Source organism: Gigantopelta aegis, chromosome 14, assembly GCF_016097555.1.
Source record: "Gigantopelta aegis isolate Gae_Host chromosome 14, Gae_host_genome, whole genome shotgun sequence".
NCBI lineage: Eukaryota > Metazoa > Mollusca > Gastropoda > Neomphalida > Peltospiridae > Gigantopelta > Gigantopelta aegis.
In genome coordinates this window covers 20515213-20587301 of record NC_054712.1, presented here as the reverse complement: position 1 = coordinate 20587301, position 72089 = coordinate 20515213, and the positions used below count along the sequence as shown (strand labels likewise).

At 37.9% G+C, this 72089-nt stretch overlaps 4 protein-coding genes across 9 annotated transcripts in view; 1 reads left to right on the top strand and 3 right to left on the bottom strand.

Moving 5' to 3' along the window:
- The window catches only part of LOC121388827 (heterogeneous nuclear ribonucleoproteins C1/C2-like), a 19032-nt gene extending 5582 nt beyond the window's left edge, over positions 1-13450 (bottom strand). Inside the window, exons 1-5 of one of the 4 annotated variants that reach the window (XM_041520338.1) lie at positions 13314-13450; positions 8875-9162; positions 7182-7260; positions 2842-3074; positions 2122-2256 (exon numbers count right to left, since the gene is read on the bottom strand). In XM_041520338.1, the coding sequence (XP_041376272.1) occupies positions 2122-2256; positions 2842-3074; positions 7182-7260; positions 8875-9130 (703 nt within the window). In that variant the 5' untranslated portion in view covers positions 9131-9162; positions 13314-13450. Of the gene's footprint in view, positions 1-2121; positions 2257-2841; positions 3075-7181; positions 7261-8874; positions 9163-13201 lie in introns of all 4 variants that reach the window. The other 3 variants (XM_041520341.1, XM_041520339.1, XM_041520340.1) reach the window with 3 other exon arrangements.
- Positions 13451-19507: 6057 nt separating this feature from the next.
- LOC121388253 (mpv17-like protein 2) lies at positions 19508-29039 on the bottom strand. Of its 3 annotated transcripts, none has more exons than XM_041519524.1 (2): positions 29020-29039; positions 19508-21062 (listed from the first exon to the last, which is right to left on the bottom strand). In XM_041519524.1, the coding sequence occupies exon 2, from the start codon at positions 20613-20615 to the stop codon at positions 19938-19940; it is 678 nt and encodes a 225-aa protein (XP_041375458.1). In that variant the 5' UTR covers positions 20616-21062; positions 29020-29039; the 3' UTR covers positions 19508-19937. The 3 variants fall into 3 exon arrangements, with proteins under 3 accessions (XP_041375458.1, XP_041375456.1, XP_041375457.1); XM_041519522.1 differs by lacking the exon at positions 29020-29039 and adding an exon at positions 22614-22705; XM_041519523.1 differs by lacking the exon at positions 29020-29039 and adding an exon at positions 22533-22553.
- A 1204-nt stretch (positions 29040-30243) lies between these two features.
- LOC121389128 (F-box only protein 31-like) lies at positions 30244-50276 on the top strand. Its single transcript, XM_041520740.1, has 9 exons — positions 30244-30403; positions 32098-32157; positions 38834-38910; positions 40151-40324; positions 42132-42203; positions 43057-43124; positions 44379-44538; positions 46297-46520; positions 47877-50276. Exons 1-9 carry the CDS (start codon positions 30244-30246, stop codon positions 48034-48036), a joined length of 1155 nt encoding a protein of 384 aa, XP_041376674.1. The 3' UTR covers positions 48037-50276.
- Positions 50277-56580: 6304 nt separating this feature from the next.
- The window catches only part of LOC121388784 (dysbindin-A-like), a 17600-nt gene continuing 2091 nt past the window's right edge, over positions 56581-72089 (bottom strand). Inside the window, exons 2-9 of the mRNA XM_041520281.1 lie at positions 69728-69832; positions 68025-68085; positions 66515-66647; positions 63749-63904; positions 62565-62705; positions 60958-61086; positions 59064-59195; positions 56581-57245 (exon numbers count right to left, since the gene is read on the bottom strand). Of these exons, the coding sequence (XP_041376215.1) occupies positions 56734-57245; positions 59064-59195; positions 60958-61086; positions 62565-62705; positions 63749-63904; positions 66515-66647; positions 68025-68085; positions 69728-69832 (1369 nt within the window). The 3' untranslated portion in view covers positions 56581-56733. The remainder of the gene's footprint in view (positions 57246-59063; positions 59196-60957; positions 61087-62564; positions 62706-63748; positions 63905-66514; positions 66648-68024; positions 68086-69727; positions 69833-72089) is intronic.

The window sequence follows — 72089 nt, the reverse complement described above, 5'->3', positions numbered from 1 at the left end:
TCGTACATACAAAAACACATTGAATATACACACTGATATTCTAAACAAGAATTTTTTTTTTAATATGTAAGTTTGGGGCTAGAAATGAATAAAAAAAATCTACATGCACCAGGTGCATGCTGAAAAAAAAGTTACATGCACCATTAAAATTCTGCATGCACCTAAAATAAGGCAACTTTTTTTTATTTTTTATACGAAGCTATTCGGAATTATTCGGCAATACCTATATTTATTTATTAACAGTACCGGAACGTTATACAGCTGCGTTTATTACTGATTCTTGATCAAATTTGAAAATTTCACCCAATGTAAACGCCTTACAGAAATCTATAATAGGCCTATTACAAAAACGTACGAATATTTGTGTTTTGTATTAAGCAAGTTATCAACTTTTTTACGCAATACACAGTACTTGAAAAATATTAGCATGCACCGCGTGCATCCAGTTTTAAAAGTTACATGCACACGAACAAATCAGCATGCACCGGTGCATGTACTAACACTGCATTTCGAGCCCTGAAGTTATATCGTAGAAATATTTTATTAGTAGGAAACATCTTATAATGCAGCAAACTCAGGAATGTCCCTTTAAGGACTACACAGATAGTGAGAGAGGAAACCCACTGTTGCCACTTCATGGGCTACTCTCTTTTTTGATTAACAGCAAGGGATCTTTTATATGCACCATCCCACAGACAGGGTAGCACATACCACGGCCTTTGTTACACCAGTTGTGGAGCACTGGCTTGAATGAGAATTAGCCGAATGGGTCCACCGACAAGGATCAATCCTAGACCAACCACGCATCAAGCGAACATTTTACCACTGGGCTACGTCGCGCCCCTGAATATCTGAATGAACTAATCCAAATAGGTGTTTCTTCATCTCATCTTCATACTACTCATTCCATCTTAACAAGAATACAAGAGCTAGCTATGGGCGAATAGAAAATTTCTGTCACATTAAAGCCGCACACCCTAGTTCCATCCAGCGAAAATAAATTATAATTTGGTTAATCTACAAACCTGTAACACACTTAGATCAAATTTTTATCAAATGGAATGAAAAAGCAGGTTTTATATCGATAAATACCATGGGAATCCCCATGTTCCAATTGCTTGAAATAATTTTGAAAGTTAGTATTCTGATGTCACCGGTAGATGTCGCTCGAAGCACAACAATGCCTACGTCACGACAAATTTCACAGACTTGGGGTGCTTTCCTTTCACCTCTCCTGGACATGTTCCAACTGTTCTGTCCTGGTTGTATCCCCTCTCCAGATATCGTAAGACTTAGCAAAATTATTGGTTTTAAGGGTTTGTAACGTTTTGTATTGAGACACTTACTTGTCTGAACTTTATTGTTACTGAAAATGTTCACGAACTGTGAAGAAAAATCTCACAAATGAACAACAAATCGGATGTTGATTGCGCGAAGCGTGCACGAGAAAACAAACCGAACCAAAATGGTAACGGTCACGTGGTATACCAACGTCTGTGACATTGAAATGGAAATATCCCTTCTAAAAATAGATTAGACCTTGTCTGCTCAACTGTTTTTTTCTCAGAGGCCCGTGTCATTTTATGAAATACGAAAAATGCATTTTGTGGTATTACAAAAACCAGGATTACCAGGATTACCAAAAAACACTTCAGATGAATGGAAATGTATATTCTAAATAATAAACAGTAAGTAAAGTGCAATTTTATTTGTGAAAAATGGTTTTAATAGCGAAAAACAACGCCGTAATGGTTAACAACTAGCCGTAACTAGGGTGTGTCCCTTTAACATTATCCATTAACCATCAATAATTGCAGAAACACAGTTATTTCTCAACACAATATTGATTACTACATAAAACTGTTTTCCCACATAAAAGTAAAATTCACCATTCGTTTTTTAAATTTGCATTTGATGAATTTGGGGAGGGTCGGAGCTAGTCCTGAGAATACTCACTGCAACCCACTTTATATATAATCTAAAAGTTTAATGTTAGCCTTTAAGGATGTCTCCGATACAATATCCAAAATAAAATATAAAATTTAGGTTGAGGTTAGAACCTCAATTTTGTATTATTCTGCTGACAAAGTTAAAGTTGTTACGCAAAATAAAAATGCATACCTGATGTATTTTTAACAGGATATTTCACACACTGACAGCTGTATGTCAAGCGACATGGAATTTTCTTGTGTTGTGCCAGGCTGTGTAAACTTGTAAACTGCATCTTGCAAACACCACATATTAAAATATCAGTACCTGCAATTGGAAAAATAAAGAACAAGTTTACAAAACAAAATAATAATAAAAAATCCAATGAAAATAGCATTTTACCAAAAAAAAGACAGCAATTTCAGGCACTTTATTCCTAAACTACGACACCACTAGATCACACTGATTTATTAATCATCCGGTACTGGATGTGAATAATCTGGGGTTGGTTGTTCAAACGTTAGCTTAACATAAATTTTCAAAACCAAACACTGAATGAATACAAATAATAACTGAAGACATAATGTTGAAATTTGATTTAGAACACATAAAGGGATCCATACATATATGATCAAAATTAGTTTATTTTGTATTTGTGCAAAAACAATTAAAAGAAAAATATTAAGACTAACCCAGAGTTAATTTAACTATGCTTTCAACAACTGGGCCATGGTAATTTTTGGACATACAGTCTTAGAGAGGAAACCTGCTACATTTTCCCATTAGTAGCAAGGGATCTTTTATATGCACCATCCCATGGACAGGATAGCACATACCACAGCCTTTCATATACCAGTTGTGGTCCTAGTAACAAGTATTCTGAAGCTAGGTTAAATATCTGTAACTGAAAACCTGAAATGCTGCTATTCTTTACAGGTGTGACTGGTTTGGGCGTGGGCGGTCTCGGCGTGATTTTCGTAACTGGCCGAGCGATGGGTCTTCCCGTTGTACCCGCCAGTGTTACAAGAGTTCGTTGCATGCTTGAGTTCATGGGAGTTTCTGGACGAAGTCGTTTCATCATTGGAGGACCCCGAGGCCCGGGTCCACCTGGACCCATCATCATAGGAGGTGGGCCAATACGCCTGGTGGGGTGAAAAAAAGAGGAAAAAAGGGTGATAACTTAATCAAGAAATATATATATAATTCAAACTGCTGATGATTTCATCAAATATTTACCAAAGTGATAATTAGAAATTTATATACCATGGAAAGAAATACGGTAACACACAAACTGAACACCAAATATTGACTGTAACCCAAACCTTCACTAATCAAGCCTTGAAATAAGTGGCCGGTCACGGTCATTGTCCGGTACAAATTTGTAACTTGTCAGTAACAATGTCGATTGCGCCAGTCATCATGTCAGAAGCTCGCGTTGTAGTAAAAGCTAGCTGTTTTGGAGTCGAATACACTTAATGCACCGATTTTTTTTTTTTTTTTTTTATTACGAATGAAAAAACACAAATGTGTACCAGTGGGATTTGAACAGTTTCGCGGGGCACTTGACAGTCCAACACGAAGTTCATCTACAGTCCGTGTACCTGTTTAGTAGGATTTTTCATAGTCTCGATTTTGCGGGAACTTACACGTCACGCATATTAGTAATTGACCTTTTGTACTTAGTATATACTTCCTGTGGTGTTTTCGTTTAAAAGTTTGCAATTCAAATTGCCTCGTGGTTAACAAAGGATGTTGAACAAAATAACTCCAGTCTTTGCTGTAAAAGAACAGACAGGTACCGATAATGACAAATCAACTGCCCCTGTTCCCAGTATCTGATTAAATCTTGCCCCGGAAATTCCCAAACGAATATCTCGCGGGGTAGGATCTTAAAATTTAGCACTGAACTAAAATGGTAAAAGGAGGATTTAGTTAATACAAATGCCTCTTTGTGGCTACAGTTTGAAGAAAACACCAAAGGCGAGGTTACACTTATGACGTGCTCGCTCTGCAAAAATTTCCAAAAGAAATGCAGTATAATTACGATTTTTCGGACGCGTGGATCAAAGGGTCCACAAATCCGTGTATCAAATGCTAAAAATCACTCGGCAACCAAAAATATAGAATATTACCACAAACAAGACACTGATGACATTGAAAAAAATGGATGAGTCTCAGTCAGATCATCATGAATCTGAAAGTTCAACACAAAGTGATAGTGACGACAGTTTCATGGGTTTCTTAAGCCCTATCCTAACTGGCCGCAAGTGATGCGAGCGATTATTGCCTCATCCTAACTGCACGCGCGCGACGTGACATATAAAGGCGTCGCACGCGTACAGGCAGGATACGACAATTGAAATCCATGATTTCTAAAATTATAGCTCATGTCGCTCGCGGCCAGTTAGGATACAGCTTTACCAGAGGACATATATTAATGCATCATAGACTAGTAAGTACGTAACAATAATAAATGTCATCATTTGGTGACTACTGCCTTAATTGCTGCATTAGTTATTTAGTAATTAAATATATCAATTATTATTTCATTTTTATTTACAATGTTTTGTGACAGGTACAATTTCTTTTATGTCAGGCACAAATTGATTGGTACAGGACATTGTGTCAGGTATACCAATTTTTTTTATTACAAGGCTTGCTAATAGTGTTAGGAAGCTAACCATGTTACAAACATTTAACCTACATGTAACATTTAATCCCACTTTTTATAATATAATATCTTACTTCCAGTGTGATCAAAGTATGTGATATTTTTCAGATCACATACATGTACTTAGTGAATTTCTTAACTTTGCAACTTACATGTAAATTAATCGAGGTCACGGCACTAAATTGATTGACATTTAAGCAAACGTAAACAGGTGACACTACATAACTGACGTATGCATTTATAGTTATCAAACAAAAACAATTCAACAGCAACTTTACATTGAAAGCTGTCCAGCGTTCAGAAAACAAAATACAAAAAACGTTAAGCACTAGTTTGTTTTTATGTAAGGAAATCCAAAATGACGTCATTCGAATTTGACGTCAATTCCATTTAAAAAGACACTGCGTCACATATTCTTACGTCATTACAATATCTAGTGATGGCGGACTGGAATTAAACGTATATGTACATTTTACAAAAACATGTTGTATTAACCTTTAGACTACTGGATTAATTTTTAACAAAAACCACGTTGAGTGGGTACAAGTTTATAATTTTTACTCACATATATTCACTTAAATGTTTTATAAATACCTGAAATAAAGTTCATATATGAATCGGTAAGTATTATTTTCTTGTCTTTTTTGGTAATTTTTATTATTTTAGATCGGCTAATGGTGTTTAAAATTAGGCCAAAAAAAAATCGAAAAAGTTGCGTTTACTTACGGGCAGTTGTAGACAACTGTCCAGTATTTATGTCCATTATTCCCGATAACAGTGGATTTCTGACCAGATTTTTTTTTAAAACCCGACCTACGATTCATATTGCAATATTTGATAATTTTCGTTGTTGGTAAAACGATCAAATCCCTGAAAATGACCGCGACGTGCCGCCATTGTTGTCAAGCGAAAATACTTGCCGAAAACCACTTCTTGAACTCAAAATTTCAAGGTATTTTCAATTGAAAATATCAAAACAAAAGTCACCATTTAAAAAAAAAATCTGTTTTCTTTAATTATATTTCCATTTCCGGTGAGTGTCGTGTGCAAAACGGCGGGAAATATGAATTGGGGAATGCACTGTATACAGTGTACAGTATATCGACTGACGTGACGTCGGGCGAGATATCTCGCCTGCAGTACTCAGAAGGTTAAGCTTCAGTTTATATGATAAAGAGATTATTACCCTTGTGTGTTTCGATATTGCCAATATCATATATTAGGAATAAAAAATAATGTATTATAGAGGCTTAAATAATACAATTTTTATTCCTAATATACGATATTGACGATACGGAATAACGTCTATATATCTTTGTATTTTATACACTAATGAATTAAATATGTTCTCAAATACCATGTGTTCTCCATTTCTTGCCATCAGATTATCAAATTAGGCAAAACAACTGCAATCAAATCCATCTAAATTAATTGTGCAATGTTCTGTCTAGTTAGGCCATCGGTCTACAGGCTGGTAGGTACTGGGTTTGGATCCAAGTCAAGGCATGGGATTTTTAATCCAGATACCGACTCCAAACTCTGAGTGAGTGCTCTGCAAGGCTCAATGGGTAGGTGTAAACCAATTGCACCGACCAGTAATCCATAACTGGTTCAACAAAGGCCATGGTTTGTGCTATCCTGCCTGTGGGAAGCGCAAATAAAAGATCCCTTGCTGCTAATCGGAAAGAGTAGCCCATGTAGTGGCGACAGCGGATTTCCTCTCAAAATCTGTGTGGTCCTTAACCATATGTCTGATGCCATATAACCGTAAATAGAATGTGTTAAGTGCGTCGTTAAATAAAACATTTCTTTCCGTCTAGTTTGATAAATGTAGGCTAAAAATAAAATGTAAAACTGAATTATCTTTACACTATAAAACTAAAGTTGGTTTTCTTTTAAAATGACACTACTAAAATACACTGATTTATTAATTATCAGCTATTGGAGGTCAAACATTTGATAATTTTGACATATTGTCTTAAAACCCACTAAAATTTTCCATTAGTAGCACCATCCCACAGACAGGATTATCTGATAGCACATACCATGGCCTTTGATATACCAGTCACGATGCACTGGCTGGAACAAGAAATAGCCCAATGGGCCTACTGACTAGGATCAATCCTAAACCAACCACACAAGCGAGCACATTTCCACTGGGGTACATCCCACCTCTTTACACTACATGTATAAGATGAAATGGAATTTAACGACACACTCAACAAATTTTATTTATGGTTATATGGCATCAGACATATGGTTGACCACACAGATAGTGAGAGAGGAAACCCACTTTCGCCACTTTATGGGCTACTCCTTTCGATTAGCAGCAAGGGATCTTTCATATGCACAATCCCACAGACAGGGTAGTACATACCACGGCCTTTGGTATACCAGTCGTGGTGCACTGGCTGGAACGAGAAATAGCCCAATGAGCCCACCGACAAGGATAGATCCCACACTGACCGCACACTGAGCGAGTGCTGTACCACTGGGCTACATCCCGACCCCATTTACACTATAAAGACATCGATGTAAGTGGTGAATACATACAAGCTATTAGATTGTACAGTTTACCAACCTGTTATTGGGTGGTGGCATTGGTGCTGTCCGTTTTAGGGGCCTGCCTTTGTTTTTGGGTTCTGCTGCCATGTTTACATCTGAAAGAGAGAAAAATAATGTTATAAATATTCCATATTTTTCTTAAAGGGACACACCCTAGTTACGGCTAGTTGTTAACCATTATGGCGTTGTTTTTCGCTATTAAAGCCATTTTTTCACAAATAAAATTGCACTTTACTTACCGTTTATTATTTAGAATATACATTTCCATTCACCTGAAGTGTTTTTTGGTAATCCTGGTTTTTGTAACACCACAAAATGCATTTTTCTTATTTCTTAAAAACGCACGTACGTTTGAGAAAAAAACGTTGAGCAGACAAGGTCTAATCTATTTTTAGAAGGGATATTTCCATTTCAATGTCACAGATGTTGGTATACCACGTGACCGTTACCATTTTGGTTCGGTTTGTTTTCTCGTGCACGCTTCGCGCAATCAACATCCGATTTGTTGTTCATTTGTGAGATTTTTCTTCACAGTTCGTGAACATTTTCAGTAACAATAAAGTTCAGACAAGTAAGTGTCTCAATACAAAACGTTACAAACCCTTAAAACCAATAATTTTGCTAAGTCTTACGATATCTGGAGAGGGGATACAACCAGGACAGAACAGTTGGAACATGTCCAGGAGAGGTGAAACGAACGCACCCCAAGTCTGTGAAATTTGTCGTGACGTAGGCATTGTTGTGCTTCGAGCGACATCTACCGGTGACATCAGAATACTAACTTTCAAAATTATTTCAAGCAATTGGGACATGGGGATTCCCATGGTATTTATCGATATAAAACCTGCTTTTTCACTCCATTTTGATAAAAACGTGATCTAAGTGTGTTACAGGTTTGTAGATTAACCAAATTATAATTTATTTTCGCTGGATGGAACTAGGGTGTGCGGCTTTAATATTACCAAGACAAATGTAGAACAGATCACCTGTTTCTACTTTTATTAATTTTTTGGTGAACCCAGTGGTCTCAGTCAGTTAAAATAAAAGTAATAATTAGTGTTTTCTGGCATTACAGAAATTAATGTGGCTGAAAATTTGCAACACTTGACTGGTCACTGCAAACAGCGCGACATACGTCGATGTAGTCTGACACCAAAATAAAAACATGGACCAACAAGATGGCAAGTGAGCAATGACACTAAACAAGTCAGTGTATCGACATCAGTTGTGATTTTGTTTTTTAAATTGGACTGGGTCCAAAACATTACGACAACTTCCAACTTTTGTTAATAACTTGCCAACTTTAGCAGACTTTTGGCTAAAAAAAAGCATCCATTTTGCCAGCCCGTGCCTGGTTTAACACGACGACCTTGCTAAGTTTTATGTTGGTAATACATCAAATATTTGAATTTTGCTAAATTTTAAGAATGCTAATATTTTATGATTTACAGTGACTAAACAGTCTTAAAAAGGTTTTGGGCCGGGTTTGATATGACGGACCTTGCTAAGTTTTATATTGCTAATATGTTATTTATTTTTATTTTGCTAAATTTTGATTTACATGCAGTAACTAAACAAAGTTTTAAAAACATTTCGGGCCTGGTTTGATATGATGACCTATATCGCTAATATGTCATTTATTTGAATTTCACTAGATTTTAAGAATGCTAATATTTTACGAAATAATTTTTTTAAAATGTATTTCTCACCAACCACCTGTCCTGCATACTGACTCCCATCTTCCGACCCCACAGCGACTCTAGCTTCAGCTTCTAGTGCAAACTGCACAAATGCATAACCCTTGTGCATTGACACGCCCGTCACAACACCATACTGAGAGAATATTCGCACAACGTCCTCCTTGCTCAGTGCGATGGTGTTTAGATTTCCGACAAACACCCGTGACTTGATGGAATTAGGGTCGTTCGTCACATTACCTGCCACTGGTGCAGGACCCCGCATCATTTTCGTTTACCCTTCTCAATGATTGTCAAAGTCTGAAAAAAAGAAAGAAGCGATATTAATCCAGGGCTTCTAGATTATGGTAGCCCCACTCCCATGGCAAGTGATATTCTATGTTGGGCTAGTAAATGACTACTATTGCCATGCCCGACGGATGGTGAAAAAAAAAAAAGAGAGAGAAGAAAAAAAGAAAAAAGAAAAAAAAGTCAAATTCTGCAGTTACGTCTATTTTGTAAATATATTAATCCTGCACCACCACCAAGTGTTAGTGTTTTCAACCTCTATCTCCCTGTTTAGGTGTCATATCTGATTATTACTATTAATAAGTAAAATTATATTAACTTAAAGTAAAGTAGGGCTAGTGAATTTTTAATCATGGCTAGTACATTTTTTTAATCACTTCTCCCATGGCTAGTGGATTTTATAAAAATTCTAGAAGCCCTGTTAATCAGTCTGCATGGTTTGGTGGGACAATTTGCTCTTATTCGCAAGTGCTGGCTAAAAATGATTTCTGTGAAAGTAAAAAACTGCTCACCTCATCACTCACTGATACAGGGTTTTATTTCTAAAATTGGACTTGACACCCATGGCTTTGACATTGAGAATTTTAGATTCATTTTACTAAACATTGGGAATTTTCAGTTTCATTTCAAAAACATCTACATTTAAAAATTAAGGCTATACATGTACTTGCGTTTATTCAAATAAATGTATCTACTGTGTATTACAAAACATTATTGGGGAGGGAAGGTTAGTCAAGTGAATGAGATTTACATTCATATTGGGAATTGTTTTACTCCAAAATTGGGAATAAAAAACAACATGACCTCTCGAGAGAGGTTAGGAACGGTGCCCATTATTAGTCTAGAAACATAAGTGATAAAACCATGTGATATATAAAAAAAATTACTCAAAACTACTGTGAATTTGACAGTGAACAATTGCTCATCTATAGTCCTTTTTTCATACTATGTAATTTACTACAAGTTATTTATTTCTGAGCCAATTGTTTTCTAAATTGCACACCAATTTTTGTTTTTTAAATTTCCAAACAAAAAAGCACTATATTAATAAGTTAAAACTATGGTATTACAAATTTGATAACCAGGTCGGCATACCTTTTAATCAACTGTTTTAAAGTAAGTGTGTTTGTGTGTGTATATACGTGTGTGTCAAAAACTTTTTATAATAAATGCTTTAATATTTAAACATTTAAGACAAATCTTGCAGTTTATATCAGCTTATGGTGTAAAACAATAGTAAGTACACGAATGAAAGCATGATTTGCATAACAGTAAAAATTCATTAGCTCTGTTAAAGTATGAAGCACAGAGGGTAGTAGGCTTTCCCACATTGTAAGGTGAATAACATATTACATGTATATAAAAATGACTCATTTGTTAAATCAAGGACGCTGATGATATCCAATCTTAAAAAGTTTTTTATATATACATGTATATAGTAATAAAGCGAAGGAAATAATTGCTTAATGACATCTAAGACCCATTTAAACTTGAGCTAATTTGGTGTCAACATATGGTGAATTTGTCGAGACAGAGTAAACCTGTAAATGTAAGCTAGTCAAACACAATAAAACAGCATGGGATCTTTTATACCTCTGAACTTTCTCACAAACAGAACAAGTCATGCATGGCCAGGCTTTGAATTTTACCACAGCTCTGGCTGCCCTTCTTACTTGCCCTCTTGGCTTGAAAATTGGAGAAAGTCGACAGCAAGAAAATTGCCATCATGCCCTCCCATACATCCCATGTCGTATACGTGTTCTTATTGTAAAAAATAAAAACAAATTTGCAAAAGAATTGGCAGTTTGGCAAAAAAAAAAAAAAAAAAAAAAACATTGTGAATTTTTTTTATCTCGATCTTTAATTATAATCAAACAAATATGCAATCATTTTTGCTAGTGGTTCTCCAACTTGCCTTTGTAATCCAATTTTGTTTATTAAATACAACTCTAGTTTAGAGTACCTAATGTTCCACTGGAAAATATGCAGATTTATCATATCATATCTTACATTTTCAGTGCAATCAAAGTATGTGATGTTTTTCAGATCACATACTTTAAGAATTTGACAACTTTGCAAATTAGATGTAAATTAGTAGAGGTTTCGGCACTAGGTGTATTGACATTTAAGCAAAAGTACTTGGGTGACACTCCATGATTGACGTATGCATTCAGTATGCATTCTTACGTCATTTGAATATCTAGTAATGGTGGACTGGAATTAAAGTTGCGTGTACAGTTTACAAAAACATGTATTAAGCTTGAGCTTATATGATAAAGAGATTATTACCCTCGTGTATTTCGGTATTGTCATACCGAAAAACACTGATAATAACCTACATATATATTTTAATCTGTTTTGAGTGGGGTCCGGTGTGTAGATGGGAGGGGGTTCGACCCTTGAAATGTGCACATGCACCAGGGTAGAAAGAGGTGCATGGAGAATGTCAGGTGTGTTAATAATTTTTGAGCAAAACTAATTTTGCTTTCGAAGTTTTCCAGTATTATAAAAATGGAAACAGTCATGCACCTTGCCCAAGTACTCTGACTGTAAGAGAGCTAGACGGACATTTGGACATAAATACACTCTCATTACAGTCAGAGACCAAGCTATGTATTTTTTTGGCAATTCCCGACAACCAAAAAGTTGGCAAAGATTTCCGCTCTAATACCACAACAATCCTATGTTTGACGTCAAATTTTTGACTTAACTGATTAAAAAAATCTACATATTAATAACTAATACACATAGTACAGAAAGAAATCCGACAGCACCCACATTCAGCTACGCTTCGTGACACTCCGTCGCAAGAATTACAAAGCTTGGTGACCTATTTCGTGACGTAGATCACGTGATCGCCCACTGGGCGATTCTGCCTAGCAGACGGAATGGCTGAGTGGGCGATCATGTGACGCAACGTCACGATATAGGTCGGCGAACTTAGAATTCTGCTGTGCGGAGTTTGCCGAAGCTTAGCTGAATGTGGGTGCTGTCGGGTTTTTCTGTAGTGTGTGTATTACTGATTAATGTGTGGATTTTTTTTAATCAATTAACTCGAAAATGATCGATGTAAAAGTATTTAACATCAAACATAGGATTGTTGTGATATTAGAATGGAAATCTTTGCCAACTTTTTGGTTGTCGGGAATTGCCAAAAAAATACATAGCTTGGTCTCCGACTGTAATGAGAGCGTATTTATGTCTAAATGTCCGTCTAGCTCTCTTACAGTCAGTGTACTCTGGCTATCATGCACCCAGTTTGTTTTTATTGTAGGGAGATGTAAGGTGACGTCATTGGAATACTGAACTCGTTCAAATTCAAAATTAACCATATTACAAAGTTTGTATTGTTTAACACCACTACTGGAGCACAATGGCTACCAGATGTCAAACATTTGGTAATTCTGACTCGTAGTCATCAGAGGAAACCCACTACATTTTTCCTAATGCAGTGTACAGTTGTGGTGCACTAATTGGAACAAGAAAAAACAATCCACCAAGGTGGTTTGATCCTGCGACACAAGTACATCAGGTGAACACTCAACCGATTAAGCTAAATTCTGCCCCTCCCATATTATTATAATACTTGGTCACATTAAAATAACAACTGGTCAACTTATTTTTACCCATCAAAATAGCTCAGAGTTCCATATTCTGCAGAGAAAGCATTACAACCTGTAAAATTGTTGGTATGTTTTTATTTTTCATAATTTTACTTTTAGGCAAAATATTAAAGTTTTAAAAGATGAAGGAAAAAAGTACCATTCATAAAATATATTATATATAAAAAAAATTACCTTTAAATATTGTACATTTATTGGGTATGAAGCCAAAACATCATTACATCATACATGGGTGCAAAATGTGACTATCGTCAAACCTTGCTGAAACACATCAAATGATCAATGATACAATCTATTATATATCAAGATGATAAAAAAAAAAAAGGTTTAATAAATAATCAGTTTAATAAATGCATTTATTTATTATGACACATTAGGTAGTTTAATATTTTTGCATAAGCGAAACACTTGCAAACGGTTCAACATACACGTGCTAATTTCGCAAACACTGGCGGCAACAGCCGTATGCACACACAATCATGAAAATGTCAATTTCGTTACGATCTGACAGCTAATCAAAACTGAAATGCTGTTACCTACTGAAATATATACAGGTTAATTACTCATAAACCGGAACTCTTTACTAAACAAGTGTCGGCAATTAGCTATTAGTGTATGTTTAATCAACTTTTTAGTTTTTAAACACGAAAACGCCACAGCGCATCATGAAATTAATCAATAGAGGGCGCATAACTTCTTCCGGTTAAGAAATAAGGAAGTAACCAAAACAACAGAAAGGAACCGGTATATACTATTCATTCTTACTTCTCTGATATCATTGCAGCAAAAGCTGTCTAAAGAATTTGACATAAAACCAGGCGCGGATTCAGGAAGAGGAGAGCGGTCCTGTATATGTATATATGTATATGTATATGTATATGTATATGTATATGTATATGTATATGTATATGTATATGCATATAGATATATATAATTATTTACATATATATACACACACACACATATATAAATATATATATATATATATATATATATATATATATATATATATATATATATATATATATATATATATATGTATGTGTGTGTATATATATGTATATATATATACATACATATATATATATATATATATATATATATATATATATATATATATATATATATATATATATATATACATATACATATACATGTCGGTCATTATTGTAGTAAGTTTCATTAACACACACACACACACACACACACACACACACACACACACACACACACACACACACACACACATTTGTTAGGGGTTTTGTTTGTTTTGCACATCATTCCAGTAACGGGGCTTTGTCCTAAAGTCCAAAGGGCTGAATTTAATTTAGCTTAGTCGGTTGAGTGCTCGCTTGACATGCTTGTGTTGCAGTATCGAACCACCTCAGTGGATCCATTCAACTGATTGGGGTTTTCTTCTCGTTTCCACCAGTGCACTGCAGCTGGTCAAAGGTCGTGGAATGTGCTTTGCTGTCTGTGGGAAAGTGCATATAAAAGATCCCTTGCTGCTAATATAAAACATGTAGCGGGTTTCCTCTGATGACTAGACAACGTGTCAGAATTACCATATGTTTGAAATCCAATAGCCAATTATTAATTAATAAATGTACTCTAGTGGTGTCGCTAAACAAAACAAGCTTTACTTATCCAAAAGTCCATGTGACTGAATCTCAACCTATGTCTTATAGTGTCTATAATTCGTTACGTGAATGCCTTGCACAAAATAACCTTAGAAAGTTTTATATATTATAAATTTAGGTTGACTTGAAAAGTACTTTATTCATCCGGCTACACATGCACCACATCCCAGCCGTTAACGATATAATATGCTTAAAGGGATATTCCTGAGTTTGCTGCATTGTAAAATGTTTCCAACTAACAAAATACTTCTACGATTAAACTTACATATTCAATATATTGTCTTGTGTAAAATATCAGTGTCTGTATATTCAATGTATTTCTTGTCGTAATATTTGTAAGAAGCCCAAAATGGATTTTGTCTTCAAATAATTTCGTATGCACGAAAAAAAGTATTTTAGGAAATAAAATGAGATTTACGCTAGTACAAATATTAGAACGATCAGAAACACGTTTAATAAACATCTACTAATATGTTATGCAGAAAAATATATGTGATATGTAATTACAATCGTTAAAAAGTTTCTGTTAGTTGATTACATCTTTAAAATTGCAGCAAACTCAAGAATGTCTCTTTAAGTGAAAGCTAGGAAGGTATAAAACATGGGAGCATGGAACGTTTAGTAATTTAAAGTCTTACAAACGATCATAAATTAAACTTTCAAGCTTGCATGATAAGCGGTCGGTCTAGGATCGATCCCCGTCGGTTGTCCCATTGAGCTATCTCTCGTACCAGCCAGTGCACCACGACCGTCATATCAAAGGCCGTGGTATTTATTATCATGTCTGTGAAATGATGCATATAAACAAAAATATCCCTTGCTGCTAACGGAAAAATGTAAGCCTAGCGAGTTTCCTCTCTGAGACTATATATGTCAAAAATACCAAATGTTTGACATCCACTAGCAGATGCCTAATAAATCAATGTGGTTATTACTGATCGTTAAACAAAACAAACTTTAACGTTTTAGAAATTTCAATCAGTTATGCAAAATAGAAACACATCTTCAGTTGTAATGAACGTGTACATGCTACTTCTATCAACGGTTATTGTTAACTGGCACCATACAACATAAAAGTCAGTGGCGGATCCAGAAAATCCATTTAGTTGGGAATCCAGTGACATGAGACGGAATGCCAAGGGAACTTTGGGGGAGGTTTGGAAGGGGATCGTAAAACATGAAAAGTAATAATATAATAAAATTATAACTGTCGCAAAATTTAGTGGGGCGGCCCCGCTCCCTAGATCTGCCTCATAAAGTATTTCGCCATGCTTCTATTACTTCGTATAATAAACAGCCGAAACAGCAGCCCCATATCGATTTTATTATAACATGGAGGATACAATTTTGTTTATGGTTGACTTAAAACAAGTATGGGCTGGATTTAGCTCCCTTGGTTGAGTGCTCGCTTGAGGTGATTGCGTCGCAGGATCGAACCACCGTGGCCGATACATTCAACTGACTGGTATGTGCTTTCCTGTCTATGGGGAAAGTACATATAAAAGATTCCTTGCCGCATTAGGAAAAATGTAGCAGGTTTCCTCTGATGACTACGTGTCAGAATTATCAAATCCTTGGCATCCAATACCCGATGATTAATTAATAAATGTGCTCTAGTGGTGTCGTTAAACAAAACAAACTTTAACTTTAAAAACGAGTATAGCCAAATGCTATTTGAGAATGGTTTTAAAGTCGATTGATGTTGTTGATCTACTCTAAATAGATGGTTAAATAATACATATAAACCACGAAGTTGCTCTTACAAGATACATATTCACTTAAAGAAGAAGTCTCACAGTTTCATAATGTTGACCAAACTATGTTTCTTGTGAAGTGTAAAGATTAGAGCCTAAGCCTCGAAACACCTAAAAATAATTTCATTTACTACCATTAAAAAAAAAAAATATATATATATATATATGTGTGTGTGTGTGTGTTAATGAAACTTACTACAATAACGACCGACATTCTACATGTGACGCTACATTTAGAATTGACTAAGAACTGGGCCAAATTTCACAAAACACTGTAAGCCTAGTTTTGCACGTAAACGTAAATCTGCGACTAAACCACGATTTTTATTATTATTAAAAATACAGTAAATATAGTTAGGAGCCTAGCTTTCATATACGCAGCCGCGTACCACCTGAGATTACAATATATATATATGGGTAAATGGGTACCAGCTCCCAGGCTGTTATTTTAATGCATACATATTTGTGTACCGGTATTTACTTAAGGCTACTAGTATATTGTTTTGCATCATGAAATATACACAACTGCTAACGAGTCTCCCCTGGGTTGTCATGCCACGAGCTGAACAGTTCAGGCCCTTCTAAGGGCCCTATGGGCAACCTAGGGAGACATTTCAACACCATCTAGGTCCCTTAACGAGCTACTCTCGGCTTACTTAATTCCAAAACCACATATGCAGCTCCCTTCATTTCTATTTCGGCGGACCGTTCAAAAATGTGCACCATTTCTCTTTGGACTCATCCTTCGGGACTCAAAATTCCATAGCACCAAACCACCCCTCCGTCTGCTACCGATCACGGTAGCCAGTAAGGCCCCCCCCCCCCCCCCCCCCCCTTCCTGTCCTGGACAGAGGAACAGGCTGAAACCGACATCTGCGCCCAGGACAGGCGTGCGCTACAACATCTTGTTCTGAATGTGCATTGCCGGGCAATGGATTATTAGTTATAATTACATCATCCTTTTACGAGAGATTTGTCTAGTTACACTACGTTTATTGCGGCCGTCGAGTGACGGGTGTAATGATCGAAGGCGTTGCGGGCACATTTCATCTTGCTTCGTACTCCGAATCGAACATAGTAAATGTGTGGAATTTTGCAATTTATTGGGTCCTCCTTGCACTACTTGCTTCGATTAGCCTATATGGGGAAACATGTCGGGAATAATAATTCATTAAGATTATGACTTAGATGACATTACAGGCGCGGATACAAGGAGATAGTGCTGCGTATCCTCTCCAGGAAATTTGAAGTGCCCCGGAAAAAAGAGAAGTGTTTAGCAGGTGAATACAAGGAAGGAAGGAAATGTTTTATTTAACGACGCACTCAACACATTTCATTTACGGTTATATGGCGTCAGACATATGGTTAAGGACCACACAGATATTGAGAGAAGAAACCCGCTGTCGCCACTTCATGGGCTACTCTTTTCGATTAGCAGCTGTACATACCACAGCCTTTGTTACACCAGCTGTGGAGCACTGGCTGGAAATAGAAATAGCCCAAAAGGCCCGCCGACGGGATCGATCCTAGACCGACCGCTTTACCACTGAGCTACGTCCCGCCCCTCAGGTAAATACAATGCAATTTATTGGTTTTAAGTGGGGCACGTAACATCTTGCTCAGCTTGATAATTATCGTGCAAATAATATGTACATGCATGTTGGTGAACTTTTGCACTAGCTTGGCCATGATTTTATATTGAGGGGTAGGTTAACCATACGTGGGCAGTGCACCCACACTGTCCGAGTTGTTATGAAAGAAAGAAGAGTTTTATTTAATGACGCACTCAACACATTGTATTTACGGTTATATGGCGTCAGACATATGGTTAAGGACCACACAGATTTTGAGAGGAAACCCGCTGTCGCCACTACATGGGCTACTCTTCCGATTAGCAGCAAGGAATCTTTTATTTGCGCTTCCCACAGGCAGGATAGCACAAACCATGGCCTTTGTTGAACCAGTTATGGATCACTGGTCGGTGCAAGTGGTTTACACCTACCCATTGAGCCTTGCGGAGCACTCACTCAGGGTTTGGAGTCGGTATCTGGATTAAAAATCCCATGCCTCGACTGGGATCCGAACCCAGTACCTACCAGCCTGTAGACCGATGGCCTGCCACGACGCCACCGAGGCCGGTGAGTTGTTATGAAGCAACATACGAATACACACACACACACACACACACACACACACACACGTATATCAGGTAGTTGGGGACGGGGGAGGAGAAGTGTACTTTTCAAGACTGTTACACAGAGCCCATGGAATATATTATTTGAAAATGGGAGCGAATGTCTGAATGAAAATGCATATATTTGTGGGCCCGAACCTTCGGGGGGGGGGGGGGGGGGGGGGGGCATGGTTCGCCAAATATTTTTTGAATTTCAGGTGTTAAAATACGACATTTCAAGTCTTCTAAACAGAATAACGGGAAAGTCAAGTTGGAAGTACTGCTCAGCCCCCACCCCACCCCTATAAATAAAGTACTAGTATACATGATAGTACTGGTATAATACTTATCCTGCAATAGTGGCATGTATTAATCCTGTGGGAGACCCGTAAATGCTAATCCTGCCAGTGTTCCGCGACTGGTAATGCCAGGTCCGCATATTCAAATAATTAATGCTTATACTGTGCCTGCTAGTCTATTTTGGCTTTATGTTTTAGCACGTCTAAATTTTTAAAACATTTACTGGCATGTTGCCCGTGGTTCGATCACGCTATCATTTGGTGTGGTGATCTTATACTTACCAACACATTCTCGGCTGAAGTTGACACTACCATACGAACACATTCTTTAAATATTAAATATGCTGCCAAATAAAGGACCATCCTTAAAATACGTACTCCCAGTGGTGGGAGTTCGGGGTGCTGGGGATTACGTACAAAGTGTACAGAGGGGAGGGGGTCGCCGACAGAGAGCATTCGCCAAAATCTTTTTATTATTATTATTGGTGTAAAATGTGTGCAATCCAAGCTTCTAATGTTATCCGGTGTACTTTTCAGCATGCGTGGAAGATCGATGTATGCCCGCACAAGGGGTGGGGGTGGGGTGTTGGGGGGGGGGGGGGGTAATAATAAAATGTACAAAATGTGACAATGGGAGAAGATGGGGGTAAAACAAATCCAGGATTTTGTGCATATGTACTTTACGGATGTCTTCCACGTGCTTCAGTTACCATTTGTTTCGATTTCTAATTGCAACAAATCAAATCGGACGGTTCTGCTTTTAGTATTCGGAACTATCGGATTTGGTTTGCAACAACCAATATGAAAGGTGCTCAGTTCTCGAACTAGAATATGTTTTGCACTAGAATCTAGAAGACAACGAGGAATATATATTTTAATACATGTACTTTATAGCTTTAGTTACAGTTTTTACCCAACGTTTCGGTAGCACCCCGCTGCCTTCTCCCGGGGTACGTAATTCTATCTTGATCTGTCTACATATTTTGTTAGTTTCTGACATTTTATTTATTATTAGCGGTTTCCAATGTCACATATAGTTAGTAAAATTAATTATGAATCAAGGTCCGTTTTTTTGTTAATATTGTTAGGTCATCGCCCAATCAGTTTTGCAATCGAATATCGTCGGATGTGTTGGTTTGCGCATGCAAGATGACCTTGCAGGTAGGTCTAATATGATGGTTTTTGAAAAAGAAAACGGCCACACGATGTTTTCTTCTCAAAAATATATTCTGCAACTCCATTATATGCTATTATGAACATTCCAGAGTACAGTATATTGTACTAAACGATTTAGTAAATCACGAATCGGCCACAGTCCACTTCAATGCGTAACGACTGTGAACATGAGATTCTTCACCAGGTTGTTCGATATGTTCCGTACTACATACCTCGTCTGGATTCTGCGTATGATAACGCACATACGACCAGTACACGTCGAAACACAGAGACACCATGCTGTCGTAAAGCACGCGAAATCTCGTCGGGAGGAAGTAGAAGTTGATCAGCTGCGCCGGAGGCCACACGACCCACTCCGCGGTGTAGAGCACGCCCCCTTTGTACACAGCGTCCGATTTGATCTTCATCCACGTGGCTCCTTCCAAGAGGTTTAGAGTGACGAGGAAAATAACGATGTAGATTGGCGAACACACAAGCTGATCCAGCAGCAGTTTCTTCGCCAGGATCGACGCCGTTCTTCCCGGGAACCACTTGTCTAGATACAGGTACCAATAATGCACCAGCGGTCCGATGAGAAATCCCGTGATGGCGACGTGCGTGGTTCGCTCCTTGTTCCAGCTGTCCAAGGTCTTCTTGTTGATCTGGTACTGCTGCTGAAGGACGTCGCCAGAGATGGACAGACTGACGGAGATCCCGATGTTTGTGTAGAGGAGGTTGCGTTTCGAGAAGAGTTGTCTCCCGCAGGCGCTGACAACTCGTGGGATGGGACGAGCTACTTTAATCAGCAGTGCCTTCGCCATTCTTGAGCAGTTAATCTGCCAACGAATGGATTATTAATATAACGACACCCCAGCACGAACAATAGGCTTATATCAGCTATCGGGTGTCAGAGTCCATGTCGACGTCGTCATGAGATGCATGCATGGGGTTCGTGTAAGACTCAAAATATTGTTTTCTCCAATCATTGTTAATATCATATTAAAAGAAACACAGGTTAACACTGACGGTTCTGTCTGTTCTGTCTACTCATTAGTCCTTCTGGAGGGTTTATTTGTGATTGTTTTGTTTTGTTTTTGTTTATTTGTTTGTTTAATTTGTATTTGGGTTGGGGGTTGTGTGTGTTTTTGTGTAAACAATGTAAATACACACTATTCTTGTAATTGTTCACGACACGTTCTTGACAACACAGGTACTATTAGTTGGTGTAAGCACGTTAACATGTTTCCTTTCCAACACATCAAGATGCCCTAAAAATAAAGCAAAATTGTGGGTTAATGCAATGTATATGTCATGAATGAGCTGCAGATGACATCATTTAGCCTACACCGAATGCGCACGACGCGTACTTTTAATATATTTAATATGAAAATGCACTGCAGAGAACTTAGTAACTGCGGCTGGAACGCAGCTGGTGTAAATGCTCCGAACGTACGCAGCTGACGCAACAGACGCCAAAAGCTGAACCGCATCCAATGTAAACGGGCGCCAACAGCTGTACAGGCTAGACTAGATGTGGTGCATGCGCGCGGCCCGACTGTTGTGTCTGATGAGTCCTGTGTGCGTTTTGGCCATATACACCATGTACAATTAAGTATTTCCCATATATGATTATTTCAAACGGTAGTCAAAGATTATCGCGCTAATACAACAAGAATCCTATGTTTGACATTAATTACCTTTACATCGATCATTTTCAAGCTACCTGATAAAAAACCCAACCCCAAAAACATAAACAAACAAATAAAAAAAACCCCACACCAAAACAAACACAACAAACATATTAATCGCCAATACACACACTACAGGAAGAAACCCGTCAGGAAATAGCCTACTTATTTAACCGGAACATTATTGAAAAAGGGTGCTGTCGGGTTTCTTCAGGGAGTGTGTGCATTAGTGATTAATATATGATTGTTGTTATATTTGAGCGACGATTGCGCAGAATGTATATATAGATTGGTCTCCAGAGCTGATAACTGTCCAAATGTCCGTCTAGCTCTCTTACCGTCTGAGTACTCCCCCCCCCCCCCCCCAAGTTCGCGAATATGAAGTTGTTTCTTATCAGTCTATAACTTGAAGCACCGTCTGATAATATAAAATTTTGTAGCCCCTCCCACCCCCGACACTTTTTTTTATAACACATTTTCTATTTTTTTTTCTTGTTTTCTAGCACGCACTCTTGCAAACAAAAGCTAAGTGTTAAAGTCTAAAAGTACCCCCCCCCAAAAAAAAAAAAAAAAAAAAAAAAAAAAAAAAAGTTTGCCAGTGTAGTCAACCATTAAAAAAAGTAAGTGTTTTTGCAATAATAATAATAATAATAATAATAATAATAATAAACCAACTAATTTTTGTGTCCAATTTAGAAAACCGTCAGCTCAGAAATAAATAACTCGTACTCGTAGTAAATTCCATAGTATGGGGGAGGGGGAGGACTAGAAAATACTATAGTCTTTAGTATTATAGATAATAGACGGACATTTGAATGGTTATACTCGCTTTCGCTTTCGGTTATACTTGAAAGCGATTATTTCCGTCTAAATGTCTATTGGGATCGATTATATTCGTCCAAACGTCCGTCTAGCTCTCAAACGACTGAGGCTAAGCTCAAACGAGTCAAAGCTAAAGGCCAGGGTGGACCTTATCGGTCTGGAGGGGTGGGCGCTTGAACACTTTTGTCTTCCTGTTAACAAAACACATTAAACCAAAAAATAAAATACTTGACAGCTGAATTAGTCCAAATCAGTCCTAATCCCATTCCTTGCACTGTGATTCTAATCAAATCATAACCAGAAAATCACCTTGGTAAGTTGGTCCTTGCAACGTGATGTCCATTACACTGATACCGTTTTTTGTTTGTAGACTGTTATCGTTTTGTGACTTTTGACAATTTGATCAATGCAGTGAGGCGTAGCAAGACAAAATATAACAGAGAAACAATCGAATGCAGCTCAGATTTGGGTACCAGTCTGATTTCATTTCCGGTTATATTAAACACCCGAAAGAACCTCCAAAGTTCCGAGGGGTTTGATTATATATCTTCTTTCGAGTACACGTTCGTTTTTATATATATGTATGTATGTATGTATGAATATCTATATATTGTATGTATGTCGAGGTTGACTGTTACATACATAGATATTAAAGAACTGGCACAGGGGGTAATTAAATCATTTCTGGCCTACAAATTGTCCCATGCCATTGCTGAAACTCGAACCTGTGGCACCGAATCGCCCGCAAATTGCAGACTAACCACGATGCGCTCTGAGCTATTGAGGCATCCATAAAAAGGATGCTCTTTAACTCAACCACATGCAATGGGCCTATAATCTACGCGGTCGATCCCGCTTACTTGCATGAAACAGTGGGCAGACCTGGCACTGGCGAGTATGTATTTATGTATGAATATCTATATACCGGGTATTGCATGTATGTCGAGGTTGACTGTTACATACATAGATATTAACGCACTAGACAATTTGTGAAGCCAGAAAGGATTTAATTATCCCCTGCGCCAGTGCGTTAATATCTATGTATGTAACAGTCAACCTCTACATACATACAATATATAGATATTCATACATCAATGCATACATACATACATACATACATACATACATATATATATATATATTTGAGAGGTAATGTTACTTTAATGATGTTTGTACAATATAGTTATGTGAAAATGAAAAAAACAAAAAAAACAACAACAGACAAACAAAATATAAAATCAAAAGAAATATACTAGTAATCAATAATGAGATTGATCGATAGTCCGAGTACTCCGCCTTTCGAGAGCTAGACGGACGGTTATGATCGCTCTTTTATAACCGTCTAAATGTCCGTCTAGGTCACGAACTGGTCGACTAATTATTACTGACTGGTTGGTTGGTTGGTTAGTTAGTTGTTTTGTTCATTTTAAAAACGTGACGTAATACCCAGTATAGGCTGCATGGGGAATTCCATCCTCTAGGATCCACGTTCGCAGTGCCTCGTGATCAAGAACATATCTCACGGGCGTAGGAAGGTGCCAGAAACACACACACACACACACACACACACACACACACACACACACACACACACACACACACACAGACACACACACACACACACACACACACACACACACTTCGTTACAACGACCACGTTCGTTCCTGGGTCACTTTGTCGTTATATCGAAATTGCCGTTAAATCGACTGGTACCTACTTCGTTTACAAAATGTCATAAAACTAGTGGACTTGATTGTTCGAAGTTAATCCTTTAATTGAATGACTAAAAACTTATGTTCAAAAGCAACGAATTCCCAGTCTGGAGCTCCACGCGGTAAGACGTGTTTGTTTCGCGTGTGCACACTGCACGTGCTTTCGTGTGCTCGACTTGGGGGTCCTACATTTCGTTGTTTTTGTCAGCGAAATGAAGTTTTGTACTGGGATGTATGCGGCCATTGGAACTAATTGAACGCTGGGACGCTTCTCGTTTCGACAGCCTGCACCACTAGGTTGGATTATTTTTAAGCGAGATTCCTTGCCTCCACGTCATTTCTCCGTCTGACTATGTCGACTTGTTTTTTCGTGACTCGTATGACGGCCATTCTGCAGAACGCCACGGTTGTTCGTGTTTTGTCTCTACATGTCCGAGCCTGTTCTAGCAGCACTGGAAGATTGACCGCCCCACTCTAAGAAGAAATAGGAAGCGGGGTCGGCCCCTTCTACTCTTTTCTAGACTTTGCTTTATAGTGATACCATCTCGTATCCTCCGGAGTCGGGCCCCGTCCGCACCACTATACCAAACCACGACGGCTGGACTATACCCGAGTCTGATACTCTCTCTCGTTCAGACGGATCCGGCTTCTCAAGATCTGTATTTCAGCACAGCACTACACCTTCAACGTCTATCGACTGTCAATCTAGGGGTTTTCTTGACGGGATGCAACCCATCTCGTCCCTTTAAGCTGTGCACACAAACGGCCTTAACGAGGCCACTCGCGTGGACATATCGATCGGACTTTAAACTTTTAGATCTGCGTTCAAAATGTTATGTCGAAATTACTTCTTTTTTAAAATATTATTAAATAGTCCGATCCTCTCTTCTTTCTCTTATTTAATTTTGGACTGTCCTTCTAAAATACTCCAAATTATATAAATATTCGGCCGAGCAGTCAATTCTTTTTTTTTTTGGCTTGTAACCTTTTTTTTTTTTTTTTTTATTCTATTAACTTTTTTACTAATTGCTAATTTCAAAATTCTGCCCATTTTCACCCCCTCCCCCACTCCCTCCATCCCGAGTCAGGCCACCGATCTTATCGGAGGTCGGACTCGGGATGGGCGTGTTCGAAACCCTAGTGGTATATGGGCACGTTAAACTAGTTATCATCATCATCACCAAAAGCAATACACGTCTAGAGTTAGCCGACATCGGTAACTCGGACATCATTGTGACATTGTCTGTTCGCGACGAGATCAAGGATGACAAATGGCTGCGTGTACTGCCAACGTGCTACGGTGTCTGTGATTATGTAGTGTCGTTGTAAAGAGGTGTTTTTAGACGTCGAGTGCACGTTTGTTCCTAAGTTGTTCTGTCGGTGTCGGAAGGTGTGAATTCCGGTGTAATGAACAGAATAACATTGGTGTACATTCGTTCCCGACAATTTGTGGTCGGATGGTGTAAATGTCGTAGTAACGACGGTCGTTGTAACGAGGTCTGACTATATACAAACCTCCCAAAAAAGACCCTCTGTAAAATGAAATTCCTCCAAAACCGGACATTTTTTTTACGGTCCTTTTTTGAAAATCAGTGCAGAAAATAACCTCTCTAAACCGGATATATAATATACTGAACAGCATTGAAAACGCACCACCAGTTGATGATAACAAATGTGAATGGGGCGTATATCAGCATTAACAATATCAATGAATAAGTACCGTACTACCTTATAGACCATACATGACGACGAATAACTTAAAAAAACGATTGCTTGAACACTCCATGAAACACAACACCAAAACACAACATATTACATGCATAGCATGAAAAACGTAAATTGAATGTGCAAATCATGTTGATTGGGGCTATAAAAGATGGTCTATGAAAAGCCACTTTCATTTATGAAGTAGTCTTTGAGGGAACGTTAAACAAGTGATGGTAAGGTTGACAGCTGAGGACGTGAACGTGCCTTAGGCATGCTTCAAGTCGGCATTTTGAGTAGTCATTGCACAGCGGTTTAGATGCCACTATTCAACAATCACTAGACTCTACAAGAGATACCAGCAGACAAGAACCACCAGGGACCATCCACGTCCAGGCCAACGACGTGTTACGACACCACGACAAGATCACCATATTGTTTGCCTTCATATTCGTGATCGAACGCTACCAGCCGCCAGGACTGCAACAAGTGTTCAAGGTCGACGAGGGGTTATCAGCGCAGACACTGTGCGTCGCCGTCTTCGCTCTGCTGGGCTGCGTGCTCAACGACCATATGTTGGATCTATCCTGACTGATCGACATCGAAATGAGCGCCGATGTTTGGCAGAAAGGTATCGTCATTGGAGATTAATACGTTGGCATGGTGTGCTATTCTCTGACGAATCCCGTTTCCATCTAAGGAATGCTGATGGCCGGTTGCGGGTGTGGCGTACGCGTGAACGTTTCCACAATGACTGCCTTGTCCAGACGGATCGATGCGGTGAAGGGAGTGTCGTGGTTTGGGGCGGGATCAGTTATCATCACCGAACAGCACTCCATGTTTGCCGTGGCAGAATGAATGCCATTTATTACCGGGATAAAGTCTTGCAAAATCACGTCATTCCCTTCTTTCATCAGCATCGGGATATGCACACATTTCAGCAAGACAACGCCTGAGCGCACACAGCACGTGTTAAAACACAGTATCTAGCGAACAATAATGCCCCTTTGCTTGAATGGCCAGCACTGTCCGCTGATTTATCGCCAATTGAGTATCTTTGGAATTACCTGAGTCAACGCATCTCACGTCGTCCACAAACGAATAACCTTAGAGAACTGGAAAACGCACTACAGCAGGAGTGGAATGCTATCCCCGAGAACACTATTCGCAGACTTATCCGGTCGACGAGAAGACGTTGTATGGCTTGTGTTGCTGCAGATGGTGGTCATACGCGCTATTAACGTTTCATTGTAATCCCGCGTCTTTCATACGTAGATGAATTGAAACTAATCAATGATTGTGCATCCTTTTTTTTGTTGTTGTCATTAACAATAATCCATCTATTGCTGTTCACAACGAAACGTTTATTGCTCAGGTATTCTTTTCGAAGTCCAAACATTTCTTGGTGGTGCGTTTTCAATGCTGTTCAGTATATATAATATACAATATATAAAAAAAAAACATCGCTGCTGCTATAAAGTGGGGGGCACATGCTTTCTTGTCACACACACACACACACACACACACACACACACACACACACACACACACACACACACACACACACTGGTCCCTACGCCTGTGTATCTTATGGTTAACTTAATCTGGAACTGATACAATAAAATGAATTGAACTGATCTAAATTAACCTTGAGAACATTCTTGTGCAATCTTATTAAATGCATCGACGTAGCCAGTCACATCTACTATTTTCCATCCACCTTATATTAGCCTGTATTAACATTCGAATAGGATATACTAGGGTGGTTTGCTTGGGAGCCACGACGACCACCGTCCACTGAATCCTGGATATGCTAGAGTTAACATGATATTTTCTTGTGCATTTTCAAATTTCCCAAAATATGTTGGGGGCATGACCCAAGGCAACACACATGCCCTCCCCACCACCCCACCCCAACTTTTATATGTGTCCATAACACAACCCATACAGTATGTCTGTCCGCCCTCAATGGGAGTGTCCACACATTGTACAATCTTGGCAACACCCGTGCCTACGCAATCTAATTAAAATTAGCTCCACTATTATGGTAGACCAGTAGAGCTAATTTTAATCAGACTTATGCCTACGCACTCACACATCCGACTCCAATGCTCCTAATAAAGAAACAAAATACTGATTTTAAACATAATATCAACCAAGATATCTTTTCGACTTTGCAAGATGATTGGGACGTTGCGGTCACGAACAAGCTTCATTCTGTCACCCCTGCGCGTGCTGTAACCTCACCGTGGTGCAGGGGTGTAACATTCTCTATGAGAATGGCAAATACAGCACAAACTGAAGTTTAGAGTAAAAGTCAGTATCTTATCTGTGATATTTGTATTTGTATTTTTTCACAATTCTTTACACTGTTTTTATTTATATCTTGAATTTTTCTGTTGATGTTGATCATCACCTTGTTTGTTTCTATTACCATAGTTTGACACCCAATAGCCGATGTAATTTTCGTGCTGGGGTGTCGTTAAACATTCATTCATTCATTCATTCATTCTGTCAAGCCAGTCCTGAGAGAGTGGCAGTCCTCTTACAACCAGTGCAGGAAGAATGAAATAGTCTTGTCGCGTTCCCGCATATTTGACGCCTACATTTATTTTAACCCTCTAGTGCCCAAGTACTCAAAATAAGTACCAAAAAGTATCATATTCATTCAACTTACAGGTGTTAGTGTACATTGAACACTTTAATGTTGATTTTTTAATTTTCATAAATTTGTATGTACTTTTAATAATGTAGCATATCTGCTACATTGTGCATATATAAGGAAAATGTAGCATATACGCAACATGTTATTAACCTTGTAAAATACATTATTATGGAATATATCTATAGCAAAAATAAACATTGGAGTCCAAGACCATAAAATGAAATATTTTTTGTCTCAGAAACTTGATAGAAAGTTGCCTCCATGCTCTTTTTTTTAAGGAAACGTTTGTCTTCGTGCCCCTCCAACTTGCCTTGGTGCCCCAACTGTTGTTATTAAACAGAAGGCAACACTTGCCTTGCCCACCAAAAATAGAAATTCGACCCCTGCACTTCACCCTCTGGACAACATTTTGTCGGTGTGCCTGTCACCTCCTAACACGATTCATTGACAATATGGATGCCGTCCCCTCCCAAATATATAACCCTGGCTAGGACACTGCATACGCACCCCACCTCCTACTTCATTGGTCCTCATAAACAAACAAACAAACAAACAAACCCCCCCCCACCCCCCAAAAAAACCCAAAACCAAAACAACAACAACAAACAAACGAACGAACAACCAAACACTTACCTCTATTGATATAGCCTATCCACTCAACATTTGAAAAAAATATTAATGCAATAGAACAGCACAGTAAATCGATGTCTTTAGGTAGTATTAGATCCATCCATATTAATATACACTTAAAATAAATATGCTTATAAATGTCAAACAGAGATTCTGTTTGCACATTTCTGAAGTTAAACTATAGTCAAAGGAATGTACGTAGTATCGCTTTGACATCAATAAGCATATTAATTAAAACGACAAAGCATTGTTGACGTCACGTCAAAGGATTGTTGACGTTTTCATGGTAACGTTCTTGGCAATTTTCGTAACTTAAGAGAGGATTGATGATGCAAAAAATATTAAGTACATAAAAAATATTCGTGCACTAAAATATGAGACAATTCTTTGTCAAATTAAAAGTGAAATATCATGTCTTAACCTGTGTGTCATCATTATTGGATTTTTTAATACAATTTAAAGGGACATACCCTAGTTTTTAAACACTAAGGCATATTTTTGACTATTATAACCATTTTTGATAACTTAAATCATAGTTTACTTAGATTTTACTGTTTAGATTATCAGTTTCCATACATTCGAAGTGTTTTTGGTCATCCTGGTGTTTTTAATATCTCAAAATGCATTATCATATTTTTAAGAACGCACGTGCGTCTGAGAAGTAACAGTTATGGAATCGAGTTTTAGTCTATTTTTAAGAGGTTATTTCACCATTTCAAAGTCACAGACTCATGTTTCTCTGACCTGTAACTTTATCCAAACGTGTTACAAGTTTGTAGATTAAATAAACTTAGAGTTAATTTTCACAGGTTGAAACTAGGGTATGTCTCTTTAAAAGAAGAAGAAGAAGAAGAAGAAAAAAAGAGTAGTAAATAAAATTATTGGGATATATTTCTATTTTTGGGTGGGATAGGGGCATTTAATTTTGGGAAAATCTGTTACATTTCATAACAAATAATTTATAATTTGGTCATTAGACAGCTCTAAGAAAATCATGTATCAAAGATGGGGTTTATATATTATATTGTAGCTCCTGTACAACATAAACAATATTTAGGGGTCACAGCAGGCATGCGACCCTTAACTTTCTACAAAGGAGTGATAACGAAATCACTGTGACCCTCCTTGGATCCGCACCTGTGTTAATATTGGAACATGTACCTTTAATTGTCGTTTACATTCCGCGAATAATTTTTATTATGATATTAGAGTTATCTCCCATATAAAATGCCGTTATGTTTCGAAATAACAGACCTTCCACCCGAGATTATCACGCATATATTGTCTTTTCTTTCACATAGAGATTTAACAAACGTATGTTTGTCTTGTAAGATGTTTCGGGATGTAGCGCTCCAAGACTGCATTTGGCAGCAGCGCTGTCGAGAAGGTAAACTGCAATATATTTGTCAACATGACAACAGTTGACAGCTTACCGTAAATGGTTAAGTAGAAGTCGGATTAATGTATTATGGCAAAATCACCGCCCGTCCCACATCACCTCTCAGAATTAAAAAGAAGTGTGTGTGTGTGTGTGTGTGTGGCGCGAGTGTGTATGTGTGTGTGTGTGTGTGTGTGTTTTAATTCCTCCAACTATGTTAATTTTTTAACAGTGGGATGGGGTTAGTTCACCAAGGTAAACATCTACTCCGATGCATCAATAAAAATCACAATAATAAATATGTCGGAGACGTTTATCTTGATGAACTAGTGTTGGATGGAGTGGGGGTAGTTACGGTATTGTAGGCTAATGGAAAGCTTGTCCATGTCAATGTTGCCAGTGTCATAGCGTGGGTTGCTAGTGTCATAGCGTGGATTGCCAGCACGTGGGGCAAGGCAAGTATTGCACCCCCCTAACCAGTGGACTGTTAGCCCTCCCCGAGTCCCTTCCACCAGTCCAGAATTTTGTACCCAGGGCAACTGCCCCGGTGGCGCTTCCCACACTATGCCACTGATCAGCACTATGTATCGAGGGGGTGGGGTGGGGTGTGTGTGTGTGTGTCATGGGCGGATCCAGGAAATATTTTTAGGGGGGGACCAAAAAAGAAGGGCACATTGACTCGTCAAAAGGGCACCTTACTACAAGTTTTGATATTTACAATTAATATGAATTCCTACAGTTCTACGTCATAATATACTAGCAATAATGAAGTAAATTGGCGTCACTCGCGTTAGAACCTCAATGGGGCCCCATTGAGACTCAATAACACAGACACATATCTGCAAGCTTGCGCATGTACACGAAAATCTTGATTTCATTTATCTACAATATAATTATTGTTTACTTAAAAAAAAAAAAATTCTACAAACAAAAAGGGCACTTGGACATTTTGAGGGCACTTGAACAATTTTTTGGGGGGACGCGTCCCCCTGGTCCCCCCCCCTTGGATCCGCCCATGTGTGTGATGTTAGCAAAATAACGCACACCAAAAACGTTTTGAAAATGTAAGGGACCGTCTCAAAATTTCATCACTTTTCCCTAAACAAATAATCCTCAAATACTTTTCACACCCTTCCCATCCAAATGAATTTAGTCAGGAAATTTCCGATCTGTCAAACCGTAATTACCGAGACTAATAATTATACTGTTCATGTGTAGTTCATGAAATCCTTCGTTAACTGTGGTTTCGAATTTCACTTTAAAAACCAAAAAAAACTAACATCCCCCCCCCCCCCCCCCCCCCCCCCCCCCCCCCACACACACACACCAAAACCATGAACTTTTCAACACTTCCATTTTCGACGTTTTGTCCACATGGGTGTTTTACCCTCTCCCCTGTTCTGCACATTATTCATTTAGGGAGAAGTGATGAAATTTTGAGACGGTCCCTAATGTTGAGGGAACATTTTGTTCAGTATTTCATCGCGATTCGCTATGCAAGTTATAGAGATCAATTTTCTGTTGACTAGAAATATCATTAATCAAGCTTTTGAAAACAAAATGTTTCCTGATGGTTCATTGACATTGTGATAAATGTAAATTTAGACTGTAAAGCTACATTTAATTTTTTGTATTTAAAACAAAAATTATTTGTCTATTTTATATTTATATCTTATGTTTAATGGCTTTTAATATCATTTCAGATTTCAACTTCACCAATAATGAAGGATGGAATGCCTCATACAAGGATGTGTATGCTAAAGGTATGTTAATTCACTGAGGGTAATGGCTTTACTTAAAAAAAACACCCTAATATTCGAGACAAAGGCTATTTTTTACTTGATGTCAATCAGTCATTGAATGTCTGTCTGAATTTTCTGGTAGATGTGTCCTAGACAGGGTATCTGCTGTACTAAACCAAGTCAAAATGGGCACAAATGACGTGTCACAGTTAAGGAAATGTTTTACTTGTATTTAGCGAAACACTCAACACATTTTGTATACAGTCAGACATAATGGTTAAAGGACCACACAGATGTTCAGAGAGGAAACCCACTGTCATCACTTCATGGACTACCCATCCATAACTGGTTCAACAAAGGCCATGGTTTGTGCTATTCTGCCTGTGGGAAGCGCAAATAAAAGATCCCTTGCTGCTAATCGGAAGAGTAGCCCATGTAGTGGTCCTTAACCATAAACCGTAAATAAAATGTGTTGAGTGCGTCGTTAAATAAAACATTTCTTTCTTTCATGGACTACCCTTTTTGATTAGCAGCAAGGGATCTTTTATATATGCACCATCTCACAGACAGAATAGTACATACCACAGCCTTTGTTACACCAGCTGCGGAGCACTGGCTGGAACGAGAAATATAGCCCAATGGGCCCACCAGTGGGAATTGATCCTAGACCGACCACACATCAGGTGAGTGCTGTACCACCGAGCTACATGCCACCCCTGCGTCACAGTTACATGACAATATACTAATTAATCAAGCAGTCGTCCAGGCCTTTCCCTAGGATTTTTTTAAGGCGCTTACATTTTTAGAATCTTTATAACACAAATCAAGTCAAAATAAGTGGGGTAGTGGGTTGAAAATAGTAAAGTGTTTGCCTACAATCCAGCTAATCATGCTCTTTTTTTTTTAAAGTAACCCATCAATTCCCCACCCCCCAACAATTTCATAATTTGTGCCATGTTGTTGCTGTTGATTTCAGCGTCGTGTTAAATGTTTGTTGTGATTTCTGCTTGTAAAATACCTAGGCTAAGAATGCTGACTTCACAGTATATTCCTTTTTTAACCCCCCCCCCCAAAAAACCCCAAAAAAACCAACCCGTTAATAAAATTAAAATTTACGGTCTTTTTAAAATCCAGCTAACTTATTAAATGTCACCTCACAGTCGTACAAATATATATCTAACATTATCTAACAAATATGATTATTGTAAGCTAATTCAGTGTACGTTTAACTGCAATTTGTATAAATAATGCATGTTCATTTCCAGCGATCGCAATCTCTCGACCATAGGTACCAAATTAACAAAGACAAAGGAAATAAATTAAACTGCCGTTAGGTATTCATTGATGCAAACAACTATTGTTTTTCTACAAATTTACATCAAGATTAACTTCTGTGTAATCGTATTGTTCAATGTCCGCAACGAAGCCTCTTTTTTCTAAAGCACTTCAAATCAAGGCGTAGCGGCAATATATTTAAGGCACTTCCACGTCGTCAAAACGCTTACTTTACGGACCAAGGCGTGTCAGGCCGCTACGCCTAACGGCCCTAGGGAAACCCCTTGTCGTCTTATCACACTACTGGCCTCAGCTATCAGAACTGGGTTCACATCCCGGTACCGGCTCCCACCAGAGCCAGTTTAACGACTCACTGGGTAGGTGTAAGGCCACTACACCAAAGTTCTCTCTCACTAACAACTGATTGTCCTAGGCTGTTCCATGAAGCGATCTTAGCGCTAAGATCATTGTAAGTGCATAAGTACCTTATATATTCTCAAGGGGACCTTAGCGCTAAGATTGTTTTGTGGAACAAGGCCCAGGACAGACAGCTCAGATAGCTGAGGTGTGTGCCCTGGACAGCGTTCTCGAACCTAAGTGGATATAAGCACAAAAATACAGCCATCTACATTAACTTTTCAATCTAGGAGCCAGATGGTGCCTACTGGTATTTTTTATACGCCCGTCTATGATAGGTCCATACGTCTGTATGTCTGTCTGTTAACTTTTTCTTGTATATCTTGTATACAAATGCACACAGGATCATCAAACCTCACATGTAGGAACAACTTGTGATGGCAGTGTATTGTGTACTATTACTAGGTCATTGTGACCTACTTTTCACTGTCTACTGCACATATAACAGTAAATCTTTGTCCAGACCATATCTTGCATACATATGCATACAGGACCATCAAACCTCACATGTAGGAACAACTTGTGATGGCGGTATATTGTGTACTATTACTAGGTCATTGTGACCTACTTTTCACTGTCTACTGCACATATAACAGTAAATCTTTGTCCAGACCATATCTTGCATACAGAAAGAAATGTTTTATTTAACGACGCACTCAACACATTTTATTTACGGTTATATGGCATCAGACATATGGTTATGGACCACACAGATTTTGAGAGGAAACCCGCTGTCGCCACTACATGGGCTACTCTTCCGATTAGCAGCAAGGGATCTTTTATTTGCACTTCCCACAGGCAGGATAGCACAAACCATGGCCTTTGTTGAACCAGTTATGGATCACTGGTCGGTGGAAGTGGTTTACACTCACTCAGGGTTTGGAGTCGGTATCTGGATTAAAAATCCCATGCCTCTACTGGGATCCGAACCCAGTACCTACCAGCCTGTAGACCGATGGCCTGCCACGACGCCACCGAGGCCGGTCCTTGCATACAGATGCATACAGGACCATCAAACCTCACATGTAGGAACAACTTGGGATGGCAGTGTATTGTGTACTATTATTAGGTCACTGTGACCTACTTTTCACTGTCTACTGCACATATAACAGTAAATCTTTGTCCAGACCATATCTTGCATACAGATGCATACAGGACCATCAAACCTCACATGTAGGAACAACTTGGGATGGCGGTGTGCGTACTATTACTAGGTTACTGTGACCTACTTTTCATGGTCTACTGCACATAACAGTAAATCCTTGTCCGGATCATATCTTGCATACAGATGCATACAGGACCATCAAACCTCACATGTAGGAAAATCGTGGGATGGCTGTTTGTCACATACTATTACTAGGTCACTGTGATCTATTTCTCACGGTCTACTGCACATAACAGTAAATCCTTGTCCAGATCATATCTTGCATACAGATGCATACAGGACCATCAAACCTCACATGTAGGAACAACTTGGGATGGTGGTGTGTCACATACAATTACTAGGTCACTGTGACCTACTTTTCACGGTCTACTGCAAATAACAGTAAATCCTTGTCCGGACCATATCTTGCATACAGATGCATACGGAACCATGAAACCTCACATGTAGAAACAATTTGGGATGGTGGTGTGTCACATACAATTACTAGGTCACTGTGATACAAATACCCGGTAAATCGAATAATTTGTCTATATTCACATAATTAGAATTGAATCATACCCGTAACATATTCATTTTTATATAGATATGGGTTTTCTAACAAACTCTTTACCGGCCTCGGTGGCGTCGTGGTAGGCCATCAGTCTACAGGCTGGTAGGTACTGGGTTCGGATCCCAGTCGAGGCATGGAATTTTTAATCCAGATACCGACTCCAAACCCTGAGTGAGTGCTCCGCAAGGCTCAATGGGTAGGTGTAAACCACTTGCACCGACCAGTGATCCATAACTGGTTCAACAAAGGCCATGGTTTGTGCTATCCTGCCTGTGGGAAGCGCAAATAAAAGATCCCTTGCTGCTAATCGGAAGAGTAGCCCATGTAGTGGTGACAGCGGGTTTCCTCTCAAAATCTGTGTGGTCCTTAACCATATGTCTGACGCCATATAACCGTAAATAAAATGTGTTGAGTGCATCGTTAAATAAAACATTTCTTTCTTTCTTTTCTTTCTAACAAACTCCTGAGGGGCATATCATCTACCTCACCGGTACTCTTGTTATGTAGATAGTATGAAATATTTCAGTTTCCAAATGAAAAAAGTGGTCACATTATATGTGACCAAATCGGACGCATTGTAGAGGCCTGAACTAAGTATGAACTAACAAACATCACACTGTCGCTCTGGGGATCATTCTTGGGTGATTGGTGGGAATTAGCACCAATTTCAAGTCTTTATTTGAAGCAATGTATCATTGACAACATGGTCCCAAAGTGGTTATTTTACTCATGTTCCAGTTAAAGTGAACTAAATATACATTTCTAGCTAGACTATGTACAAAGTTAAAGTTTGTTTTGTTAAACAACACCACTAGAGCATATTGATTTATCAATCATCGGCTACTGAATATCAAACATTTGGTAATTTTGACATAATAGTCTTAGAAAGAAAACCTGCTACATATTTCCATTAGCAGCACAGAATATTTTATATACACCATCCCACACACAGGATGGCACATACCACAGTCTTTTTTTTTGTCTTTAAAAAAAAAAATTATATCCCACTACCCCCTTTCCTTTCTCTCCTTTGAATTCCATCTTATTTCTTCTCGATCTGGCAACTCCTATCTTTCAACTTCTTTCGCTGTCCACCTCCACATCCCAGTCCTTGTCTCTCCAACCGCGACAGGTGTTTGTCTCTTGTGGCTATCTGTGCCACACACCTGCCATTCCCCATCAGCTTTTAGCTGTGGGCTTAGTCTGACCACTTCGGGGAGTGTTCAATAGTTACTTCTGGCATTGTTAAGAGGCACTTGTAACCACCTACTATGCACCCCTACTACCGGCGGTCGTTAGTTAGTGCCGTGGGTCAGACCAGCTTTATTAGCGGCAGAGGACAAGGATGCCAGGTGGGTGCAGGGAAATACACAGAGACTGCTATGCACCCCTACTACCGGCGGTCGTTAGTTAGTGCCGTGGGTCAGACCAGCTTTATTAGCGGCAGAGGACGAGGATGCCAGGTGGGTGCAGGGAAATACACAGAGACTGCACCCGTGGAGGAAGTTGAGACAGGTAAGCGATGGTGTGGACAGCTCAGAAGACAGAGTCAGAGGAAACTGACAGAAAGGGTCAAAACAGATCGAAATCGTGGGAGAAATTGGAAAGTTTTTTTTTATATTAAGATAATGAGAAGGATAGGCAGAAGGTGATAGATGAGAAAGATGAATGAATGTGTGAGCCAGCTTTGACGGGATTTGAACCACTGTCGTCAGCTTGATTATCCAGCAGCTTATGCACTAGACCACGGAGCTCACTACATACCACAGTCTTTGTTATACCAGTCATGGTGCAGTGCTGGCTGGAACGAGAAATAGTTACAATGGTCCCAAAGAGGAAACGTGCTACATTTTCCCATTAGTAGCAAGGGATCTTTTATATATACTGATGTCCAAAAGAAACTATACCAAGAAAAACTGATTCAATTTCCTTTATAATTTGATAATGGAAATACAATGGTGGTTAAATATCTTTCTGCTTTTATGAAATGAAATTGTGTGTTCCCAACATGCCAAAACACCACTCTCATGAATATATATGTTTTAAACATGCAACATACATGTACATGTATTTTTGTTTTTTCTTCAGTAGTCTCTCAGAGTATTGGTATAGTTTCTTTTGGACATCAGTATATGTACCATCTCACAGGCAGGACAGCACATGTGTATTACAGTGTTTGATATGCCAGTCGTGGTGCACTAGCTGGTCCGAAAAACAGCCCAATAGCCGTATTCTTTTTTTTCTGTGAACATCAACTACAATATGTTATAACTCTTATGCATGTAGCAGATACTGGCATGTTTAACTGCTTTTGGATATAGGCATGTAAATAAAGCAACAATAACCATAACATAAGACACCAAGTAACTACCAAATAATGAAAAAGTAAAACACAAGTCTATTCGTTGACAGTATTAATGAATCATTCCAATATCAGTGTTTCTGCCAGAAAGACATTTTTGGGTATGGCGCTATGGAATTGAATGCAAACACAGACAACAGGGGTATTGGGGGCCTCCCCCAGAAAGAAAATTGGTTAAGTTTGGGGTTAGGGTTAAGAAAATCATACATTAATGATAAGAGTAATTAATTTTGTTAAAAGGTTAACTTTAAAAAAAAAAAAAGCCAAAAAATCTGGGTATGGCGCCATACCCATTTTACCCTCTGGCAGAAACCCTGAACATACAACTGGACAAAAGATGACTTCAGCTTTTACATAAGGCCAATGATTTTGTACCAGATATTCAGAGCTGCAGAAAGTACTTGCCTGTTCACCAACTGCGAGTACAAATTCCTACGGACGATTTAAAAAATGCAACTATAGCAGCCCGATGGTCTATCTGTCTTTGATTTTGTTGAAACGTGATGTTGATCTCTTACCAAGTTACCAAGTGTTATTAATGATGCTTTGTCAATATATCAATATATTTCATTGGAATTAAAGAAACTGTTTATTATAATATTGTTAATAATATATTGTTCTATAGACTGGTGGACAAAAATTTTGTTGGCTCTTGTCCGGCGGGCTAGTTAAATATTTTCCATGTCTGTACCCCTGATATTTAGGGTCAAACTAAGAGAGCAGCTTATACAAGGAGTCGGCTAATACACAACAATATAACATGGTAGTTTAAAATGTGTTCTAATTAAGATTATGTTAACAAATACTGGTGGTCCTTTCCGTTGTACTGGTCAGTATTCTACTAATTAATGCAAAGTTCCCGTATGATTTGGCAGTCTGTGTTTAAAAGCTGTGTGGATATTACTACAAGAAGCTGTCTGTTTTTCAGTTTTACACAGATTCGGACAGACGGTTGGACTGTGGCAGGCAGAAATGAGCCATTATGGTGCACTGGTTCATGTACAGGTGGGTGTCTGTTCTTAGCTGATGAGCTGTCGGTTATGCAAAACCAATATCAACATAAACGAGGTGGGCGGTATTTTGATTTTTTTTAGTAAAGTTGAGAATAACCATATCCGGTTAAAATTAAGGCCAACTAAAAAAAATTGACTGCTCATCCAAAGGTGAAGGTGATTAGAGCAATTTAGATGGACTGCCAAAAATAAAGGGTGCCAGACTGTTTTACAAAAAAATAAACAAAATTTTTGAAGTGACGGCCAATTTTTTTTAAAGTCTGACTGTATGTAGTTACATGTGTGAAAGACATGAACAGGCTTTGTAAATTCTGCTCTGTAGGTTTCAGAACACTTTGTTAGGCCAAATAAAAAAACATATGTGATTCTGGTCACCAGACTAACCTTAATTTCCCCCCATTTTCACAGACTCTAAACTTTTGTTCTGCCTACTGATCTTCAAAGCAGTGAGATGACGCAGCATTTGTTTGCATTGCAGCAATGTTACTTTATTGCTCTTTGCCGAGACCAGTTTGATAGATTTTAAGAATAACAAAACAATTATAGTCTACCTACATGTACATGTACCTACCCTAATTTGTGACCAGAACTGCACATTTTATTTTATTTGGCCTTAGAAAATTATTATATTTATGTATTACTGTGATTTTAATTGTTACCTTGGTTTGATGATTTTTTTTTCAATCAAATGTCAACCACTTGTAAGAAAAGCAAGATAAACTAGACTTTTCTGCAACAATTTGTGTACGTTTAGTTCATTGTGAGCATTTAAAACAATTTTTTTGGATTGCCATGAAAGGTGATGTTGAAAATACAATGTATGAACTTACAAGCATTTTACACTTTTGAGAATAAAATAATTTGTGACTTGAATTCTTTTTGTTTGTTTGTTGAAAAAACAAAAAACATCAACCTAACACATTTTGATTAGGTAGGCTAGAATAATTGGAGGACACTTTTCGGAATAGAATACAAATGACCTGGTTTTCCGTATACTTTAAATATAACCCGAAACAGTTTGATAAGGGTAAAATTATTGGAATCCATTTAAAAAATATTTTATTAGTGCGGTACATGTTAACCTATATGTCACTTTTTTTCCCTTTCTAATCCTCCCCACACACCAGTTTGAAGAGGGTGTAAAATTATTGGAATCCATTTTTATTTTTGCATTAGTACATGTATCTTATATCTCACTTTTTGTTTTTTTTCTAATCCTCCCCACACACCAGTTTGACGAGGGCAGAATAATTGGCCGACAGTGCATGGCGCCGGTTGCCCCGCACGTGTCGGATGCTCTCCGTGTGAAAACGCTGTTCACCATCCAGTTCACGCAGGACCAGGAGGACGTGGAGATCTTCTGTCACAAGGGCTTCAGCGACCCACACAAGGGATGTCTGGAGTGGGTGAGTTGAATTCGCATCCATTCATTCATATGTCCATCCATCTATCCGTCCGTCCATCTGTCCATCTGTAAATTTACCCATCCATCCATCTGTAAATTTACCCTATAAATTTACCCATCCATCCATCTGTAAATTTACCCATCCATCCATTTATACATCAGTCCATTCTGACATCCATGCATCCAACCTTTCGTCCATCCAACCTTTCGCCCATCCAACCTTTCGTCCGTCCAACCTTTCATCCGTCCATCCATCCATCCATCAGTCCATTCTGCCATCCATGCATCCAACCTTTCGTCCATCCAACCTTTCATCCATCCAACCTTTCCTCCAACCAACCTTTCGTCCGTCCATCCATCCATCCAACCAACCATCAATTCACCCATCCATCACCCATCCATCCGTAAATGCACCCATCCATCCATTTGTAAGTGCATCCATCATTTCATCCATCTGTAAATTCACTCATCCATCTGTTTATCCATGAATCAATTCTGCCATCCATTTCTCCATGCATACATGCATCCATCCAAAGTTTTGTCCACCAATCCATCCAGCTGTCCATCCATGCATTTGTAATTCCATCCATCTGTACATTCATCAATCTATTCTAGCATCCATTCTTTCATCTATTTTTCCATCTATTCATGCATGCATCCATCCATTCATCCAACCTTTTATCTATCCACCCAAACCGCCACACACCCATCCATCCAGTCAACTACCCACCCACCCATCCATCGAAACCCATCTATCCATCCATCCATCCATCCATCCATACACCCATCCATCCATCCATACACCCATCCATCCATCTATCCATCCATCCCTCCACCCACCCACCCATCCATCCGTCCGTCCGTCCGTCCGTCCGTCCATCCATCCATCCATCCATCCACTCAACCACCCTCCCATCCATCCATCCACCCACCCAAAATCCACCCATCCATCCTTCCATTCTTCCATCCATTCATCTACTCATCCATCCATCCATTCATCCATTCTTCCATCCATTCGTCTACCCATCCATCCATCCATCCATCCATTCTTCCATCCATTCATCTACCCATCCATCTATCTACCCATCCATTCGTCTACCCATCCATCCATCCATCCATCCATTCTTCCATCCATTCATCTACCCATCCATCCATCCATTCGTCTACCCATCCATCCATCCTTCCATCCATTCATCTACCCATCCATCCATCCATCCATCCATCCATTCGTCCGTCCATCCATCCATCCATCCATCCATCCATCCATCCATCCATCCATCCATTCATCTACACATCAATGCACACACCCATCCATCTGTCTATCCATCCATTCATTTGTAATTCCATCCATCTGTAAATTCATCCATCCATCCATCGATACACAACTTTCATGCATCCATCCTTCCATCAATTCTTTCATCCATTCATGTATCTATCCGTCTGTCCACCCATCCATCCTTCCATCCATCTGTAATTCCATACATCTGTAAATTCATCCATCCATGTATTCAACCATCTTTCTTTCATCTTTTCTTCCATCCATTAATGCATGCATGCATGCATGCATCCATCCATCCATCCACCTTTCATCAATCCATCCATTGTTCTGTCCATCCATCCATCTATCCATTGATCAATTTGTCAGCCTGTTCATTCATCCATCCACCCATCCATCTGTCAACCAGTCAACCAACCTACAAGTTGAATGTATATCCTTCCAATCATGCCAGTTAGTATGAGTAATACTGTGTGATACATCATGTTTTAAAAAGATGCAGAGTTTTGATGCTTGTTGTTTTTGTTTACAGAAGGAAGACGGAAGTTTGCTGTTCAGATGTACAGAGGTGGAACATCACCAACACCCAGAAGGAAAACAAAGGGTATATAACTCTGTGCTAATACTCGTAATGTTTTACAATATATGTATATCATGAAATCATGAAACAAAACAAAGTTTATCTTTTTGTCCTTGCCTGTGCTAAAGTGCAAGTCTGGGTGTTCTTTGAAAGCACTCACTTTTGATGCACCATTGGTCTAGGATCAATCCCCGTCGGCGGGCCCAATGGGCTATTTCTTGTTCCAGCCATTGCACCATGACTGGAATATCAAAGACTGGTATGTGCTATTCTGTCTGTGGGATGGTGCTTAAACAAGATCCCAGTGCTACCAATGGAAAAATATAGCGTGTTTCCTCTCTAAGACTATATGTAGTGTGTTTCCTCTCTAAGACTATATGTAGCATGTTTCCTCTCTAAAACTATATGTAGCGGGTTTCCTCTCTAAGACTATATGTAGCGGGTTTCCTCTCTAAGACTATATGTAGCGTGTTTCTCTCTAAGACTATATGTAGCGGGTTTCCTCTCTAAGACTATGTAGCGGGTTTCTCTCTAAGACTATATGTAGCGTGTTTCCTCTCTAAGACTATATGTAGCGGGTTTCCTCTCTAAGACTATATGTAGCGTGTTTCCTCTCTAAGACTATGTAGCGTGTTTCCTCTCTAAGACTATGTAGCGGGTTTCCTCTCTAAGACTATATGTAGCGTGTTTCCTCTCTAAGACTATATGTAGCGGGTTTCCTCTCTAAGACTATATGTAGCGTGTTTCCTCTCTAAGACTATATGTAGCGTGTTTCTCTCTAAGACTATATGTAGCGTGTTTCCTCTCTAAGACTATATGTAGCGTGTTTCCTCTCTAAGACTATATGTAGCGTGTTTCCTCTCTAAGACTCTCTAAGACTATATGTAGCGTGTTTAATAAATCTAAACTGCTCCTGATGAAATTTCTCGTAACTACTCAGTTAGGGTAAATATATGTTGTCCACAAAGAACCTAAATCAGATTTAGTATGTTTTTTTTAAAATTATTAGTTCCTTTCACATGATCCATTTACATGTACATTTAGGTTAACTGTTACTTGAACTTCATGTTTTGACTTACCATAGTTTGACACCCAATAGCCAATTTATTTTTTATGCTGGGGTGTCGTTAAACATTCATTCATTCATTCAACTGTTACTTGCCTCTATGAACTGACTTAGAGGGACATACCCTAGTTTTTTCACTGTTAGAACCATTTTTGATAACTGAAATCAGACATTATTTAGAGTTTATTGTTTAGATTATCCATTTCCATATATTCAAAGTGTTTTTGGTCATCCAGGTGTTTTCAATATCGCAAAATGCATTTCTCATATTTTTTAAAAATGCATGTGTGTCTGCGAAGTAACAGTTATGGAGTCGAGTTTTAGTCTATTTTTAGAGGGTATTTCACTATTTCAAAGTCACAGACTTTATCCAAATGTGTTACAGGTTTGTAGATTAACTAAACTTAGTGTAAATTTTCACGGGTTGAAACTAGGGTCTGTCCCTTTAAGAATAATTTTAATGAAAAGAGTATTTTTGATGAGTCAGCTTAATCCTTATGATGGCATTTGTGGATGTGATGGCGTGCTGTGTGTCACTACTTAGTTTGATGTCACGACTTAGTTCATGACGTCATTCCAGCCAGGCTTCCTGTCAGAAAATAATTGGAGGGTACGTAATGAAACAAAACAGACCATAAATGCCCCTGTTTTCCGGATTCTACAAGTTTTTTAATATGTGTAATCTGTAGGTTTTCTCCCTAGTGCACATATTTCTAGGACGACAAGGGGGGAGACATAGCTCAGTGGTGATGCGCGGTCGGTTTGGGCTATTTCTCACTCCAGCCAATGCACCACGACTGGTATATCACAGGCCATGGTATGTGCTATCCTGTCTATTGAATGGTGCACATAAAAGACCCCTTGCTGCTAATCAAAAAGAGTAGCCCATGAAGTGGCGACAGCGGGTTTCCTCCATCAATATATGTGTGGTCCTTAACCATATGTCCGACGCCATAAAAACCGTAAATAAAATGTGTTGAATACGTCGTTAAATAAAATATTTCCTTCCTTCCTCTGTACACAAAGTGTTGAATTAATTGCTCCACATAACCATAGATTTAAAAGGTGCAACATGTACATGGAAGTTACTGAAACACATATTCCTTTCGTTCTTCATTCCCCTCTTATTTCAGGTGTAACTACCGAATGAGCCGGCTTGCACGGTCGCCCAGAAGATCACCGGCGGTGATTCAGCCGGGATTCTTCAAGGGCACGTACGGAGGGCACGGCATCGAGATTATTCAGCTCAAGTATGATGCAAACGGCAAAATTGTACAAGGAATCAAAATCACGGTATTTACTCTTTTAAATTATTACACGCAATGTGCATTAAAGTTACAACATCAGTTATTCTGCAATGACTTTCTACTGATCGATTATGACGATCGATTAAAGCAAAGATAAGAACGTATACTAACAGATTATGTCTTTTGATGTCATGTCATGTTACGTCACATGCATATATACATTACAAAATTGTTCATTTGACTTCTAAGTCATCGTACAATGTTGGTGAAATAGCCAGGGCTAGCTCTGACAGTCGTCAAATTCATCAATTGTGAATTTTAAAAATAATTGACAAATTTTATTTTAAGTTTGTGAAATAATTTTAATACATTTTCTTAGATAATAACTGGTTTGTTGACATTTTTGAAGTTTTAATAGATAATTTGGCGAAACTTTGTGTTCACCTAGAGCTAACCCTGAATAGCAAGTAATAGTTTTTCCCCTTAATTTTTTATGGATTGAAGGATAAAAATAATAATTAGTTACTGATGTATGATACAGGCTTTATCCTGTCGAGGATGACTGGAAATAAATAGGAAGTAAAAACATGTGAAGTCATGTATGTATTACATACCTTCTTTATTCTTTACAAAACTACACTTTCTTAAATCTATGATCAATACTCCTTTCATGGATTTACTTAACGTTAAGAATCATACTCTGTGGTAATCTTGTGTAATGTTTCAAATACAATGTGACTTAATTTGTAAATAATATATGGTGAAAGGTGTGAACGCCAGTAAAAATAAAAAGGGAATCTCCAGATCGCTTATGTGCCATACAAAATACATTTATCACACTGTCTGAAAATGTCTATCACTATAGTAAGACGTGGGATGTAGTCCAGTGGTAAAGCACCCGCTATATGCACAGTTGGTCTAGGATCGGTCCTCATTTGTGGTAGACTACATGTATATGTCAAAATTACCAAACGTTTGACATCCAGTAGCTGATGATTAATAAATCATTGTGCTCTAGTGGAATGAATAAAAAAAAGTTTGTTTTATTTAACGACGCCGCTAGAGCACATTGATTTTTTATCTTATCATCGGCTATTGGACGTCAAACATATGGTCATTCTGACACTGTTTTTAGAGGAAACCCGCTGTTGCCACATAGGCTACTCTTTTTACGACAGGCAGCAAGGGATCTTTTATTTGCGCTTCCCACAGGCAGGATAGCACAAACCATTGCCTTTGTTGAACCAGTTATGGATCACTGGTCGGTGCAAGTGGTTTACACCTACCCATTGAGCCTTGCGGAGCACTCACTCAGGGTTTGGAGTCGGTATCTCGATTAAAAATCCCATGCCTCGACTGGGATCCGAACCCAGTACCTACCAGCCTGTAGACCGATGGCCTGCCACGACGCCACCGAGGCCGGTGGAATGAATAAATGAATGAATGAATGTTTAACAACACCCCAGCACAAAAAATACATCGGCTATTGGGGTGCTCTAGTGGAGTCATTAAACAAAACAAACTTTAACTTTATCACTATAGTAAGATTAAATAGGTATGTAATAAAAGTCATTATATACTGTAAGTTAAACAGTATGAACACCTTTTTTACATAATCATTTTCTGTGTTCGTCTCATGATCCACCTGGGGGCGTTGCACATGCTAAACTTTAAAAATGTAAATGCCGCGATATCGTGAGCAAGGAGTATATGTAATAAAAGTCATTATATACTATAAGTTGAACAGTATGAACACCTTTTTTTTGACATGATCATTTTCTGTGTTTATCTCATGCTCCTCCAGGGTGACCCGAACGTGCCTGCGACGAAGATTAGTTTTGAGGTGGACCTCTCGCAGCCCATCATCCTGACGAGCGAGCAGCAGGGAACGGTGGCCCTCATCGAGCAGATCGACATTCCCGAACTCCCCCCGGACACCGACATCCAGCGACTACCCCCCCAGGCCTTCATTGTCCCGGACGACTGTATTGACAGGTTTCAGAATGCACCGAGGACATGCAGGGCTAGGTAGGACTAAAACAAAAAGTTTACAGTTTGATTTGTTTATGCACTTAACCTTTAGACTACTGGATTAATTTTTAACAAAAAACTCGTTGAGTGGGTACAAGTTTGTAATTTTTACTCACATATATTCACTTAAGTGTTTTGTAAATACATGAAATTATTTTTGTGGGTTTTTGTAATTTTTATGATTTTTATATCCGTTAATGGTGATTAAAAATAGGCAAAAATTCGAAAAAGTCGTGTTTACTTATGGGCATTTGTGGCCAGCTGTCCAGTATTTATTTCCATTATTCCCGATAACAGTGGTTTTCTGACCAGATTTGTTTTTAAAACCCGAACTACGATTCATATTGCAATATTTGGTGATTTTTGTTGTTGGTAAAACGATCAAATTTATTATCAAATTAGCTGTCACAATCAGCTATCGAAAATGACTGCAACGTGCCGCCATTGTTGTCAAGTGAAAATATTTGCCGAAAACCGCTTTTTGAATTAAAAATTTCAAGGTATTTTCAAGTAAAAAAATCTAAATAAAAGCCACCATTTTGAAAACAAATCTTTTTTCTTTTATTATATTTTCGAGGTATTTTCAAGTGAAAAAAATCTAAATAAAAGCCACCATTTTGAAAAGAAATCTTTTTTCTTTTATTATATTTTCGTTTCTGGTGAGTGCCGTGTGCAAAACGGCGGGAAATATGACTTGGGGAATGCACTGTATGCAGTATACAGTATGTCGACTGATATCTCGCCTACAGTAGTCAGAAGGTTAAGGTGATCTTAGTACTTCGTGGAATGGGCCCACAAATCAAGACCACCACAGGTCTAACAAGATAGATCTCCACCAGTCCTTAGGTTTGAAAAAAAGGGTATGCAGGGCTGAATCAGCCTTCAGGTGAGGATGGAATGGCTATGAGGGGTAAAGGAGGAGGCTATTCGTTAAAATAAAACACCTATTAAATATCTGACTTACAGCATGTTATGTTACAATTTAATAAAATATCTTGTTAAAATCTTATAGATTGTGGACAGATTTCTTCAGGGCAAACCTTGAAATGTTGACTCTAGGTGCTGTCAGAATGCATCTCAGGTCACTTGTTTTTTTTTCTTCAAAAATTTCAACAGACGAAGGGGGGGGGGGACATCCCCTCTCTAATTCACCCCCCACAGCCATGTTGTGGCCACAAATACAGCCTATGGCTTTATCTCCATTATTTTCATTTCAAGTCTGTGGACACACTGAAATGGTATCTAACAGCCACTCATGTATTATTCTCTATGTAAAATGCAGGTACTAACAAAAACTAATCCCTGTTCAGTGTAAAAATTTTTATAATAAAATGTGTTGTTTTTCCACTTCAGATTTCATGCAAAAGGCCAGATAGCAGGACATGGCTTCAGTGATCCCAGCTTCACCGTTGGACACTGGGTCGTGTTCGATGAAAACATGTTTGGTTTCCTGTGGCTCAAACTGCGCTCGTTCAGCGTGTATTCTCGAGTACTGGAGGACCTGTGGTCCTGATGATGTGGTTCACGTGTACACACCTACAGTGAAACCTGTGTTAAATGGCCACTGAAAATAATGGAAGTAGATCCAGAAGAACGGGGGTGGAGGTGGACTGGAAGCTGTGTTCCCTCCCACTTGAGGTCCAAAATATTTACTCAATTTTGGGGTCCTTCTTTCTGTCTGTCTTCCTCTTTTTTTTTTCATTATCTCTCTATCTCTCTCTCTCCATTTCATATCTCTCTCTCCCTCCCTCTCTCTCCATTTCATATATCTCTCTCTCCCTCCCTCGCGCTCTCTCTCTCTCTCTCTCTCTCTCTCTCTCTCTCTCTCTCTCTCTATCAGGATTAAAAGAAAATGCTTGTCCTCCCCACCTCACACATAGCATGTTCTCCCAACGACACATGACATTCTTATGGGCCTGTGTAATTAGATGGATCTCAGGACAGATTAGTTGGTCTGCAGAGACAGATGCAGGGTTTTTCTAGGGAGGGAATGCACCATAATATAAAGTGTAAGGCGCCTATTTAAAAATAACTTCTAAAAACTGAAAACTTGAGGTGTTTTCTCTTTTATGGATACATTATCGGTCTTCAAAAACAAGTGCACCCCCCACCATGGCTAGTAGTCTGGTCCGAACCTCCCAACATACCATAATATAAATTGTAAGGTGCCTATTTAAAAATAACTTCTAAAAACTACAATATACAGACCTTGCTATGAAAAGAAATGAGAGGAGCGATCAATTGCTATCCTAGCTTATTGGTTTGTGGTTATTTTTTTATAAAACAAATTGAGGTGGCCTCTAAGACAGGTAATTGCATTGTAGAGGTGACTGCTTGAGCAGGTTTGGCTGTAAATTAACGTCTCCCCCTTCTCCCAATGTCTTTCACATTGTGTTTGTATAAACTCGCATAATTTAGATATTGAATTCCAAGAGAAAGAAGATACTGCCCCTTTTTTTCTAAACATGATGGAAATGCACTTTTTACTACATTGTAACAAACATTTCATGAATTAAGAAACATATTTAAAAGACTTAGTCATTAAAAATAACCATACACAAAAGATTGGCATCCAAGATAAAAATAAATACATTTTTATTAAAGCTAAACCCCTATTCATGATTGTACTAACTTACAGTCTGTCCCATCCTACAAAAATGTTTTTTTTTAATATATATTCACGGAAAAAAGTTCCTGTGCATTATTAAAATTTCAGTAGGACTTACATTTTTAAAATTTAAAAATATTGTGATTTACATAGTTAAATATACGGTGATCCTCTCGTGCCTTCTGAACCTGAAGTACGGTCTACACAATGTTTGGTGAGCCGTCGGTGATGATGCAACAGAACAACGTACTGATGTACGGTCATGGTCGTACTTTGTTATCACTTAATCGGTAGCGTTCAGTTCTTCCACTGATTGGCCTTAACTTAGAGATGCATTAGGATGTTAAACGTATCATTTCCAAATGATTCCATATGTGCACCCGCTTAATACTGACGTGGCGTCACATGTCGACTCCCTAAACATGGAAGATCCCTAGTACCCCTAAACTGTCGAGAATATCTCCGCAGATATTGCATAGTGTTCTGATGAACACCAATGAATACCAAAATTACTAGCAACAGCGTTTGTGCCGTTCTAACCTCAATCATACCCATCGTTCGAAGGAGTCCATTTTCTGGGAGGCGTGGCATCACACTGACGACGATCAGATGCCAACAAAAATATTTTTCTGAGTGATTAGAATCCATACAATAGTTTTAAAAGTCCAATGATAAGAAAAATGACGTCAAACAGGAGCACGTGACCAAGAACGCTAGTAATGCAACGTATGATCACAAAGTACGAATAGTTCGTGCAATTGACAGGACACCGCTGGAATATCGACGAGAGTGATTACACGTTCAGTTACTGAAATTTTTAGAACCAGATTTCAAGTAAATTATATTCTATATGCAATCATTTGGTGCACAGGAACTTTTTTCCGCGAGTATATATATATAATTTCAGGTTGGTTCGAAGTAAGAAGAAAAGTAAAATTGTTTTGGAAATAACAATTTTTTTTTAAACTAGTTTTTTGTAATGCAATTTAGAAAACAACAGACTCAGAAATGAATAAGCTTTGTATACATTAATTTATTTGCTTTGAACATTAATGTTAATTAATTAGATGTGTACTTATGTATTTGTATTGTAATGTATTTGTGTGTGGCACACCCTGTGAAATCAAATAAATAGATTCATATTGGTATTGTCTATTCACTTTTTTAAGGCCACAGGCTCTTTCCACAGTATGAAAAAAGGCGTTCCTTGTGGAGGTAGCACTATACCAATTAATTTCCGGTTGGGTCGAAGTTCGAGGTGCACCGAACTTTTGATAGAGAAGTTTAACACCTGTTTAAGTCCTGTGATTGGTTATAAATGTGAGTGTGTTGGTTGTTAAAAAAATTAGTTTCATCTGGGCTAAAAATGTATGCAATTTTATTTGATGTAGTACCACCATGTCAAGTAGCCTTGTGCTTGGAACGTGTGGGGTACCTGTAAAAAAAAGTACTCAAATTTTGAGCGAAACTAGGGGTGTTGTAGAAACATCTGGTTATACCGAAAATGAGCCATGAAAGGTACCATTTTCTGCAGTTAATACTTTGAGGTAGGGGTTGTAGTACTGATATTTATGGGTCATAGTTTGGTTGATATATTGCATATAGTGTTTTTAAACACAAACGTTAACATGGTCGCCTATGGGATTTTATTTGGTATAGTCATACCTGGAAAGGACTAGATAAGTAAGTTTATAAATCATGACAGAAAGACAAAATGGTACACATACGTAATTTGACATTCGTTTTGTACAAATTAATTTTATATACATTTTGAACATTAATGTTAATTAATTAGATGTGTATTTATGTATTTGCATTGTAATGTATTTATGTGTTAAACACCCTGTGAAATCAAATAAACAGATTCATATTGGTATTGTCTATTCACTTTTTTAAGGCCACAGGCTCCTCCCACAGCAGGCTCGTTGGTTTTTTGCAAGCTGGGAAGGTGTCAAAGTGTGCAGAATTGTGGTTTATTTACTTTATTCTTATACAGGGAAAAGTCAAAGTATGTATATTTGGAGACAATATTGGAGCCGAAGTAGGGACTCGGTGCGTTCTTAACACAAAAATATAATTATAACTCTGGGCTATCTGTGGCACTCGCCAAATTCGCCAGTTGTGAATTTTAGAGACAATTAGCTAATTTTATTTTAATTTGGCGAAAATAATTTCATAATAATTAACATTTTGTTAGAAAATAGCTTTGGTTTCTGCCGTTTAATCGATAATTTGGCGAAATTTTCTGCCTATCCAGAGCTAGCCAGTAAGCCGGTCAGCACTCATAACAGTTCAACTGCCCGTGACCCACAGCTCCAGGACATAGCTTCATTTGAAGAGGGGAGTATGTAGTAGTGTTGGTATAAAGTGCTCCTACTGGCAGTAGCTAGTGGGAATTTCCTTATTAGCTCAGTTGGTAGAGTGCTGGACTCTCATGCTGAGGGTCTCTGGTTCAAATCACCTAAGTGGAGGTTGATTTTTCTGTTACAATATTTAAAAAAAACGTCTTATTCCACAGACTCGCACAGTGTGATTGTTTTTTTAAAACGTAATTTGCTTTATTCCTTAGCAGAGAAGGTGACAAAGTGTGCCGAAAACGAAACTCCATTAACTGGAACATAAATTGCAAGAAGATGTAAATATTACCATATGCCTATCAGGACTCAAACTAATATATGAATATAAACGTAAAATAATTGCTGGTCCGACGGGACGACAGGTAAAACAAATCCTGGCCCATGGTGATGATGACTGGAAAAAATGGTTGGGACGGTAGTATTTCAACCACTGCCTATATAATACATGTATTGCTTTAAGCATCATTTAGAATGATCTGTATAAATACAATATTAAGAAAACTTTTATAATATAATTGCTTTATTTCATATAATTAATTAAACACTGAACCACAAATAGAACACTGCATATGTTTCACTGCGAAGTATCAACCATAAAAACTAAATGTTTACTGTAACCAAATGTCATGAAATCATCATCGCAACTTTCTGTTTCTAGTCGGCCATAACATTTTGTCATTTTTGTTTGTTTCCTTCCTCTTTTCTATAACATTTAAAGCAATCTTGCTTCACTATCAAGTATCCTACGTGTATGCTTAGTTATAACTTGTTAGGTCGTCATGAAAACTACAAACACAACTGCCATTTTGAAGTGACCGACCCTAAGTTTTAAACACCACATCATCGTTTTCGATAACCGAGATCATACATTACTTATATTTTCTTGTTCAGATTATCCATTATTAGTCTTAGAGAGGAAACCCGTTGCATTTTTCCATTAGTAGCAAGAAATCTTTTATATGCACCATCCCACAGACAGGGTAGCACATACCATGGCCTTTGATATACCAGTCGTGGTGCACTGGCTGGAAACAAAAAATAGCCCAATGAGTCCACTGACGGGGATGGATCCTAGACCAACCACGTATCAGGTGGGTGCTTTACCTCTGGGTTATGTTCCACTCCGTCTGTTAAGACCAATCTTCTGCTATGTTTTGTATTACTAGTATTATTAGAGATAGTAGATCATGGAGAGTTATTACATTGTATCTGACCAAGATTGGTTGTTACATCTGAAGGATATTGAAGACCGCTTTGTCGTGTGGGCAGAAAAATGATGCGGTTTATCTATGCCAAAGGGTTAAATAATAATATTAAAAAATATTTTCAAGATTGCAGCTTTAAAATTGGTTTTGAAAAATGTAACAGAAATCTAAATTACACTGATTGATCCATTACTAAAACGACAAGTTGGTTTCAGCAAACTTTTTGTCTCAAGGATGATTATAGTGTAAACAAATATTGTAATGAAAATAAATAATAATTTTTTTATAATGGCTATCATTAAAAAAAAAATTCTTTTCTCACAGAGCACACAAAAACAGCAGTTTCATTGACAGCACGTATCTAACTTTTTGAATACCTTAACTACTTTTGTAAGCATAACATGACATTATTCTTCTATTTGAAGAATAAAAAGCACAACAAATCAAAAAGTAAACTTGACTTAGATTGAAAATATGGGTTTTGATGGGGTTTTTTTATTGTTAACATCTGTGTTTTTAAAGTAGAGGCCTGAAGGGTTCTGAATGACATAAAAATTGAATGAATCACTGACTTTCATTTTGATTAAAATAAAGTTGCAAATATTAAATACTATGATAATCGTACTTTAAGCATATTTTCTTACATACAAAAATATGAAGGCACTGTTTTTGTTTTTTTATTTAATTGTACTCATTTTTGATAATCAGCAACATTCTCATTGCTTTGATGCCTGGTATGACAGATAATTTGCCACCATCCAAATCACTATAAGTCAATTGTGTTTATTTCCTACAAGACTACCTACATAAACAGTTGATTATAGTTTACAAAATGTTTATCTATTATCTATATTAAAAAGAAAAAGAAAAAAAGTTTTGTTTATTTAATGACACCACTAGACACTGATTAATCAATCATCAGCTATTCGATGTCAAACATTTGGTAATTTTGACATATACACATGTAGTCATTTTCGAGGAAACCCACTAAATGTTTTTTAATGCAGCAAGGGATCTTTTACATGCACTTTCCAACAAACAGGATAGCACATACCACCACCTTTGATATACCAGTCGTGGTACACTGGCTGAAACAAGAAACAGCCCAATGGTCCCACCAATGGGGATCGATTCCAAACCGACCGTGCATCTTTTATATGCACCATCCCACAGACAGCATAACACATACCAAGGCCTTTGATATACCAGTTGTGGTGCATTAGATGGAACAAGAAATAGCCAAATGGGCCCACCAACTGGATTAATCCCAAACCGAGCGCTTTACCACTGGGCTATGTTCTGCAATCCATACCACCAAATACCAAGGTATAATTCTGTTCCATTAATTAATGAAGACACCTAGTTAACCATGTTTTATTCACAGAAGATGGATTCTCCTACAGGAGTGGCAGTCCTCCTAAGGACGAGCACCTAATAGTGAATCATGGAATCAGTCACGACTTTGCCCAACATCCTTTCAACTCTGCCTTGTGCAGAACTACGATTTTGATAATGGAATATGGTTTTGTCATTCAGATTTGTTGGAAGTTTTCTTAAAGGAGAAGAGATTGTGTCTTAAAAACAAGGTTGCACCTGAAATGCATCTCACATAAGCTAGTGAATGCCCTTTGAGCACCATGAGTATTATGTTCTGGGGCCAATTTCACAGAACATCGTAAGTTTACACTTGTTTGGCAGAAAATTACATCAATACAAAACATAATGCATTTTAAGGACATTTAAAAAAAAAAAAAAAAATGAAATACACGTATGTTTTTCAAACTATAAAAGTTTATTTTGTTTAACAACACCACTAGAACACACTGATTACTTAATCATCGGCTATTGGATGTCAAACATTTGGTAATTCTGACCGGTAGTCATCAGAGGAAACCCGCTACATTTTTCCTAATGCAGCAAAGGATCTTTTATATGCATTTTCCCACAGACAGGAAAGCCCCAATCAGTTGAATGGATTTCAAACTATATTTGTTGTACTTGTGATTTAGTTTCTTTCCGATGCTCAGCCACTGGCCTTGCCAGAGACTGGACGTGGGATGGACGTGCCTGAACCTCTTGTGGATATAGGCACCCTAATAAAGTAACGGTAAAAGTGGTTTAGTAGCAGATTTACGTCTATGTGCAAAACTAAGCTTACAATGCTTTGTGAAATTGGGCCCTGTTTTGAGAACAAATGAAGACTCGTGGACAACCTGTAGCATGTTCAGGATGGTGGTGTCCATCTTCGATTTAGAATACATCTTACTGAATCAACCCTGACTATTATGAAAGTAGTGGGGGGGGGGGGGGGGGAGTGCAGGTTTATCAGGGCTTCTAGAATTTTTATAAAATCCACTAGCCATGTACTAGCCACAATTAAAAATTCACCAGCCCCACTTTACTTTAAGTTAATACAATTTTACTAAATAATAGTAATAATCAGATACAAAAAAAAACACTTAAAGAGGGAGATAGAGCTCAAAAACACTAACACTGGGGTATAGGGTGGGGGTAGGATATTCATATTTACAAAATAATAACTGCAACATTTGACCAATAGTAGTAACTCTTATTTACTAGCTCAACATTAAATATCACTAGCCATGGGAGTGGGAATACCATAATCTAGAAGCCCTGAGTTTATGGTTAATCTTTAAGAGAGGAGTTAAGCTTATCATATTACAGAAATATATAATTAAAGGGACATTCCTGAGTTATGGTGCACTGGTTGGAATATCGTTGATTAAATCTTAAAGGGACATTCCCGAGTTTGCTGCATTGTAAGATGTTTCCGACTAATAAAATATTTCTACGATTAAACTTACATATTAAATATACTTTCTTGTTTAAAATATCAGTGTCTGTATGTTCAATGTGTTTCTGGTCATCTTAATATCTGTAAGAAGCCCAAATTGGATTTTGTCTTCAATAATTTTGTATTGTACGAAAAAAAAATATTTTAGGAAATAAAATGAAATTTAACCTGGTACAAATATTAGAACAATCACAAACACATTTAATATACAGCTGCTAATATTTTATGCAGAAAAATATATTTAATATGTAATTACAATCATTAAAAAGTCTCTGTTAATTGATAACATCTTAAAAATTGCAGCAAACTCAGGAATATCCCTTTAAGAAAAGTGATATAGACAAATGAAAGTTTCATTGCAAAATAAATACCTCAGAAAACTGAAAATGGCAGCAATTTCTACAGCATTGTCAATTGCTGTGGTTTATAGCCAGGGTTTCTAAATCGATCAACAGTGTCCACTGGTGCTCTCCTTCCCGAACATGCTACAGTGTTTTGATTTGAAGCAGGTTATACCAAACACAACTACATGTATAGTCCTTCCCACGAGGAACGCCATTTTCTTACTATGGTATTTCCCACAAGGAACGCCATTTTCTTACTATGGTATTTCCCACAAGGAACGCCATTTTCTTACTATGGTATTTCCCACAAGGAACGCCATTTTCTTACTATGGTATTTCCCACAAGGAACGCCATTTTCTTACTATGGTATTTCCCACGAGGAACACCATTTTCTTACTATGGTATTTCCCACGAGGAACACCATTTTCTTACTATGGTATTTCCCACGAGGAACGTCATTTTCTTACTAAAGTATTTCCCACAGGGAACGCCTTTTTCTTACTATGATATTTCCCACAAGGAAGGCCATTTTCTTACTATGGTATTTACTACAAGTTATAAATTTACATCTAAGCCGAAATGTTCATGAAGGCTTGGAAAAAGTTGAAAAGTTTATATTGTTTAACAACACCACTAGAGCACAACTGATTAATTAATCATCAGCTATTTGATATCAAACATTTGGTAATTCTGACTCATAGTTATCAGACGAAACCCGCTACACTTTTCCATTAGCAGCAAAGGATCTTTTATATGCACTTTCCCATAGACAGGATAGCACATACCAAGGCCTTTGACCAAATGTGGTGCACTGGTTGGAATGAGAAATGGAAGGCTGGGAAGGACTATAGTTACAATCTGCTTGTTATTCAACATTATCCTAAGTATTGCTAGTTTTCACATCTTTTAAAGAAGCACTATCTTCCTCCTTGGTACGTTCTTTGTCGTTACTGGCACTCTCCCCTGAACCGTCGTGGTCCATTTTATCACTGGCCAGCTTGACAGTTTTTAACTTCTCCTCGCAACTTTCAGTTTTATCTGTACAACGCTGGTCCAGTTCTTCATCTTCTTGAACACCTTCTCTCCATGCTCCATCATTTGGTTCCTCATCTTCTGGACCAACCTCCTCGCTGTCTTTAGTTTCATCTTTACAACCCTTGTATTGGTCTTGTTGCATGCTTTCCCTGGATGCATCATCACACTTTGGACTGGCATTTCCTAAATTCTGATCTTTGGATTCATCTCTACGAAGCTGGTCCTTGTGGTGTTGGTGGTGATCTGGAAAGTCATCACTGGATGGGATGCTGTAGTCGACACTGTAATTAGCTGTGTAGTCGTCTTCAAAGAATGTTCCATCAGGTTCTGTAATGCTGTTCCCGTGTTTTCTTTCACCTGGAGGGGAGAAACACAGTTATGGAACATTATTTGTTAGAAAAAGAAAAGAACATTTAAAAGTTAATAGACTCTAGTTTTTGTGTAGACATCTTTTTAATGAACAGAAATACACTGGATTTACCCAAATTCTTTATCAAAGTGTCCAGACTTTGGTGACATGCAAGTTGTATGGGTAAAACTAATAAATGCTGTGGACTAAATTTTTAAACTAATGTGTGTTTGTGAAAATCCCAAAATTTATGCCCAACATTTTGGCAACCTCTAGGTGCCTTCATCAGAGGATCTTGTTCCAGCCAGTGCACCACGACTGGTATATCAAAGGCTGTGGTATGTACTACCCTGTCTATGGGATGGTGCATATAAAAGATCCCTTGCTGCTATCAAAAAGAGTAGTTCATGAAGTGGCGATAGCGGGATTCATCTCTCAATATCCGTGTTGCCCATAACCATATGTCTGACGCCATATAACCGTATATAAAATGTGTTGAGTGTGTCGTTAAATAAAACATTTCCTTCCTTCCTTCATCAGGGGATTTCAGTTGTCTGTTATCTACATGTATGTAATATCCATCTTTATTAAAGAAATAGCCATTTGATTATAATGAACCGCTATTCCTGTGTAAACATTAATATTAACTTGGGCTACAGCTGGGATGAAAGTGATGAAATAAATCTTTCATTTAATGACACACTCAACACATTTGATTTACGGTTATATGGTGTCGGTGAAAGTGACGAAGTTGTTAATAATTTTTTTATTTTGTATAAGCAAGGACATCCAACCCCTGCAATTGCCCATGGCAGTCGGCAATGCTGTGTAGTTTTTAATTCTCCAAAGCATTTTTTGCCTTGGACTATATTCAGGGTTTTTTTTCAATGGCAGTTTTTTTGCCATAGACATTTTCTTAATTGTAGGGGTTGGGACATCAACTTCAGCTAAAAACTGTGTGTGTGGGCAATACTGTCAAAGCATTTAGTCAACATGTAGACATAAACTTTTAAACTTTGATTAGAATTTATTACATCTTTAAAGCAACAGACACTAGTTTTTAAACACTGTAGGCATATGCTTTCCTTTTAAAGCCGTTTTTTAAATCAGTCGTTACTAAAATGTTATTATTTAGATTATCCAATTCTGTACATCCAAAATGTTTCTGTTCATCCTGGTGTTTTTAATATGATCACAAAATGCATGTTTTGTATTTTTAAAAACGCACATGCATCTGAGAAGTAACAGTTATGAAGTTGAGTTTTAGTCTATTTTTAAGGGTATTTCACTGTATGACTCTTGTTCCACTCTGTTTTAACTTTATCCAAAAATGTTGAAGGTTTGTAGATTAACAAAACTTAGTGTTCATATTCACAGACTAAAACTAGGGTCTGAGCCTTTAAGACTAGACTAAACTTATGTAAGAACAGATTCAGGACCAGTGGCATACCTAGGGTATGGCAGGTATGGCACGTGTCCTGGGTGCCACATGAAAGGGGGAGGGGGCACGCCACTGAGCAGTTTCTATTAAAGTCGGACAAACCATCCTTGGAGAGTGAAAAAAATAAATTTCTTCAGATGTATGATCTGTCTTTGATTATCATAATTATTAGTCTAAATAATAAATCAGAATAATAAATAATTTTTTTCAATCGTTAAATGTCAAAGTAGTTTTCGTGACAATCAGTTTGAAATTGATAATTGTAAGTTAATTTTTATTTTTAAAAGATGGGTGTCAGATGTTTGGAAAAGGGGCTCAATTTCAGTGCTTGTCAAAGGCGCTATCTTCCGTAGACACGCCATTGTTCAGGACAGCTGTGATTCACCTGGAATGTCTTGTGAGCTGTCCACCTCGGTAGAATCGAGAAACTTGAGAACACTGCCACTGGTATCTGGGTCTATGGAGATGTCGGTGAGACTGCTAACATGTGGCATCGGGATGTTGGCCACAGACAACCCTGGACAAAAGAATGTCAAAATATTTTATACATGTAAGTCTATTAAGTAATTTTCTTTTCTTCTATCCTACTGCCCCCTTTTTTCTTTGTCTCCCTTGACGTCCATCTCATTCTTTCCCGATCTGGCAGCTCCTCCTGTCTTTCAGCTTCTTTTACTGTCCACATCCACATCCCAGTCCTTGTTTCTCCAAACATGATAGGTGCTTGTCTATCGTGGCTATCCATGCCATTTCGAAAACCAAATACTGATTGTATACTTCCGGCTGAATATTCATTACTCAGTACTGGTTGTGTGAACAGATATAACTAAGCAAAAAAGACTGAGTAACCATTAACTTTTTTATTTTTTTATTTTTTATTATTATTATTATTAAATTTTTTTTAATATGATCACTCTTAACACTACAGCAGGCACATTTAAATTTGTTTAAAAATAAATTAAAAAATAAAGTTTTATTAAATTTTTATGTGTTTTTTTAATGTTTTGTTTGGGATTCATCATCATATGAGGACTACATGTAATATCTCAAGAAGACAATAGCAACAAGCATTTTGAGAGTATACTGCTAAAGCAATACACAGCCCCTACCTGACTCAACAAGTTTTTGTATCTCCTAAATTCAAGGGACAAACATCTTGAAAAGTGGGTAAATCACAAGGCTTCTAGAATTTTTATAAAACCCACTAGGCATGGGATCAGTGATTTTAAAAATTCACTAGCCCTACTTTACTTTAAGTTAATATTTTTTTTACTAAATAATAGTAATAATCAGATGTGTCACATAAACAGGGAGATGGGGTGGGGAAAGGATATTCATATTTATAAAATAAGACTCGACTGCACATTTGACCCCAAAAAAAATCACTTGCCGTCTGGCATGGCAATAGTAGTTGTTTACTAGCCCAACATTGAATATCAATAGCCATGGGAGTTGGGCTATCATAATTTAGAAGCCCTGATTTAATCACAATGAAAGTTAAACTTGATCAGTAACAGTACAAAATTTCACCTCAATATTTTCATGTATTGCAAAACAAGTCTGGAAGTTCAAGGGCCATAACTCTTTCAAAAATGGGTAAATTACCATGAAAGTAAAAATTCATCTGTAGCAGTACATGATACAGCTATATACAACATTCCAGTTCAATATCTCAAGGCCTTTTAAAAAGAAGTCTGGAAAACCAATTTTCACACTGCCAAAGTTCAAGGGCCATAACTCCACCAAAAATGGGTAAATCACCATGAAAGTCATACTTGATCTGTAACAGTACATGATAAAGCTATACACAAAATTTCAGGTTAATATCTCAAGGCATTCTGGAAAAAAGTCAGCAAAACAAATTTACATATCTCCTAAGTTCAAGGGCCATAACTCTGTCAAAAATGGGTAAATTGCCATGACAGTCCAACTTATTCTGTAACAGTACGTGACAAAGCTATACACAAAATTTCAGCTCAATATCTCAAAGAACATCTGGAAAACATGTGGGAGAGATGGACAGACTGACAGATGGGCAGAAGGACGAAGATGAAACCAATAGTCCCCTCCAGTTGGACCGGTAGGGGACTAATAAATAATATGATAAAGACTAAAACCACATGTACGGGTATATCTCGTATGTCTCTTACCCAGCTGATATCTGTCAATGAAATGACAGCAAGGGCTCATTAAGGACAGTACTGTATGAACTTTGACCCAGATGTAAACTACATGTGTACATGTATGTAATGAGACCGTATTATATATTGATATTTTCATACCTGGAATGTCTTGAGAGTTTTCTGCCTCGGTCGACTCGAGAAACTTGTCAAGGTCATGGTCGTCTTGGTCCAGAGTGATCTCGCTAAGACTGCTCACTTTAGGCAGTAGAATGTTGGTCATGGTCAATTCTGTAAAATAAAGGAAAGGAATGTGTGTTTAATAACACCCCTGCACTATTGCTTATTACCTGTAGGTGTCTAGTGAAGGAAACCAGCTGCTGTGCCACTGAAGTCACTTTTACCAAACAGTTAAATTTAAGAATTTGTTACTTACAGTAAAGTTTGTTTTATTTAACGATGCCACTAGAGCACATTGATTTTTTATCTTATCATCGGCTATTGGACGTCAAACATATGGTCATTCTGACACTGGTTTTTTTTAGAGGAAACCCGCTGTCGCCACATAGCTACTCTTTTACGACAGGCAGCAAGGGATCTTTTATTTACACTTCCCACAGGCAGGATAGCACAAACCATGGCCTTTGTTGAACCAGTTATGGATCACTGGTCGGTGCAAGTGGTTTACACCTACCCACTGAGCCTTGCGGAGCTTGTTACTTACAGTAATTTTGGAAGGTTTTACCATTGACAAAATTTTAACATTTGGCAATTTTGAGCTTGCCTACAGCATTTTAAACCAGCAACCTTTGTAGCAAATGAATACAAAATTAAAAAACAAAAATTATCTCTTCAACATACCGTAACAATTTTTACCCAATAGCAAAAAAAAAAAAAAAACCCTGAAAAAACTAAAATCATTGGTGTTACTTTAATTTCGAGTCCTGGCAAAAGATCCATTATATGAAAAAACATTACAGACAGAAAAGTATATATATATATATATATACACTGATGTTTTGCATATATCAGTCATGGATGACTGGTTGGAATGTAAAGACCAGCCTTGGTGGTGTCGTGGTTAAGCCATCGGACATAAGGCTGGTGGGTACAGGGTTCGCAGCCCGGTACTGGCTCCCACCCAGAGCGAGTTTTAACGACTCAATGGGTAGGTGTAAGACCAGTAGACACTCTTGTCTCTCACTAACAATTAACAACTAACCCACTGTCCTGGACAGATAGCTGAGGTGTGTGCCCAGGACCGTGTGCTTGAACCTTAATTGGATATAAGCACGAAAATAAGTTGAAAGGAAATGGAATGTAAAACTTATAAAACAATTATTTTAATATTTGATTTTAATTCAAAATATATATAGTTAGATGATATTGAGATTAACATATTATCTCCTTTTCATGTCATGTGGTCTGCCTTTATTCATAAAAATTAGTTTACCAGGTCATATTGTTTATAATACCATTCTTTGATAATAAATAAAATATTAATCAAAGTTTGTTTTGTTTAACAACACCATTAGAGCACATTGATTTATTAATCATTGGCTATTGGATGTCAAACATTTCATAAGTTTAACATTTCGTCTTAGATAGGAAACCTGCCACATTTTTCCATCAACAGCAAGGTATTTTTATATGCACCACCCCACAGACAGAATAACACATACCACAGCCTTTGATATACCAATCATGGTTCACTGGCTAAAGTGAAAAATATTACACAATATTAAACGCAGGAAATATAAAATTCCTACTTTCAATACGTCCATGAGTCTGATAGTAGTTTATGTCTTGTGAGAAGGCCTCTGAGAAAACCTGTTCTCGCTCTTTCAATTTACTCAGTCGCTGACGCTCAATGGACTGCATCGTTTTAGTGTGTGCCTTGGATAACTGAGCTGAAATTATAGAGAGAATAGCTAGTTAATAACGTTGGATACCTGCTTTATCCTGTGAAGGTGAGAATGGGAAGAGCCTGGCAGAATTTCTCACTCAGCCTGAACAGGATAAAGCAGATATCCGACGTCATTAACTACATGTAGTTATTATCTTTATCCTGCAGACCATAAAAATTAATGGGAAAAGCTATTACATGTATTTCTGTTATTTCAGCCACATTGTATGATGACCTACAGGTCAAATGTGCGACTTTGTAATGTAGCTATGCATGTGATGTCACATAAGTGACGTCAAATGTCATATCCTGCTAGCAACAGGATGTGACTTTACTTTATCGGTCATCATATTCTGTCAACAGAAACGGTGGTTGCTGGATAAAAAACAATTTACATGCAGTGTGTTGAAGTAGCCGGTGGGTGAGAATATGCCCCACCCTCAATCACACCTCTTCCACCCCCATTACCTTTTCTATTTGCCTGCAGCCCCATAATGAGCAAATTAACATGATATATGGTTCCAACCCCATCGGTAGGAGAAATGTCACTTTTTACAGCTTTTGGTAATAATAGAGATATCTGAATGTGCACACTCATGTGCACAGAGTTACTAAAATATTACTCAAAAATTATGTAGAAAGAAAAGCCCCTTGAGTAGGGCTAGCTCTGGCACTCACCCAATTCGCCAATTTGCGAATTTCAAAAATAATTGACGAAATAATTTTATGTAAAAATTTATATTTTGTTACAATATTACTGGGTTTTTGCACTTTTTGACGTTTAATAGATAATTTGGCGAAATTTTCTGCTGATCCAGAGCTTGCCCTGCCCTTGAGTAACTGTTGCATAGCCACAAAACAGGATGGGCCGAACTTACAAAGCCTGTTTACATGTATGTCTTACATGCATATAAGTACGTGTACATACATCTACAATTACAAGGATTAAGCACCTGTGTTGAAGAAAAACAGGCTTCGTAAATTCATCCCCAATGTGTTTCACTTTAAAAAGGTAGTGTTCACCATTCCACTGATTGCATTCCATACCTTTGATTTTTTCCACTTCCTCGTTGCGCTGTCTCTTGTAGTTGGCCAGCTGTAAAACGTGACTCACTCGTTCACGCTGCATGAGCTCCTCTTCACACACATCTTCAAACCTCTCCAGAGCCGCTTCCAACATCTTACATCTTTCTTCTACGTAACCTGGCAATGTTATGTCATACTGGTGGTTTAGTTTATTTGAGGCATTGGCGGGGTTGGGGTGAGGGCAGGATATTCATATTTACAAAATAGACTTGACTGTCACATTTGACCAACACAAATTCACTAGCCGTTGGGCATGGCAACAGTAGTTATTTACTAGCCCAACACTGAATATCACTAGCCATGGGAGTGGGGCTACCATAATGTAGAAGCCCTGCAGTATTTAACACCAACAGATGAAAAATTACATTGGATTAACTAATGATGAAAACTGAAACAGGTTTCAAAGGGTTCGTGTGAGTATCTCATAACAGAACAAAGATAAAGTTGTTTTGTTTATATGTCACCCACAAAAATGTATCCTTCATGTTATAATAAAACCGTTTTACGAAGTAATAGAAGCATAGCGAAATACTTTTATGTTGTATAATGCCATTTCAGAGGCGGATATAGGCCCCCCCCCCCCCCCCTAAATTTTGCGAGTTATAATTTTATTATATATTAATTAATTAATTTTTTTTACGATCCCCCTTCAAACCTCCCCCAAGGTTCCCTTGGAATTCCGCCTCATGTTATTGGGGGCCCCCACTATATGAATTTTCTGGGTCTGCCACTGCAGTTAACAATAACCGTTGATAGCAGTAACCTGTACACGTTTATTACAACTGAAGATGTGTTTCTATTTTGCATAAGTAATTTATAAAAAGTTAAAGTTTGTTTTGCTTAACACCACAACTAAAGCACATTGATTTATTGAGCATCTGCTATATTGGATGTCAAACATTTGGTAATTTTAACATTTAGTCTTATGGAGGAAAGCTTGTACATTTTTCCATTAGTAGCAAGGGATCTTTTATATGCTCCATCCTACAGACATGATAGCACATACCACAGCCTTTGATATACCACTTACCGAGATCAATCCACTGACCACGCATCAGCCGAGCGCTTTACCACTGGGCTACTTCCCGCCCCTCTTGTGTGAGCATTTCATTAAAGAACAAATGCAGGAATCATTTTCAGGTAGAGCAAAAAAACTTCTTGTTTTTTAAGAATCCAAAGGATTTTCATCTATGGCTTAAAGATGCTATCAGAATATCATGGTGGCTTTCTTCCAAAACTATTTATAAACTTTTGCTTTGAAGTGTAAAAAATACATCTTCAACAAAATACCTAGACAAAAAAATTAAAACCAAATAATTTAATTTACTAGTAGAAAAATGTAATTGGAAAATAATTAATGGACAACCAATGAAATTGGGTGGGTTCAGCTGGACATGAGCACTCCATATTCTTTGTTCAAACTCAATCTAATTAAAATTAGCTCCACTATTACATGTGGATCTAACAGCAGCCCGTTGGAGTTCATGTCCAGTTGACCTTTCATTCGACCAATCAAAACCTTACTTGCAAAATCATGCCAGTGATTTTAAAAGAATTTGAAAACATTTGGGATTATGCCGATGGTATACGAAATGATTCGGGTGAATTACGAAGTATGCCGGAAACTAATTTCAATATAAAATTTTATATAAATTTCGTTTCAAGACGGGAAAAAACCCCTGTGATAGTATAGCCATAAAATCTGTTATACTAGTATACAATCCAGAGTTTATTACTGCACTTTTCCCCATTTTTTAATGTTGAAATAGACCAACAAGTTCACCTACTGCATAAATAGTCTCGCCTGATATTTTTAGAATTTGTATGCTCCCAAATAACGTTGTAAAAGGCATAGTCTAATTGGTTGATATTTAAATTGTTATTTATAGATGAAATGTTACCTGGACATGGGAGTCCACACAATGCTGTTAGATCTACTGGCAGACCAGTAGAGCAAATTTTAATCAGATTGGTTCAAACTATGTTGTTTTTAAAAGGTCTGATTAATGCATACTTATTTTGACGGAAAAGAATAATTTTCCTTCTGAATTCATACATGGTTTTTCTTGTACAGGCTCTTTATGTGATGGATATTTAGTCAAGAGTCACCAGTTGAAACTTGGTGAAATATTCTATCTGTAATTTCGCAAGGGGTGGGATGTAGCTCAGTGGTACAGCACTCGCTATCTATGCGGTCGGTCTGGGATCAATCCCTGTCGGTGGGCCCATTGAGCTATTTCTCTTATCAGCCAGTGCACCACGACTGGTATATCAAAGGGTGTGGTATGTGCTATCCTGTCTGTGGGATAGTGCACATAAAAAAAATTCCCTTGCTGCAAATCGAAAAGAGTAGCCCATGAAGTGGCGACAGCGGGTTTCCTCTCTCAATATCGGTGTATCCCTAACCATATGTCCGATGCCATATAACTGTATATAAAATGTGTTGAGTGCGTCGTTAAATAAAACATTTGCTTCCTGTAATTTCCTAATACCTGTAACAGGGCTCACCCCATCCACTGCCAAATTAGCCTTTTGCTAATTTTCATATAAAGTGGCTTCAACATTTAGGCTTTGGGTAGTCAAATGTTTTTTTAAATTAGCCACTTTTGAATAATTTTCAAGGAAATATTCTACATATCTGAACATTGGCTAAAACAAAATCAGTTCAAGTGTGAGCCCTGTGTAAACATGTGACTGATAGCATATAGTTATAGTAAAGTGACTAACCCAGAGTGTTAGTTAGTTGAGAGATCATACTAAGAACACTGGGTAATTCTTTAACCTCTGTCTCCAAACGACCCATCGTTTCTAACTGACGATCCCACCTCACGAAGAGAAGACCAATTTGACAGTCCACGTTCTGGAAAACAGAAAACAGTACTGAGTATAAATTGAGTTTTGTACTTAAAGTTTGTTTTGTTTAACTAGATCACATTGATTTATTAATTATCGGCTACTGGATGTCTAACATTTAGTAATTTCGATATAGTCTTAGAAAGGAAAGCTGCTAAATTTTTCCATCAGTAGCAAGGGATCTTTTATATGGAACATCCCACAGACAAGACAGCACATACCACAGCCTTTGATATACCAGTCATGATGCACTGGCTGGAAAGAGTAAGGGATCGATTACAGACTGACGGTGCATCAGCGAGTGCTTTACCACTAGGCTACATCCAGTCCCCAACTTTCGTACCTTAAGCTCGAAACAAATAGTAAATTTTATCAACTATAGACAATGTATTTATCAAACGACTTACAATTACTGAAGATGTGATATGTTATTTTCTCCAATCATAATTCTGTTTAGCCATAACATTAAAGCTTTATTCTAATAATTTTTTAATATAATGAATAAAAAACAAAGAGTATTTAAAAAAAAATTTGTTAATGACACCACTAGAGCACATAGATTAATTAAACATCGGCTACTGGATGTCACACATTTGGTAATACTGACATGTAGTTATCAGAGGAAACCTGCTACATTTTTCGTAATGCAGCAAGGGATCTTTTGTATGCACTTTCACACAAACAGAAAAGCACATACCACGGCCTTTGACCAGTTGTGGTGCATTGGTTGGAATGAGAAAAAAAAATCCAATCAGTTGAACAGATCACTGAGGTGGTTCGATCCTACGACGCAAGCACCTCAGGCGAGCGCTCAGCAACTAAGAGTAAAGTGCAAAGGACATTTGACGAACCAAGGGTTCCTGGATTAGATGCTGATTACACCTGTGTTGATCTCTTCATTAAGGTTAATTACAATTTAGAAAACAGGCTATGAGTTGCCAGTTGGGTTTTTTGTTACTGCTACAGTAATAACTGCTTAATTTGGCTATGACAGAATAATCACAGGGCTCGAACGTAAGAATTTGTCTCCCACGGCAATTTAAAAAAAAACTACCATGGGTGAAACAGTCCACCGACGGCAATTTTGAGCCCGTCTATGGCAATTTTTTTAAAAGTGACATTTGCAGCAAATAAACCTGACTGAAAGGCTATCTTGCTATATGTAGACATCTTTTAAATGTGCAAATGTTAAATATTGGCAGATAATGCACACCAGGTGTATACATTTCGCCATTGTTGAGGAGCTTTATCGACGGCACAAAAGTGCCATTGGTGATGCTCTCTACCTACGGCCATTTATATCTCAACGATGGCAATTGCCGTCGGTGTCACCATTAAGATTGAGCCCTGTAATCATGTTATTAGCATCATTCCATACATGTACCTCTGCTTTTTGTGCATTCTCAACTGTATTATCTTGTAGCTCCTTCCAGGTATTTTGATATCTGAAAATTACAATGAAAACATAATCAATGAATACAGTGTCTATGAAGGAGTTAAATAATACATTTTTTTTATTGTGATTCAGAATACATTTATACAAGTTACATGTAAATTATTTTGAATGATTTACAATTTGTGCAATTTTCCCCTTCTACCTACAGCTTTATTTATGTATGCAGAGTATCTAATGAAAACTACGGAGAATAATGTCATGTATAAATAATGATGTTAACTTTGGTCAGAGTAGGTCGTTTGTAAAATGTTTTCCAGTGCTTAAAGCAAAAGGAAAAGTAGTAATAATGCTTTCTACTTGTTACTGGAAATACATTAGTGTTTTCCCTAGCTTGTTTTAGCATGGTGCAGCACCATGTTTCAATAGTCTAGCACCATCTTGCCTTAACCTGTGCCATGCTGCACTGAGATTAAAAAAAACTTTTTCAATAATTAATTCTAAAATTGCTTTGATTGAAACAAATATCTCTGTTATATATTTTGCCATTCATTTATTAAAGCAAGAACATTAATTACATTTATGTTTATTTCAAAAAAAAATTGTTGTCTTTAATGCAAAAAAAGTGTCCTGAAAATGGTGAAAATGCCCCCAAAGTGTTGTTTCTAGGGAAAACACTATCCATAGCATACAGTTGTAAAACAGATTCAAACTGTATACATGTAGCTCTTAACCAACACTTTGATAATAAAGTTAACCTGTAAGTAACAAATACAGTACATGGTTCTCAGACCTCTGATAATTGGACATTTTCGTAAACCATTTATGGGTTACGTAATGACAAATTCAGGTAACCCATTTTGTTTTTACATAACCAGTCATGTCCATGAAAAATGGGTTAGCAAAACTATACTTATACAGGGATCTCACTGACCCTCGAAAAGTGTCTTTTGAAGCATGGAACTTGGACAGGACTCTTATTTTTTTAGTTTTAACTTAAAATCCTATTATGGAACTCCCCAAATTTCACAAGAAAGCTCAAATGACCCCCAGTGGAGACAGTCCAGTGAGAACCCTGCTTACACGAGCGACGCACAAACAAAATTATCACTCTTGCAATTTTCAGAGGCCAGGGCCCATAGTTATAAAACTTTCAGAGTCCAGACTCAATCTCTAATGACGTCACATATATATAGTTTGTATGGTGTTGCCATGACGCTCATGTCTCAGTCTCTATCAGAGTCTCGAGTCTAGACTATAAAACTTTCAGAGTCCAGACTCAATCTCTAATGACGTCACATATATATAATTTGTATGGTGTTGCCATGACGCTCATGTCTCAGTCTCTATTAGAGTCTCGAGTCTAGACTATAAAACTTTCAGAGTCCAGACTCAATCTCTAATGACGTCACATATATATAATTTGTATGGTGTTGCCATGACGCTCATGTCTCAGTCTCTATTAGAGTCTCGAGTCTAGACTATAAAACTTTCAGAGTCCAGACTCAATCTCTAATGACGTCACATATATATAGTTTGTATGGTGTTGCCATGACGCTCATGTCTCAGTCTCTATCAGAGTCTTGAGTCTAGACTATAAAAGTTTTATAGCACCAGGTCTGGTTCTATAATTACTATAACACCAAATATATACAGGTTTTTTTTTTTTACAGAATGAAGGTTCAAGCTAGTACTTATTCAACAGATCAGCTCCTGCATCAAGGTTAACTCCATCTGTGTGAAGTTGTCGCAACATGCCATGACGAGGTTGGGAATCCAACGATGTCAAAGCTTTCAGTCTGCAAAACAAATAAGGTCCAGGTGGTGTATTATGGGTACCAGTAGATGTAGCTCGAGACCCCTCTAGCCCTCCCCTTATTGATATGCTGTATGAGAGGGCTTGAGGGGACTGTGTGTAATACTTTGGCAATCATCAACGACCAAATGGTAGCCAACTATTGTGTCTAAAATACAACATTTTTTCCCAAATCCATTGTCACAGAACTTTAGTTTGATCATTCTCGAGTCCAGTCATGACATTAAACTTTCGTGTTGTTAACCAGTACCAATACCACACGAAAAAACCTGACCCCCGTATGCAAAATGAACCTGTGCTGTACTCTCTTGTGGTGACGTAGAACAAAGTATACATGTGCCTACATGACACATTGGTACTGGTTAACAACATGAAAGCACTGTGGTATTAGATTTAGGATTTTTTTTTTTTAGAGACAGTAACTGGCGACCATTTGGTTGTCGACGATTGTCAGAGTATAACACACAGTCCCCTCTAGCCCTCCGCTACAACATATCAATAAGGGGAGGGCTAGAGGGGACTCAAGCTACAGTCGATGTATCAGTTGTTGTTTACCAAGTGCTGCCTGTTACATTGTGTAATTTCAAGCCCTGGCATAAGATATAAAAAGTAAAAGGTTAGAGGGTACTCGAGCTACAATATTGTTTGATTATTATGATTAAATATTAAATTATAAAACTTTAAGACTTGAGCCTGATCAAGTTATCATCATCATTAGGCCAAGAGAATGAAAGTTATAGATTTGCGTCGGAACAATTTTAAAAACACATGAGGCTTTTTTTCATTTTTCATTATTTTATTGATCTATTATTTCCATAGTAGATTCAAGTCCAAATGAGGTCTTTGACATGTTTGAAGGTGGAATATAAACTATTGACCATTACCATTACCAATATTTATTTACAAGCTTATATACCAATAGGGTTTCAAGCATGTCTGTCCCGGGCCCGGTCTCTGGATAGCCAGTGATCTGGTCCGGGACAGAAATATATGGGGCAATTTTGAATCTTAAAGCCAAAATAAATAAATGTGCTACAGTGAAACTCCTCTATTAAGACCACCTGTGGGACTTATGAAAAATGGTCTTAATAGTGGGGTATTACCGAATTACTAACATTTAGAAGGTTTTTAAAATTTTAATTGTGTTGTGTATAAAGTGATAAAAAAAAAAAAAAAAAAAAAAAATGTACTACAAATATTTATTTGAATTACATAATATATTTGTCAACATGAAATGAACCGTACAATATAACTGAGCACTAAGAAAATGAAAATGAAAAATGTACATGTATATAAAGTCAATCAGTATGCATGTGTGAACTCTGGATCTTAGTTGAAAAACGTGTCTATTGTTGACTGCTTAGATGAACACTTGACATGAACAGCCCGAGTTTCAAGTTCCTCTTGTGCTTTCTGCATCAATTCTGGGACACCATCAATCTCTTTTGTCAAACAGAACATACTAATCTCTCTTAGCCACTTAAGCGCATCTTGGTGGCTGGTAATCATGCTACCCTCAGTTTTGTCGTCATCGTCGCTGACATTTACAGATGGTTCCACATTTTCCTCACTTTCCTTTCCATTGATTATGTGCACCAGTGTATCCTCCCAGTCTTCTTCTAAATTATCAAGAAGAAGTAAAACCTTACGTTTTGATAGTCTCATGCGTTTATCAAAGTCCTTTATCCATTCTGTGAACAGGAATCCTGTCATCCAGGCTTTCTTGTTCGATTTCCATGTCACTTGAAGACGGGGAACGTTTATGTTCCAAAAACAGCATGGTTTAGCTGCCTTTCCAATCACAAGTGGCTTGTCGAAGTGACCTTCCATATTTACACACAAGGCTACAGTTATTCGATCTTTGTTTTTTTTGCCACCTTTGCATTCTTCACCCCGTACTCGTAATGTTTTGTCAGATAGAGCCCGATAAAACAGTCCAGTCTCGTCCATGTTATAAATGTCACACGAAGCATAAACCAAAACAATGTCAGGCAACGCTTGCACTTTGTCCACTGATTATTCCAAAGGCTATATTATGTCGTTGCCTGAATCTGTTTAACCAGCCATTTGAAGCCTTAAACTCACTTTTTGCAATTCCAAGTTCAGTTGCATATTTCAAAGCTTTCATTTTTAACATGGGGCCTGAAATCGGTACATCTTGACCGCGCATGCGTTGAAACCATTCCCACATTAATGTATTCAGCTGTTCTACGGGAGAACGTACACATAAACGTTTTCGA

Excerpts from the sequence above, each read along its gene's own strand:
- LOC121388253 (XM_041519524.1), bottom strand. The coding sequence starts at position 20,615 with ATGGCGAAGGCACTGCTGATTAAAGTAGCTCGTCCCATCCCACGAGTT.
- LOC121389128 (XM_041520740.1), top strand. The coding sequence starts at position 30,244 with ATGCCGTTATGTTTCGAAATAACAGACCTTCCACCCGAGATTATCACG. Across the intron at positions 30,404-32,097 it reads GCAGCAGCGCTGTCGAGAAG|ATTTCAACTTCACCAATAAT; the intron begins GTAAACTGCAAT and ends ATATCATTTCAG. Across the intron at positions 42,204-43,056 it reads ACCCAGAAGGAAAACAAAGG|ACTATATGTAGCGTGTTTAA; the intron begins GTATATAACTCT and ends AGACTCTCTAAG.